This window comes from Silene latifolia, chromosome 1 (assembly GCF_048544455.1).
Source record: "Silene latifolia isolate original U9 population chromosome 1, ASM4854445v1, whole genome shotgun sequence".
NCBI classification, from domain to species: Eukaryota; Viridiplantae; Streptophyta; class Magnoliopsida; order Caryophyllales; family Caryophyllaceae; genus Silene; species Silene latifolia.
In genome coordinates this window covers 3,092,983-3,157,728 of record NC_133526.1, presented here as the reverse complement: position 1 = coordinate 3,157,728, position 64,746 = coordinate 3,092,983, and the positions used below count along the sequence as shown (strand labels likewise).

At 34.1% G+C, this 64,746-nt stretch overlaps 5 protein-coding genes across 5 annotated transcripts; 3 read left to right on the top strand and 2 right to left on the bottom strand.

Moving 5' to 3' along the window:
* Positions 1-7,496: 7,496 nt before the first annotated feature.
* LOC141593079 (protein RGF1 INDUCIBLE TRANSCRIPTION FACTOR 1-like) lies at positions 7,497-10,617 on the bottom strand. The gene is made up of 4 exons (XM_074414032.1): positions 10,373-10,617; positions 10,001-10,201; positions 9,229-9,444; positions 7,497-8,187 (listed from the first exon to the last, which is right to left on the bottom strand). The coding sequence occupies exons 1-4, from the start codon at positions 10,373-10,375 to the stop codon at positions 7,939-7,941; spliced, it is 669 nt and encodes a 222-aa protein (XP_074270133.1). The 5' UTR covers positions 10,376-10,617; the 3' UTR covers positions 7,497-7,938.
* Positions 10,618-22,728: 12,111 nt separating this feature from the next.
* On the top strand, positions 22,729-23,619 carry LOC141644277 (uncharacterized). The gene has a single exon (XM_074453797.1). The coding sequence runs from the start codon at positions 22,836-22,838 to the stop codon at positions 23,364-23,366; it is 531 nt and encodes a 176-aa protein (XP_074309898.1). The 5' UTR covers positions 22,729-22,835; the 3' UTR covers positions 23,367-23,619.
* Positions 23,620-38,444: 14,825 nt separating this feature from the next.
* On the top strand, positions 38,445-39,200 carry LOC141644195 (putative gamma-glutamylcyclotransferase At3g02910). The gene has a single exon (XM_074453694.1). It carries the CDS (start codon positions 38,507-38,509, stop codon positions 39,032-39,034), a length of 528 nt encoding a protein of 175 aa, XP_074309795.1. The 5' UTR covers positions 38,445-38,506; the 3' UTR covers positions 39,035-39,200.
* A 5,929-nt stretch (positions 39,201-45,129) lies between these two features.
* Positions 45,130-50,025, bottom strand: LOC141593072 (putative ADP-ribosylation factor GTPase-activating protein AGD8). Its single transcript, XM_074414019.1, has 7 exons — positions 49,785-50,025; positions 49,473-49,591; positions 47,572-48,019; positions 47,227-47,487; positions 46,297-46,422; positions 45,680-45,778; positions 45,130-45,521 (listed from the first exon to the last, which is right to left on the bottom strand). Exons 1-7 carry the CDS (start codon positions 49,851-49,853, stop codon positions 45,414-45,416), a joined length of 1,230 nt encoding a protein of 409 aa, XP_074270120.1. The 5' UTR covers positions 49,854-50,025; the 3' UTR covers positions 45,130-45,413.
* Positions 50,026-52,444: 2,419 nt separating this feature from the next.
* Positions 52,445-54,902, top strand: LOC141593061 (transcription factor MYC1-like). Its single transcript, XM_074414008.1, has one exon. The coding sequence runs from the start codon at positions 52,629-52,631 to the stop codon at positions 54,579-54,581; it is 1,953 nt and encodes a 650-aa protein (XP_074270109.1). The 5' UTR covers positions 52,445-52,628; the 3' UTR covers positions 54,582-54,902.
* The last annotated feature ends 9,844 nt before the right edge of the window (positions 54,903-64,746 follow it).

Genomic DNA, 64,746 nt, shown 5'->3' with positions numbered 1-64,746 from the left:
CTTTGATTCATAACTTGGACCAACACCTGTTTCGATTTTCGAACCATCGTATCTTTTTATTTATATATGAGTGTGAATATTGATCAAGAAAGTTATGCAATTTATATTAAGTACTCCCTTCATTCAACTCCACACTACACATGTGCTTTTTGCACGGGTATTAAAGAGCGGATTAAAAAAACGTTTAAAAGTATATAGGGAAAAGAATGGTGGGGTTTTATGGTGGAGTTTTAAAAAGGTGGAGTTTTATGGTGGATTAGAGTGGGCCAACAATGGCATTTGATGTAAATAAGTAGTTGGAATTAGGATAAAATGATCTTTTTTATTTCTTTTTTAGGAAAGATGTAGTGTGGAGTTGAATGGAGGGAGTACCAGGTATAAGGAGCAAAAGCCTAAACTGATGGCTGGAATTCTAAGATCGATTTTATACTCTAACAATTCATTCCGTAATGACTTAAAAATGCAAGTACAAAGTAGATGGATTCATTGATTGATATTTGACATAATGCAACATGTAACAGTGTCACGGTCAAGGTGTCAACCTAAGTATACGCGAACAATATAAATTAAATGTAATCCAATCAATGCTTACATTTCATCCAAAAAAAATGTAATCCAATCCTTGTACGCAAAGACCTTCAAGATGTTACTTTCTAAGTGTTGGGACTGCACAATCCAACGAAGGTATTTTTAATCCACAAATTCTCATTTGTAACGGGTATATCCGTCGTAAGCTTACGACGAGTCAAGTAATATCCATGTGAGATAGATAAGATAAAAACAGAGTGTCTGGAGAGTAGAAATCTCTTTTGCCTTATCTATTCATATGGATAGTACTTAACTCGTCTCAAACTTGTGACGGATATGCCCGTCACAAGAGAGCCTTGCGATTATTAATCATAATATGACATTCAAAATTGATTTTATAGTGAATCGTGGTGGTCTTATCCTAGTGGCTAAGATGAGATATTTCTAATAATAAAATAGGTCATGAAGTTTAAATCTCTCTTTCTCCGGTAATGTGTCCTTTTTTTTAAGGCGGGCTCTGTCTGGCCTGCCTGTACTGTCGGCCCCAGATATTTCTAGTTTGCGTAAAACTGTCCAATGACCGGGCCGGTTCAGGGCTCCATCAAGATTCATCACACCTCACCCTGCCCGTTAAAATACTAAAAAATAGGCTTCTCTATTAGAGTATAAAATCGATCGTGGTACTACAACTACTAGCTTAAACTTTTGGTTGAGATAGTTTCTTGACATTCTCCGAACAAGGATCAGGCTTAGATATTTCTGACCCAATCCCATCCGTGCAACCTTCCAGACAGACCAATTTAGGGCCCAACCAAAGAAACTCGGTCCGCCTTAGGCTGGTCCGTCCAACCCTAACCCGGCTCGTGACCAGATCTACCACAAAAAGTCAAAAACCCGTCCCTTTGACTTGCGAGAGAAAAGACAAAGCATCACCATTAGGATAACAATAGTTGCGATAACTTTAAAACACTAATAAAAGCACTTGGTAAGTTGAGGTTGCTTCAACAAGAATAAATAAACGGTTCACAAATATAGTTTGATATAGTTCACTGAAATTAATACAAAATCGAGAAGATAATGTCAGGAATTAAATGATTAAGTGTGTATAGGAACTAATTTACGTGTCCCTTTGCATTTTTTTCAATCTATGGTAGTGGCGGATTTAGGAGGGGCTAATAGGGACACTCGCATAGTTGGCTAATGAAAAATTTGCAAGTTTTGGCTAAAATTTCCGAAATTTTCAAGTTTTTGTTATGTCATTAATTGTTTGTCCGAAGAATATTTTTGCCCTCTTTAACTATAAATCCGGGCTCTCCCACTAATATACGACATTGCAACTCCACCGCTACTATTCAATATGTCACTTCATCACTACGTTTACAAACTCACAATCTGCGACTTGAAATCTTAAGACCATCCCCAAGCAAAGGTCACGCTAACTAGGTCACGAACCGATTTTACTCTTAATTCCACCTTATTAACCTTGACCCATTTTCACCCTCCCAAGTAGAAGGTCGCGATCTAGGTCATCAACCCAATCATTATCCACTTTACAACATTCCCACTATCATATTATATACTTCTCTCTTACTTTTTATAATTTTATAAATATATTCATTGTCCTTTTTTTGTGTCCAACAAACCAGAAAATGACACCTATTGGGTCATAGAAGAGGTCACCAAATGAAGCAAAGGTCACAAATTGACCTCCAAATGTCACAAATTGACCTTTGGTCATAAATTAGCAACTTTGGTCACCAATTAAGTAGCTTAATTAAGTCACTAACCATGACCAAGCAAGGTCATGACCAAGCAATTGACCTTGCTTGGGGATGGTCTAATGCTACCTTAATTAATGTCATCGACAAATTCTTATTTAAGGAGAACAAAATAATTAAATATATCTATGAATAGAACAAAAGTAGAATGTACTAGAAAAGATAAAATATTTGTCTTAATATCTATTTGGAGGTGTTTGACTCGGCAAAACCACGTGAATGTCTTTCATCCGTCTCAATTATTTGTTTATCTATTTCAATTTAAAAAATTCTTGTTTAAGATGGAATAGTCATCTAAAAGTTAAAACTGGTCAAATATATAGATAAAATGAAAAAAAAATCTTTGTCTTACCTATACAAGTGGAATATTATTTGACCCGTTTATATAACTGTCTTAAGAGAAACTAATTGACCTTCACTTTTAGGTGTTTCATTAGCCTATTTACTTTCGCATATTAAAATACTCCTCATTATTAATGGATAATTTAATTTTTCATACACATCTTATCTTTATAAATACAGAAACATTTCATGCATCCACATTGATCCACGTCACCTTATGCAGTTTTTTTTCTTTTTTGTGTTTTCCCATAAAATAAATCGTAAGCGACTAGGCCCCTTTGTCTGTTAGTTGAATTAATTTCTTTTTCATTACGGATTAACCGTGTTTATAATCTGATAAGTTAATATGTTTATATAATGATTACTATTTCTTCAATTTCACAATTTATAATTTTAAGAATATTAAGTAAATAACATAATATAAAATATCAATAAAATGTTCCCAAAAATTGAACAAATTAAAATTGATAGAATAAGGGCCTTTAAAAAATTATGGAGTAGTTACACCCAATCTTAAATAATTTTTTAAGCATGCAATTACCAGATTTACATATTTTCTAATTCTAAAAAAAGAAATTATCATTTGGTTCTCATGAAGTATACTATTACCAAAGAAAAAAAATAACGTAATATTTTTGTATGACTAATGAAAAATAATAAAGAATCTCAAAAAATTACTTTAAACGCTACAAGAAAATATAATGGATTTCATCACTACAGCTGAAAACAACAAAAAAAAAAAATATTGGGTGACACGGACACGACACAAAACTTAAATGGGTAGGGTTAGGGTTGAACATTTTTTACACGAACCCAACACGAATAACCCATTTATTTAAAAGTGTCATATTATGTTTGGGTTGAGTCAATAATTCAACCAAACAACTTAAAAATAAGCATTTACATTCATCATTTTTGAGATATTACGCCTATAAAGCTTAGTTTATTTGATTAGTTTATCGGGTTAAACGGGTTAAGTGGATTAAGAAGTACATTATTTTTTATACTTGATCCGTCGAATTTGTCCAAATGTACATAATGTTAGGCCGTTTTTCCAAGCAACTCCGTCACAACGTCGTCCCAAATGATAAATTCACATAGTATCCATCTTCAATGAGAATTTGTGTAAAAGTAGTACCTATTTTATTTCACCATCGAATGCATCTACACCAAAATGGTGGAAGTTCCATCCAGTTATTGTATCCACTCTAATCGTTTATTACATTAATATTTTTTTAAAGTTAATCATTATATCAATGTTCTTAAAATTTACCCGTGCAATTTTGTACGGGTTTAAAATTAATGTAGTCTATCATGAAATTTTCCAATATTTGAAATGATATTAGTCTGTTTTAGTTAATTCTATATTTATGTTTCTTGAATTGTATTGTAAACCCTTTAAAATTTTGACAATTGTTTCGTTTTTTTAGCAATATTTACATTGTTAGCTATTTATTATTTTCCATACGTTGCATTTAATATATTATATCATGTTTTATGCTGAATTCTTGCATTTTTTTACACAGATTTAAAACCTGTATGTTATGTTTAAGTTTTAAACCTTTGCAATTTTTGGACGTGTTTTAACCTATTATCATTATAAAAGAAATAGAGTATAAAGTATTCATGTATTTTGGTTAACATTTATTAAATGTTAATCATTATATCAATGTTCTTAAAAACATACCCGTGCAATTTTGCACGGGTTGAAAACTAGTTATTATTTACTTGCCATTCATTAACAACTACCTGTAGAATGTAAATGGGCACCTCCTCTTTCCTTGATTTTTACGGCAAAAACAAACGTAAACAAATGACCGAAACTGAGAAAATATTACTATTTAGATAATTTCCGTTTTAATAATTAGGTTAAGATACCTTTATTTAGATGACTTTTGAAAATGAAAGGTTGAATTTAATTCGCGATATTTTCTTAATAAATTAAAGTTAATCATGTATATTATGTGAACAATAAAGTTAACGCAACGTAATACAGTAGTTTATAATGGACAATACTTTGTTCGTGGACCAACATTAGTGGAGTTTATTAGTTTAGAACTCTATTTTATGACAAAGACAAAATATTAGTCTAACATCTAGTCACTTGGAAAGATAATGTCTTTTCAATGTACCAAAAAAAATAGTGTCTTTTCACACTAGTCGGGTAGGTATATTATTCGGTTTAGTTTGAATTCAAGTCGAATAAAAAACAAAACTTAGTCTAATAATATGCAGGTCGTCTCGAAAGATAATGTCTTTTTACACGAGCTTATTAATCTCGTTGATAGTATAAGTGTATATTATTCAGTTTAGTTAGGATTTGAGTCGATAAAGGAGAAACTATTAGTAATAATATCTTAGTCACTTGAAATGATAATGTCTTTTCATGAGAAGTTAATGATATTGTTGATCGAACAGTTGTAATATGTAAATGGAATTAGACATTTAGACGGAACTTTGTTACCCGAAGACATGGACGTAACCACATGATTGCTATGTGACTAATGTGACAATTAATATAATTTAATTTAATTTAATTATATGTGACTTGTTAAGGTTAATGAGGTACATAGGATGATCATTTTTGCGTTTAGAGTATTGGATAAGAAAATAGTGATTCTCTTTACTCTTTAGTGCAATCAATGTAGCCTTAATAGTAGAGTCAATTGATGAATAGTACTCCTTTTGTCCCGATTATCTGTTTACCTATTTTTGTCACAAAGATTAGTGAAAGGAAAGGTGACCATTTGTGATTGTAGTTAATGGACGATAAATAGAAACAGTGGCATTGGATGATCAAATTTCATATAAAAATTATTTCAATATAGCAAGATAAACAAATGTATTACGTGGCACTCTAAAATAAATGGATAAACAAATGACTGGGATAGAGATACTATATTACAAACTCAACCACTCTCTTCTACGGAGTATATTGTATCGATCATATGTTGATATGAAAAAACGACAAGACGAGATTACCCTCATGAGTTGAATTATTATGGAACTAATTTGAACTCCGTTAACATCAAAACTTTCTTCACATCCACTTACTAACAATACAAATTCAAATGTAAGCGATTTCTCGGACAATTAACTTTACATTTAAATGGACATCATATACAAATTCAATTCTTTTTATCTACTAAAAGAATAAGAGATGCTATCATTTTTCCCGCCTAAATACCAAAACTTATAATTGGACCTACTTTGTATAGTGTATTCTATTCTATAGGTATACTATGTATGTTGGGTTAAATAATGTGCCTAAACTATTAAATTAAGATATTTATGAAACTTAAAACCTCACAATTTCACATATTTGTCGTGTATATATTGTCTCCAATTTTATGGCATTGTTCAATTTGCTTGATTAATTTTACACTTTCAATTTTTTTTCTCCAAAATAAAATACAAGGATAAAAAATACGAAAATTTAATAAACCGTAATTTAATATCCATAAATAATACAAATAAATAAATAAATAAAAATTTACTTGCACTGGATATATACTAGTTATTCTATTCAGCATACAACGACCTTACACAATAATCATTTAGTCTTTGCTTCGCGATGGCTAATCCCGTCCACAGCTCGCGACCTCTCACAAAAAAGGGAGAGAGGACGGTGGAAAAGACCACATGTGTCTTCCCACTCACCTCTTAATGGACATTTTGTGAGAGAAAATGATACCCGTCACAAGTTTGTGACGGATATCGCCGTCACAAATGAGAATTTGTGCACAATAATATAATCTTGTAAAAAAAAAACTTGTCTAATTGTGATGCAATTAAAAAGGTCAAGTTGGGAGAATACCAAAACGAATCCACTATCAAAAAATAAGGATAAGGCTTCCTTCCCTCTTTCCTATCACATTCCTTCTCGAACAAACATCAAATGGGCGGGCCCCATTGGTTTAAAAAGGCCCAACTAACGGCCCATATAAAAACACCAAACTCTTACTTAATCAATGACCTCATTCTTTCTTTCATGTCGATCACTTAAACATTCCACGAATCAAGACACGCTTTTTTCTTCTTTTACTTACTCCCAATCATCTTTTGACACGTACACCTACACGTATGCAAAGTCTCCGCCGCCGTGGGTCCCACCATTCAAGGAAAAATCCAAATAAAATTGTGGAAATTGATATGAAATAATTGAAATTTGTGTTAAGATATTTATCAAGAAACATAAACTGAAAACGAATATTTTGGTAGTTACACAAAAAATAAAATAATTTTTTGTTGTTTTAGATATTTTTAGCTTGTATTTTGCTCCATTTTGTTGGAAATTAATCATACGAGTATAATATTTAGGAATTTATTTTGTTCCATTTGTTGGAAATTAATCATATGAGATTAAGGAACGCGCATCTTCAGTCTATGATGTTTCATTAATGACATTTCATTTATAAAAATATATAAATTGAGCAAACTTCTTCATAGTCGTTTACCTTTTCGTGAAAATAACCACGGCTAAAAACTAGCTCGGTATTTGTTAACTGTAAACATCCCGAATTGTAAAATGAATAACGTAAAGAACAATCCCTATGATATGTCAAAACAAAAAGATGAGGTAATTTCGAAGAATAAAAGGATAGTATATATATTTTCATCAATTGACCTTTCGAGTTTTGATGAAGTTTTTTTTACCGTAAACATAAAATATGTGCTCTTTAATCCTTTGAAACTGCCCTACTTTTTAAAACTTACAAAAGACTACTTGTGTTTAACCAAATGAGCAATTTCTAATAATAGGAGGAAGTACCAATATATTTATTATTTTCTATGTAAGATATCCAATATTCATATTCATTGGAATTAAAATAGTCTCCCAAACAAATCTCTTAGAAGATACATGCCATTCTTTTTATTACACAAAAAGCCAAAAATATTTACATTTTTCTTATATATATATGTCTATGTGTGACAAGACCAAGAACAAAGACGTATATGCAGTATGCACTATCTATAATAATTATATAGCCACTATCTTATCTTTTCCAAGCTATTTTTTTCACATTAGTCCTTAGTAATTCACTTATTTGTGCATCTACCCATTATGTACTTACTAATTTGCATCATTTGCTATACATACACACCGAAACACAGTTTTAGTTCAGTTCAGTTCGCTCAAGGCTGGCCTTTGCTATAAGGTGCAAAAGCTCTAGCGTTGGCAAATGTAGACCTCTAAAAAAAACTAGTAGTTCTATAAGAAAGGGGGTTTAGTGCAATTATCCTCCTATAGCTTAAGGACTAAATATATAATAATATATTTTTAATATTATTAATATTGTACGATGAGTCCACCTAGAGGGGCTCTATGTGGAATGCCTTTCCTTCTTTTGGCTGTCCTGAAATTAAGGGCAGTTGGAGGAGGTGTTGATGGTGTAAAGCTTTGGACCATTCTATTGTTGTAGTTTATCATCTCCTCCCTTGTTGTGGTGCTACCCGTGCTACCGGAATCTTCGGAATCCGACTCCATTGACGATCGGATTTTCTTCCTCTTATGAGTATTTTTTGATGTCCCAACAATCTAAATAGAAGAAATAACAATTTCATCATCAAATTGAGTACTAGTAGTCAATAAATGTCCAAATTAGAATACATTTCTATATCAAGGCTTGAGTACCCATTTGCAATTTAGAAAGATTTTGTGTCAATAATGCAACTAATTCAATGGGACAAATTGAGAAAGTGACCACATTTGCCACTCAATCGATAAATGTCGACATATACTAAGAATGCACATGTCAGCTAGCTTAGCCGGTAATATTATTAAGGAACTGTGTCATAATGCAACTAATTCAATCGGACAAATCGAGAAAGCGACCACATTTGCCACCCAATCGATAACACGACCCAAATGGTCAACACAACTAAGAATGCACATATCAGCTAGCTTAGCCAGTAATATTATTAAGGAATTGTGTCATAATGCAACTAATTCAATCAGACAAATTGAGAAAGCGACCACATTTGCCACTCAATCGATAACACATCCCAAATGTCGACACATACTAAGAATGCACATATCAGCTAGCTTAGCCGGTAATATTATTAAGAAATTGTGTCAATAATGCAACTAACTCAATCGGACAAATTGAGAAAGTGACCATATTTGCCACTCAATCGATAACACGACCCAAATGTCAACACATACTAAGAATGCACATATTAGCTAGCTTAGCCAGTAATATTATTAAGGAATTGTGTCATAATGCAACTAATTCAATCGGACAAATTGAGAAAGTGACCACAAAGAATACACATGTCTGCTAGCTTAGCCGGTAATATTATTAAGAAATTGTGTCATAATGCAACTAATTCAATAGGACAAATCGAGAAAGCGACCACATTTGCCACCCAATCGATAACACGACCCAAATGTGGACACATACTAAGAATACACATGTCCGCTAGCTTGACCGATAATATTATTAAGGAATGGTATAGACAATCACCTATGATTAAGCATTGCAAGGAAAATGTGATCAATAACAATATGTTCATGGTACCGAAAACTCGAAACAAACATCATTCAAAAAGCATGTAAAGGCAAGTAATGAGAAATAACCTTGCAAGAAAGGGAGCAAAATCGGAATGTATCAAGGAGACTTCTTTCACAAACTTGACATGTGTTTGTGACACCTTTACCAGGCCTAGGCTGTGGCCTTTCATTCAAGAACACAACTCTTGCACTATTGATTATGTATGTTTGAATTCCATTAATATCCAACACTTTCTGTATTTCCGAAACCCTGATCACATCATGATACGATGATCTCCGAATCTGTTAATTAATCATAACAAATATCATTAATATATTGACGATCTTTTAATTGGTCAATAAATGAATGCTGATATATATAAAAGGACCGTATCACACTGTAAGACAGTATTATGGATTAAAATACAAGTCAACCAAGGTTAAGTACAAGTCAACTTTGAAGGGTAAAGCTTGAAGAGCAAGAAAAGTAAGCTTCTCATTTTACCTCCACAAACTTGGTTTTCCAAAACATTGGAAAAGGAAATTTTAGGTGAATTATTAAGAAAAGTGACATTTTTTTGACAAAATTGAGCTAAACAAGAAGTTAAAATTAAACCCATTTAATTAATGTTGTAACCCATATTGTCAAAAATGTTGAAATTTGGTGCACTTGTAGAAAAGTAAAAGGTATTGAATTAAAGATGAAATTTTTAATAATTCTAATTGTGGAAGTTAATTAACCAAAAATTGAAAAATTAATTCATGAAACCTAACAACAAGCACTAAAAATTTCTTTTGTGGTAAAGGCGGTTTTGATGCTGACGGGGTTTGAACTGAATACGAAAGATAGACAAATTACCTGAATAGCACGATGATCTTTGTGATGAGCAAGGCAAAGTGAACAAAGAGCACCATTCATACAATCCAAGCAATACATATTACATTCACTTTTATGAGAATCAGGATGATATTGGCAATGAACAAAGAACTTTTCACGTAACAATGGCTTCAACCATGGCGGCCACCTATTAAAATCTTCATCATCTGGTCCACCACCACCCTAATTACATATTAATTACACAATTAAACAATTAATCAGTTATAACCCACATTAACTAAAAAATAAATTCTTAATTACACCCTAACTAATAAAAAGCCTTATTATTCTCATGGAGTGGTAGTAAACAATATATAACAATATGGGTAGGTAAAAAAAATTAGAAAAAATTACCATTATTCGACGATTTTTGGGTTTAATTTCACGAACAGAGGATTCTTGATTAACAATCGCCAGCTTGAGAGAAGGGGAAAAAAACAGGGGAAAAGAGTGAGTTATTTGTTTAGAGGGAGAAAGAAGAGGGAAGAGGGGAGTGGAGGCGTTTGTTTTGGTTTGGTTTTTAGGAAGTTGGAATGAAAATAAAGAGAGATAAAAGGGGTTTTATTATAGAGGAATATAGAGTGGAGAAGGTGGTGGATGGTCTAGGATTTATTTATTATTTATTGATAAATTTAAGTTATTAAATAAAAAGAAATGGTCATGCTTATCCTTTATTTATCCTTCAATTTATCATTTATTAAAATTCACTTCTACTATATGGCAATAGGTCGGTCAATAATCGCACGCGGGTTCGAGGCCACATATCGGTCAATCGGAGGCGGGCTTAGGTTAGCCCACCTGATCGACCTAAGTTGAGGTAAGTCAAGTCGGGCTGGCTCGGAGTGGACGGTTATGGGTGGGACAAACCTAACCATTTTTCTTTTCTTGCTTTTTGGCGAGTTGAGTGGGAAAGTTAAGGCCAATCCTGAAGCAGTCTGGTTCAGGGGCGTGGCATGCTAGTCAAGCTGTGGAAATGGAGACTCGTTGATTTGGTTGACTCCGCTAGTCAAGTTGTGATAATGGAGAGTTGACTAGGTTAACCCGCTCAAATGGTCATCTTTATAAGCGATTTACAATAGGTTTCAAACCTGTTTCAAGAGCGTTATGATTTTTCTTAACTATTACGGACGAAGTAACACCTATAAGTCTCATCAACTTTAGGACAACCCTTTAACCTTTTTTTATCAAATAAATTTAGCTTATTTCAGTTCAGAATGTTTAACCAATTAAAAGTATATAGTGTTGATAAATTAACTATTTAATTTTTATATAGTTTTACATTTATTTAATTATTTTTATATTTTATTAAATTCAAATTCATTATACATGTATTATTCTCATAATTAATACACCATCCATATTCTCTTGGTGCAATTTATTAATGGAAGTGAAAAGAAAACATCAAGTAGCTTTGCATTTTAATAATGTTATTATACTACTATGACTACAAAAGTTAATTGAAAAGTTCATATAATATATGCTCTAAAAAATATTCGTGTAAAAAGGTGCGGCATAAGATAGTTTGGTGACATATTTTATTTAAGAAAAATGTGAATTTTTTATTTTTATTTAATATCCAAAAAAATGAGAATTATATCTTGGCGTAGGGAATATCAAAGCCTAAGCTTCGGAATACACAAACCTGTGAAGATACGTTTTCCCCAAGCAATTGCATATAATATGAGTCGACCTCCTTTTCATTTCGTTTTCATGTACATTGGTCTTATCTTACTTTTTCTTTTATTTTTATTAATAATAAATGATGGCATGGTTATTCTTAAAAGAGGAAGTCTTACTATAAATAGATATCCGTTTATAGTAAGAGATTTAGTCAAATACCTTTTAAAGATCGATATTTTTTTACCCACCACGCGAGTTGTTGTTTGTCTTGAATGCGTAATGTCTTTATGTTCTTGCCCGTCTTTAATTATAGACGGATAGTTGCCGTCTATAATGAGATTTTGTGTTCTTAAAATTGATTGGCGTGAGTGCTTGAGTGTTAAAATACATTTTCATTTTCAGTTTAGGTCCTATTTTTTTTTTGTTGAAATAAGCTAAGTTAAACTGAATAAAATTGAACTGAAATAAACTAAACTGAACTGAAATGAACTAATTAAGGGAAACTAACAGGGCCTTTATATGGCATTAGGATTCTCTCCATTTCCTAAAAGAAATGGAGAGGCCATTTCCCATAAACGATCTAGATTTCATCTTGCAATGATCTAACGAACCCGATTTTAGTATGAAAAATAAAGGTAAAAACGAGTGGAATCAAAACAACAATATTAAATTGTGTTGTGAGAGAGAAATGGACTTTCCATTTCTTTTAGGAAATGGAGAGGATCCTTGCTCCTCTATATGATACCATAACTCAATGTCTAAAACTTCTTGAACTTATAATGTGAATTCTCTTGACTTCTTATCTTTGTGACCCACCACGGTTTTCATAGTTTAACAAAAATAATTTATTTTTTCTAATAATTTACTTAATTACATTTCTAGAAAAATATAAGAAGTAAACCCTTGGTTCAGTTATTTGTCTTCCTATTTTATTATTTATGAGGAATATTTTAATTAATGGTAAATAAATAACTAAGACGGAGAGGTAAGTCATAGTAATAAATTGGAGAAGAATACACATACAAAAAAAATTAGGTCTCCTGAGAGACGGTCTATTAATAAGTTTTATTGAAAAATCATTGTACAATTTAAAAAAAATGTGGTAATAAATGTAATAAAATAGGTACAAATCATGATTAATGATAAAATGAGTACATTATTATGTAAATAGGTACGAAAATACTATATCACGATCAACAATAAAAAAGGATAAGAAAGACTGGTCTTTTAATAACTTAGCGAGAAACCATCTCTCAAGTTTTAATCAAAAAAAATATTGAGAATATGTATGACATGCGCATTCATCGGTCATCTAACTTCTAGAATACGCACACAAGAAAAAATGAAAATAAAAACACAAACTAAAACAGGTGTGCAGTTTATGTTATTGCAGTATCGCACAAGTTAGCCAATTTAGGAGTTGACAAAATAAACGCCAGAATACTTAGGGATTGAATAAATTAAACATAAAATAGCTGAAAAATTAGGTTAAATAAGGAGGAGTACGTCTAATCTAGTTAGGAATACATCATACGGAGTTCATGTTACCAAATTACCAAATCCATGCTTGTGCCTAATGTGATTGTCTTCACACCAAACTCATTCATTTTGTACCTTAAAGACCTAACAAAATAACATGTTTATAACCTTTTTATCTATTAAATAAAAATGGTATGAATACTATTATACTCGGGGGTCATATATACGAGTTTTGAGTCGAGTTATGAGCCAGAAGTCTGAAACTTAGGCTTTGGTATTGGATAAAGTGTAACAAGTTTAGTACCGCTCGATACAGACGTAAAAATATCTTTAATAATATTTATTAAATTTGTAGATATAATGATACAACAACAACATCAGAGCCTTAATCCCAAAATGAATTGGGGTCCGCTGACATGAATCATCCTTTCGAACCGTCAATGAGTGAACGTACGCCTCGAAAGACGAGTAAAAAGGGAAAATGAAAAACAAAAAGGAAGAACGAAAATGTAATGGAATGTCAAGGTAAACTTAGGGATTTTTAAATCGAATTCCGGATTTCTTTATAAAAACTTAAAATTTAAATCGAGAGAAAAGATTAAAACGATTTTAAAAACCGAAATAGAATTAAGGATCCGGAATGCTTTAAAAATAAACCAAGTAAAATCTACTCCCTCTATTTTTCTATATATGATTTTCTCACATTTCGAGACACACACTTCTCTCTTCAATATCTCTCAAATTATATGCTTAAATATAGTGATATGTATACTCATATGAAAGAGTTTTTCATAAGAAATTTAATGGTATAATTTTTAAATTTTTTTACCAAATATATTTTTGTAAATATTAAAGTCAAAGGCTTGCCTCGAAAAAGCAAAACGTCATATATTAAAAAATGGAGGGAGTATAAGAAAGTGGTTGGTAAGAAAGTGTAATAAAGGAGAGAAGAACAAATAATTAAATAAAAAAACACTAAATATGTCAAAAAAAAACATCAAATACTAAAAATCAACATGTATCCTTTCCCTCCATTGTGCCCTCTCCGTCACCATACTCTCCTCAAACCCAGAAATCTCATATCGTGCTCTATCACTTTCAACCATGTCTGTCTCGGTCTTCCCCTACCTCTAGCGACCTTTTTTATAGATATAATGATAATGATAGTAAAATAAAGTGAGGTTATCCCAATTCACAAAATTAAAGTTTACATATAATTGCATTACGCATCAATGTAGTTTTAGGTTTTCTAAATTCTCTTTGGTTTTTGATTTTTTGCAAAACCTTTCAACCTTGCTCTTTAGATGTTGAGTTATCAATCAATTGATTAGTGGTGGAAATAAGAGGCTACCAAGAATGAACATCCCAAATAATAGAAAAAAAAATGATTTTTTAGTGAAAATTTTCGATAATTAATCTAATTTATTACGAGTACCTTATCAGATTACTAATCCACCCCATAAAATTGCTCAAGCCCTTCTTCTGGACTTACTAATTTTTCTTAAGTGATTTTACAAGATCTTAATTTGTGCGAATTAAGGCTCTGTTTAACAATGTATTTCAGGTATCTTATTTGGTCAAACTAGCTTATACCTTCCATACTCCCTCCATACCACACCAATGGTAACACTGAGAATCTTGTCGCTATTTATGGTCGTAGGTAATCTTCGATATTATTCTTAATCTATAAGACAAAATATAGTCATGTGAGATCTTATTTGGTTTATTGTCATGAATGCTATAAGAATATCAAATTTTTATAATTTTAAATAATGTGTAACTAAAGATGTGGTATGGAGGGAGTATGACTAAAAGTTCAGGTTTTTTTTTTTTGTGAGCATTTGGCAAAAAAATTATTTAACCAAATAAGCTACCTGAAATAAAATGTTACCTAGAGTAGCATTTGAGATTTCAGGTACCTAATTTGCTTTTAATTTACCTTTTTACCCCTTAAATCTATAGTCTATATTATTAAATAATCATCATCATATCCTTTTACGTCATTTCACCAAAATCAATTACCTTTTCTGTTAGGTTGTCAAACGTTTTTTTTTAATAATCTGTTACCTTATCAGTTCCTAATTTCAAGCTACCTTCGTAGTTAGGTTTTCAGGTTTCAATTAGTTTTTCACTTTTCAACTAACTTTTCAGATTTCAGCTATATTTTTTCCAGTTAGTTTTTCCAAACAGAACCTAAATTTATAGTATCTAAACTGAATTTGAGAGATGAATTTATAAAATCCGAACTTATGAAAAGTGGGTATTAATTGAAGTAAACTTTTATTATCTAAACTTTTTTGAAGTAAATTTATAGAATTTTAACTTTTTAAACTGAACTTATAAAATTTGACCTAACTAAAAAAAATGACTTTAAATCCAACCGAACCCGAACCTCATTGACCTCAACTCCCCCAGTGATGGAACTAGGGGGGAGCTCGCCCCCTCGGCGAATGAAATTTCCGAAGTTTTTAGTAAAAAAATTCAAAAAAATTTCGAACATAGTTTTTAAAATTAGTCGTTTGTCCCCTCTAAAATTTTCCGCCTAAAAAATTCAAATTCTAACTCCGTCACTGCCGCTCCCCTAACTGAAAACGGTTGATGTACTCGTTAGATGAGCAGTGGTTCACAAACGTGTCGCATTTCATCCATTCATGTTAAGGATTGACTAATCATAGTAGAAGAGAACTGGGATCGATGGCCGACATGATTTCTACAAATGCATTAACAATCGACATTGACATTCGTGCCATAAAAATCAACAAAACTAGGATTAGTTTACATACACTCGCACTTCCTTTAAAATTTGTGGAAAATAAAAGAACACTCACGTGTAACGTAATTCTTAAGGAAGAATACCTCAATTTTCAGCCAATGTCTCAATTACTACAATGACATCCATAAACGCAGTTTGTCTCATTGTTCATAATTTAGTTCCTATATCTTCCAATTTCTAATTTAAACGGTTGTATTAGGTCTAATAGTAAGTTTTTAAGATCGTCTTAATTGCGAAATAGATACAAAATCATATCTTTTGCACGATCTATGCTCTAACAAGGTACTCGTATATATATGAGTTGCCTTAGATACGTTTCACGCTTACAACTGTCTTAGATAAGAATTTGCACAGGTTTAATCCTCTATTCATCTCACTCTCTTTCAATATTTCTCATTAATATAAGAGTTTATTTGTAAGTAGCCAGATCAGAGTAAATATTTCAAAATTAACACTCACCGTCTCACCGAAGATGTCATTTAGTTACGCTAAGACTGATTTCTGGTACAAAAAACTGATTTATAAAATAATGTCGAGATACAAGCAGCTGAGGACCTTGGTTATATCGGAAGGGGGTCATGTCAAGTGATGTCGCGAGTCTGGCCACATGCTAAAGTCAATGAGGTTTTGAGACCCACCACCTTTACGACAATAGACAGTCACATTAAAATTGATCTTAAACTTAAATAATTTTAGACAGTCACATTAAAATTGATCTTAAACTTAAATAATTTTGGCTAAGTCGCAAGTTAAATCCTCGTTAATTTTTCGTATTTCAATACAATTGTACAAAATATATTTTGACCTTAAATACTCATATATAGAGTCAATAGTTTAATATGACCCCGGCTTTATCTACTCCAAAATTCGCACCAGAATATATCATACATTCATACAAGGCCATGAGAAGTGCTCGTGTCAGTCGCGTGGGTATAGCCGTATTATAGGAATAAATATCATGTCCTTTGTTTATATTCCGAAACATTTGCGGATGAAATAAGCAAGAAGTAAGCAGTATGCACAAGAGCTTTAGATTCCGAAGTCTCCTACGAAAATGCTTTAATTTGTAGATAACATAATTTGTGAATGAGGTTATATTATATGGTCTCATGTGGTCATTATGGCAAATGTGACGTGCGGGACTTAGTTTAAGTCCATTATTATTTCCATAGCATACACTACGTCATCTTTTTCTTTTACACATACAGTTTTGGTTATGACCGTTTCAAGCTTGTGACCTCTCACAACCCTTCTTCCACTTGCTTCCTAGAAGACGTTACAGGCTTGTAACGAAATAATGCCGTTACAAATGAGAATTTGTGTTTCTTTTATATAGTGCTTTAGTTTCTTCAATTATTTCATAGACATCTCGATTTGGCCTTCTGAGATGGCGTTGGCTAGGAGGTTGTTCATTGTGGCTCATGTTTCGCTATCTATCTACCCTCTCACTTTTCTTGGATACAAGGTTCTTGTCCGAAGGTATTGTGTTTCAAAGTGCATGTAGGAGTTTTTTCTCCACTGGACGCAGACTTCCGTGGTCTGCATTCAGTATACTTTGCTCACCCTCGATGATGTGTATCATAGCCAAGGGGATGAATCTCCGAGACATATTTTTGTGTCTTGTTGTAGGTATTTCTCCGAACTCATTTGACAAAAAGAGTAAGGATTTGATCGATCATATGGCTCGTTGGGTTCTTGATAATGTGTATCATAACCAAGGAAATGAATTTTCGAGACACATTCTTGTGTCTTGTTGTAGATCTTTCTCCGAAGCTAAGTTGATAAAAAAGAGTAAGGATTTGTTCGATCATGTGGTGAGCTTCAATCGTTCTTTTAAGAAGGTAGTGGATGAAGATGATCTTCATATTCCGCCGTCCATATACGACCAACACACTTTATCTACCCGATGTAGTTATTTTTACTATATAATGTTGTAAAACCTGGATATGTGATGATTATCTCAAACTAATACTCCCTCCGTCCCGGTCAATTGTTGTCCTTTGGTTTTGGCACAAAGACCAAGGAAAGAGGAAGGGGTCAATTAGTAAGTGACAAGTGGAACAAATGGAGTCTGAATGATCAAATTGTTCATCAAGTTCATTCTTAAAATAGAAAGGACAACAAATGAGTGAGACACCCCAATATGGAAAAGGATAACAAATGATCGGGACAAAGGGAGTACTTTATAAGAAAACTCTTTTTCCAATCGATGATGTGCATATTATACACATTATGTAAATCAGACTATATGTTACAGTGTATACCGGTATACTAACTTATGCACCTATTATTATTATTATTATTATTATTATTATTATTATTATTATTATTATTATTATTATTATTAATTAATTAAAAAATGTATTACAAATGATTGTTTCCATACATTGTTCAATAGTAGTTGGCCTTGGCCCAAATCAAGGACATTATTGTACTTTTTTTTAAGCACTCCCACCTGAATCCAAATTTTCTTCACTTGTATAATTGTATGCTATTATTGGTCATATGTCATACCCAATTATCTCTGTCAATAATTTCATGCTTTATTAAAAAAATGAAAAGATTCTACATTTTTATAATTGTTATTTGGTTTTTGGTTTGGGTGGTCAATCCATAATGACCAGGCTATAAGTGCATTTTGCCTAGTGTGTCAATTAAACTAAACTAGCCAATGGACAAATTCAACCAGCTTTTAAGTCACAATTATCGTTTTAAATTAATCGAACGATCCATTTATTCGTTTTTACTCGTATATATTTCCTTTATCACTTTTCAGAACACGGTTTCACTAGAGAAATAATTCTTGTATATAACAAATATACGTTGTTATCATACTCGGTCCATTTAAGAATGTCTTATTTCTTTTTTTAACCGTGTTAACCTTAGATGAGCAGTGCTTGGGAAATGTTGTATCATTTCATCCATCAACCACACACAAAGCTTATACTTCGTAGAAAGCCAAGGTTAAATAGATAAAGGTTCATCATTCACATTCCCAAAGTACAATAACCGTGAATATATTGACTGAGTTTATTAAACTTTCGGATTTTTGACAATGTTCATTTCTACAAATCAAAAGTGAAAAAATGTTGAAAGACTAATTAAATACTCCGTATGAAAGAGCTAGAGTACAATTTATATTAACTTTAAAACTCAATAATCCACTGACTTTTCTGAATTTAGGCATCTCTCATGCACTCATAATTAAATTAAAGTAATCAAAGATGCTTTAGGAATCCCTAATTTCATGAATCAAATCTTTTGTAATCAATTATAATAATAAGGATTAATTTAAGTGTACCTTTCTTTGTATGTATATTAAATTCCATGAGCTAAGTTAGATAAACTACTCTTCTACTCTTTGTTTTCTATATTAGTTTACTAGTGGATTAGAGCATTTGTTGCCATCTGAAAGGGATACCTAGGATAGTGAAATAATTATTTTCTTAATAATAAAATAAAGTTAGTAAGCTTACAAGTTGAAATATAATTTAAATTTGTAGTACTTTATGTATGTTTTATTTTCATTAATAGAAATACATAAATTTAAATTATTACTTATCCGTCACTATGTCAATTCTAATTTATTCTATATTGACTGATACGGAATTTTGATTTCATATTATCCGTATGCATGAAATGAGCTTCATATTATACTCCATTTGTCTCAATGAAATGTTTACATATACTTTATACACAAAGATCAAAGTATCAAAAGAAGGGGGATTGCTTTTAATATAATTAAAAGATTAAAAGATAAAGTAGCACAAAATCTCATTGAAGACGGCACGTATCCGTCACTTTGGAGTGACGGATACCATTTCCTCTCACAAATGACCCAAATAAAGGAGAGAGGGAAGCACATGGGGGTGCCCCCACCTTATCCCCCTATCCGTTTTGTGAGTGGCATTACCCGTCACTTGCTCCGACTCGTCTTCAGCAAGACTAACTGATAAAGTAGAGAGTAAAAACATACCCAAAACATAAACGTAAACTATTGACTAAAATATCTAAGGGAGTAACAATTTGTATATTATATGTATAGTAATGACTAATGACTAATGAGCATTAAGATTTATGAACTGTTACCCGCATAGGTGGAGTATAGACGTATAGTGGTTAAAACTTGGGTGAAATTAGCAGGAGATCCAAGATCAAGTCTCCCAAGAGCAAAATCTTGTGGAGCATTCTTGGCCCAGGTCTAGACGAAAAATATTTTTTGTCCAGACCATGATCCAGACAAAAATATTTTTTGTCCAGACCCAGGTCCAGACGGAAAATATTTTCGTCCAGGCCCAGGTCTAGACGAAAAATATTTTTGTCTGGACGAAAAATTTCTTCATCGAGGCCCTTTTTTAATAACTTTTTTTTTAAAAAAATAATTATTAATTTCCGTCTTAAATTAGTTTAGGGTGCGTGGATCGATAATCGCTAATCCGTTCGTCAAATCATAAACTTGAAACGTAAACATATCTGTTGAACATCGTTACTACCTTGATCGTTGTTACCGTCATTAGTCTATATGTTTAAAACCGTTTTAATCGAAAAGTTCGTAAATTAAATTACGATTTTTTTTTTCCAAAAAAACCATCTTTTTTGTTTTAGAAAGATTAGAGAGAGAGAGAGACAAATGGGGTTAATGGAGGCAATATTGGAAAGATGCGTTAATTGTCGACGATAATTAGTAAAAGTGTCGACGACCTTTAGCACGACTCGAGGAAAGAATTCAAATAGGCCCAGCTCTATTAACCATTATTGGCCCACTAAAATACTCTTACTTTTTATTGGTTTTTATGTACGGAGTATACTAGTTGGGCTAACTTTCTATTGGGCATATCCTATACTATAGAACGGCCTGTAAAAAAGTTGCTGAGAACTTTTTATTGGGCCTTTTACACGGGCTTTATACTTGTAATTCCTTTGTGGGATTTGGATATTTGCGGCCCTCCAAAATAGCAACCTTCAAGTCCACCACAACATACTTTACTCTATTTCCTTCCAATCCAGCGCAAGCGCAACACACTCTACTTATTTGCTTGCCACTTGAGCTGTGGTTTTCGTGATCACATAATTTCTTCGGTTTGAGAATCTAAAAAAATAAAAGAAAAGTCAGCTTGCAGGGACCGACGAGCGGGTACACCACCTGGTGAAAGGAGTCGTTGCCGATATCTTCAGTTTATGTTCAATTTTTCATTGTTTATGCTTTAGTTTTTTACCTAGAAATCTAAATATATTTAGCTCATGGCCTCACTACACGAGCATTGAGAATATAAACCTTCTTTACAGCTGCCAAAAAAAAAAAAAAAAAAAAAAATTCTTGATAAGTTTCTCGTGTCTCCTTTTCCTTGTTTCTGAAGGCCAAGTAAAAACCGTCGGCAAAACAGATCAATGTATCATTATTACTCCCTCCTTCCGAGTCAATAGTTTAGATTAGTTTTATTGTCTCCTCACAAGATAAAACAAGGGTAAACTATTTATTGGGATAGAGGAAGTACCATATATAGCATGTGATTCATCGCGCAAGAGATTATTACCAAGGTAATACCGGGTTTACAGTGGTCCTAACTCCTATTTTACAATGCAAAAACAACAATTAGGTAGAAATTGTTAAATTGAGGTGAAGTTGAACAAATGAACGGAAAATGTCTTTTGATAAGAAACATCACAAATTCTCATTATAGACGGGATATATCCGTATATAATTATAGAGGGATCAAATATCCATCAACTTTAAGTATAAGACAAGCAACAAGTCGTACGATAAGGTCCAAAAATATCACCACTTTAAGCATATTTGACCTTTCTTTTACTTTAGATTGATATATCCATCCATTTATAGTAAGACTAATTGAAGAAACATTACACTAGCCAATTGGCAGGCAATTGTCCAGCACGCTCAAAACACAATAAAATCCGAAAATTCAATAAATGTCAACTAGTTTTAGATTAGATACAACGTAAATTTCTATAATTCACATCCAAATGTTCCCTTTGCATAATTACTACTTCATACTCCATCCGATCCAGACATATGTAAACACTTCCCTAAAATGGATGAACCAGAACAATGTAAATATACCATATTTTGCATGGAAAATGACAAACTTACCCTTACATCCACTACCTATTTACAATTTTACCATCCACTCACCCACTCACCAACTACTTATTTAATCCACCTAAACCCATGTGGCCCCAATCAATATTTCTTACTTTACCCCTTATTTTTCCACATTTTCTTAAATAACCACTTTTTGCTTACTTTTACATATGTCTGAATTGGAGGGAGTATACGATATACAGTTGATAAACTCTTCAACTTTATAGATCAAAGAACTTGGGCCACAATTTGTAAAGTCTACTTCATATCCAAATGACCAAATGTTCCCTTTACAATTAATAGATTATTAATTTTCTTTGTAAATTGAAGAAAAAATTCTTACTTTAGAATATGTTAACCAATATATTGGGGTAAGTAGCATATTGTAAAACAGCATATTGATCCCAAATATGCTGTTTCAATATGTTGTTCACCAAACATTAAAATTAGCATATTAATTGGTCAAACATGCTAAACCCCTTAAATATATTAAAAATTGGTCAATATACCGTTTATCAAACAACGCCTTAATAAAAATTAATTAAACTAAACTGAATTGAACAAACCTAAACAAAGAGGCCTTGACCTTTCACATACCACAATGGGCCAATGGCACAAATGCACAATCTCCACATAAACCACATTAATCCCCCCATCATTAACCCCACATACTTAACTCCTTAACCATAGTTAACACCCTAACCAACCATCCTACATCCCTTTATATACCCCCACAAAAACATTCCACAAGTCTCCTACTTCCTCACACACCCAATCTTACTCTTCACACAAACCATCTCTCAACTCTCAACATTCCGTCAGCATCAAAATCGCTCTTACCCAACATGGCATTCTACGAAGAAGAAGACGTATACAAATGCACTATACATCCCTCATCAAAACGACGCCGTTGTAACGGTATCTGCCCTCTTTGTCTAATAGACCGTCTCGAAGCGCTTTGTCCCGACTGCGCTCATCTCCGTCCTTGCACTTGCTCCTCCTCCTCCTGCTCCTCCCGTTCCTCGAACTCGTCTTTCTACATTTTGGACATCTCCTCCTCATCGGCCAGAATTTCAACCCTTATCGACACCGAACCCGCTTTCTCTCGTCGCTCATCCTCCGCATTCCCCTTCTTCCGCTCCGCCCGTTTCCCCTCTACCGACCCAGCCCCACCACCGCCTCAAACGACGTCGTTTTGGTCGGTTTTTCGACGAAGAAAGTCCCCGGTCGAGAAAATATCCCGGTCTAAGTCGGTTGCTTATGGCAGCGAACCGGTGAAAGCGAAAGGGTGGTACTTTCCGAGTCCCATGAACGTCTTTCGGCATTCTAAAGCGTCTAAGGTTGCTCACGAGCGGTCTCCCTTGCACCGAGGTTGAGTCTTTTCTAATTCTACGGTGTACCCTTCAATTTCTGGGTTTTCTACAGTGGTATCGTATCGACTAATTGTCTAATCCGTATAGTTTTAGGGGTATACTGTAGAATTTTGATCACTTAGAAAACCCATAAACTTAAGGTTTCCGTATAGAATATTTTTGTTTTTTTACGTACAATTTTATTTTGTGTATATTAAATTTGAATGATATTGTATTATTTTATTTTTTGGAAATTAATATTTGATGGAATAGTAAATTTCGCGATTTTTTTTAACAGTTTTACGGCAATTAATCGAGTTTAATGTATGCTTGGTAATTATTGGGCGATGATAATAATGGCAATAATTGAAGTTAATAACTCACTGTGTCTCTTTGTCTACACTAGAACTATTCATTTTCCTATTTTGTCAATTATTGCAATTTATTGTGGAGTACTTTCCCGAAATAAAATCGACGATATTGCGGTTTTTCTAACGTATATTTGTACACATATCAATCAATCATCTAAACGCTTTGATATATTCAAGTGTAAACTCATTTTCGTGATAACTAATGAAAATATCGAGTGAATCTTATCAGGTTCAGGTTATTAATGTATATTTTTAGGACATGCATTAGAAAAACCGATTTGCTGAAACTCTATAGAATTTAGTTTGTCATATGTCAAACCCCATTAAGCAGAAGGTTAATGAATATTTGTTTCATTCTCATGGACATCAAATACTCCGTGTAATGTGAATGTTTGTTTCATTCTCATGGACATCAAATACTCTGTGTAATGTGTAAGGCGATCATACAAAAATATTGTGTAAAATGGGTTTTCATAATAGCTTCTTTTATGCATATGTCAACTAATTTAGTTGGTAAAGTCATGAAATGTGGTACTTATGACATGAGTTTAAATTCCGTAACGTAAAACCATCTTATGCAAGATTAAGAACAAAGATTAAACTCCTGTCTTAGGTGAGCAACCAGAACACCATACCCACTTTATTAAATCGCTAATTTATTTAGGGTAATGATAAATACAGCTCTTAAGGTTTTATTTAAGCATTAATAAAACCTTCTAAATACCAATCGTTGGTTGGAGCAGTGGTAGCATGGGGCTGCGCTTGGTAGGGAGGTCTGCGGATCGATCCCCCACAACTGCGATTGGGAGGGGTTTAAATACCGTAATCCTTGGACACGCCCCGAAATCCGGATTAGTCGGCCCAATGTGGTTCGGATTACCGGATGGTTTAGACCAAAAAAAAAAAAAACCTTCTAAATTTGGTATTAATTTTAAAATTAAAAACCAAATTGCATGCATATATTAAGTATTCATTTCCTCTTTCGGCTTCTTAAATACAACCCTAAAAATTGTATTTATCATTTCTCATTTATATAAATTAGGGAAAGAATTATATAAAACGGGATAAAGGGCTCACCTTCTTAATTGTTCCTATTACAGCATGGTATACCACACTCCAATTATGCCACGCCGTGACTGCTTATTTTAATAACAGTAACATGGCAAATGTAACAAATCCATGTGCAATTCGACATAATTCCAACATAATTCACTACTACTTAATGTTGTGACACTGAATTATGAGAAATTGAGGTTGCAAATCTTCTGAACCAAAATTTTATATGTTTTGATCGGGAATAATCAAACATTAGTTGAGATTGGTACCACAATGCAAGCCCTTTATAACATGGCCTTAGCTTGAGAATAAGACCATAAAACAATTATTAAAAAACGATTTTTCTAACGTGTGCTCTAAGGACATATGGATAAAAATGTAGCTACTTTATATCTTCACACAAATTGGTAAGATCAAAATGTAATTATTAATGTTGGTCAAATATATGATAAGTAATTTTTTTTTTATAAATTCAATAATGAAGCAATTATATTACTCTTAGATAGAGTGATTCGGAACATAGGATTACGAGGGTGATTCTGACTTGAAATTAATGGAGCTAAACTGAAGCAAAAGTTAATTTGTGAAGAGATGAGCTAAGCTGAATGAAATTGAAATGAACATAATAGAGCTAAACTGGACTGAAATGAGCTTAAATTAATTCCAAAAGATTAGGGGCTTAGGGCATAACGCTTACTTTAGCTTCATTCGGTTTAGCTTAGTTTAGTTAAGCTCCTTTCAGCAGAAAAAAATAAGGCCAAAATGAGACAATATTTCCCAAAAAGTATTACACTATCGAAATGCTCAAATTTTTTTTTTGATAAAAGACGGGATAAACCCAAGACCTACAGCGAGTAGGGTCTCAAAACCGAACGCAAAACAACCAAACAAGAAAACAAACAAACAAAAAACAAAGGGAAGAGCAAGGCTACACACAGCCAAAACAATCTACTCAAAGTGAAATCAAGATGGTCCTCAAAGCGCAATCCCCTTCTTCTTCCAAGACCTTATTGAATCCCAATTGTTAAGCCAATCTTCCAAGGTATATGGTAACTTTTCCTTCCAAGCTTTAGACCACACACCAATCCTAAGAAAAACTTTGTCCGTAAAATCACTCCAATTGGGCTGTTTATTTTCGAAGATGGCCTCATTCCGCAATTCCCAAATCATGGTAACAATCGCAATGAAAAACGCATTCCAAAGACGCTTCTCAAAACCAAAGAAAGGGAGACTCAACCCAAAAGATAAAGGCAAAGATCAATTTCGTTGGGGCACACCCAAGTCACACCCAAGTTTCACAAATATCCGCCCAAATGCGCCAAGAAAATTTACAATGCAAGAACAGGTGACTGACCGTCTCCAAGCAATCACTACAAAATATACATGTCATCTCGTCACGGCTTAAGCACTTCCATTTCAAGATTCTATCCCTTGTATTTATTTTTTTCCACAAAGATAGCCCAAAGTAAAATTTCATATCGTGGAGGCGCAATACCTTGCAGGACATGTTTGAACCATTCATTCTTGACTACCGATTATATTTGAAATTGTAGTAAGCATCAACAAAAGAATGAGATGTGAATTTACCGGAATTGTCAAGGGACCAAATAAGGCGATCGTCTTCATCCCTTAAAGGTTTGAAGCCACTAATGATCGAGTTTAGGTTATCCAATAGCGATAGTTCCCATTGAAACAAATTCCGTCTCCATAGAAACTGCCAGCTCCAAGCGTCACCATTCCAATTACCCATCTCACCACACTACAACATTTCTCAGAGTGACGAGTGTAAAGAGCCTCGGGAAAGCTTCTTTCAAGGATAAATTATCAATCCAGACATCATCCCAAAATTTACAAAGATTGCCACAACCCACTTGTACTTGAATCCCTTTTTTCGAGACCTCACAAATATGTAGGTTCCACCCATTTACAGAGCAAATCGACTTCCATAACCCATATCTGGCCACCTTCTCCTCCCTTCTAAATATACTATCCGGGTTTAGCTCATGTATGGAGCAAATGATTTTCTTCCATAACGTTTGATGCTCCTGAGAGAAACGCCACCACCATTTAAACAGGAAGCTTGCGTTTTTAACCTGCAAATCACCAATTCCCAAACCACCCATCTCCTTTGGCATTTGGATAACTTCCCATTTAATTAGCGGCACAACATGGCAGCCATCAGTATGTCCCCAATAGAATCGTCTTTGAAGATTGATAATCTTTTTCAAGACCCCACTAGGTATCCGGAAGATAGACATGAAGTAGAGGGGCAAAGAGTTAAGAACCGACTTGATGAGAACCACTCTGCCTGCTTTCGAAATTAACCCGATCTTCCAACTCGCTAATCTGCTTTTCACCTTTGCAATAACTGGTTCCCAGGTTGAAATTCTATTCGGATTCGCTCCCAACGGAATACCAAGATACTTCACAGGGAGATGTAAAAGTTGGCACCCCAACTTTTGGGCATTCGCCAAACCCCACTGGTCATTCTTACCAAAAACGATAATAGCAGATTTCTTGAAGTTGATATGCTCAAATATACAATCTCTGAATTATAAGACTAATATCACCTCAATTAAAAATTTAAGTAAATAGTTGAAACTCAATTAATTGTTCAACACTTTAACAATCTTCAGGACTACTCAATGGTAAGTGGTGAGCTATGTGACTCAGACTCCTTGATTAGTCTCCAGCACAGGTGCATGTTTAAGCATCAAACTCGTCGATTTATAAAAAGTATGCATATTTTGGCTTAAATGAGGCATCAAAGTTTCATATCCTTGTCCTAATATCGAGTGTATGTCGAACATAAAATACATATATGAAGGAATCAGAAGAGTCAGAATATATAACTTGTAATATAACTGTGGAGAACTTAACTACGTGTATATATGAGAGAGTTACATTAAAACTATACAATCAAATAACGCTATTTATTTTTATTTTAATCAAATAAGTTGGTACAAGCACAAAGAAAGGGGACTAATGATGAGTTTGTAAGTAAGGAAACAACATCCTTGGAAGAATAAACCCCGTGAGGCAGTGACACAGTCCACGTAAATTCTCATCAACCGTGGTGCACGAACTTACAAAGGCGTGAAGCCTATATTATCATCAACCTTCTAAACACCTCTTTTGCACGTTCATTTGTCTCTTTACATTTTTAATAATTTCATCTTTTTTTTATGTCACACAAAACAAAAGTGTCCTTAATATAATGTGTAAAGTTTTTAATGGTTAGTGGAATTTTTGCTTTTAATCTGACATCCTTTTTAACATCATGATCACAATTCCACTAACAAGTTAAACAATGGACTATATACAAATGTAGGGTTACTTAAAGCCTTTTGATCGGAAGGTTGTTTCTTGGCCCTTGCCCTTGGGGAAGTTGGGAGTGGCCCCGGTTCGAGTACCGGACTACCGTGTCGTGTTTAGAGAGTCCGTCGTTTTGAGATTTTGAGAGGAATAATGGATTTCACTTCGAATTCTTGTACCAGTACTAGAAAGTGTGCAACAGGGGTGTCTAAGGCCACGGGCAACCACGGGCGTGGGAACCGGGCCTCCGCTTTTGGTCACCGTGTTATAAGCTTTTATTAATGAAATTTAATACAAATCTCGAAGTATAATATACTTGTGCATTCATTTTCAGGTCTCATTTTTCCGTGTCGCACTGGGCCTCCATTTCTTTTAAGACGCCCCTGGTACTGTGCAACATATGTGAGTGAACATTTACATGACACAATCGCGGTTTAAATTCTGATATAACGACTTAAAATCACCAAAATCAATTAGTGAAATGAAAATATGGAGTCCGAAAAGTTTTAGAGAAGTTGGATGAGATTGGTGAATAAATTAAGAAACTATATACATATATATAGTTATGATTCAACTAATGTGAGTGATAAAGTTGACTTAATATCAGTATATCACAAATCATGTTTTGATTATTTTCTTTCCCTTTGAAATGAAAGCACTTAACGACTAATAAATGAACTTACAATCACACGACATTAAAGGGATAATAGGTCACGAGTTTGAATCCCTTTCCTGCATATATTTGTCCAGGTCATGTTCCACATTTGACACTCGGAAAAAATAAAGGGATTATTTTCACAAAATACCATTTTAAAAGATATTTAAGAGTATTGTCTAATCTAATAAATAAAGAAGGAGGTGTTGTGGTCTAGAAGATTAAGGGATTAATAAAATGTCATTCTCAAGACCTCGGGTGATACCATCTGCCGAACATGTGAAGCCATGACTCATAGTCATGACCCCTCCTTAACAATGTGAAAAGATGGCAAAATTATCTACAATTTTTTCTTTACTGGAAAAATGCACGCGGTGCCCTTTAACTTTGATGTTTTGTCCGAAATACCCAATTTTTTGATCCAGAGTAAGAGACTATAACTCGTGTTTACGTGCTCGGAAAGTGACGATTTTTTATTTCAAATTGATTATCTTTTCGAGAGCTACAACTTGAAAAAAAATTGTCGAGTTTGGAATTCATGAGCAAGAGATATGGTCACTCAAAGTTTGTTCGGTAAAAAAAACTTTGACGTACAAAAACTCCTAGCCACGGGATCCAAATACGATAATTTTTTTTTCAAATCGTAATTCTCGAAAAGATAATTGATTTGAAAAAAAATTATCATTTTCTGAACTCGTAGACACGAATTATAGCCTCTTAAAGATTTCCAGAACATAAAATTGGGTATTTCGGGCAAAAATCGAAACTTTAAGGATACCAAGTGCATTTTCTCTTATTTCATTGACACAAATTATACCTACCTTTTGGATAGACCAAACCTTTTGGATAATCGATTATCACTTTGAGATGCTTTATACCTACCTTTTGGATAAAAAGATTTTGATTCGTATATATATTTTTTTTCTTTTTTTTCATCCATCTGATAAACATTAAGAAGTTTCTTTTAAAACGGTGAGTAATATTTATGCTAAGATAAAAATGAGTTTAATATGCTCTTATTTGGATAGACCAAACCTTTTGTTAGTCACAATACATTCTTCTTTTATCTTATATATATACCATGTACAATACTTAACTCGTTTCAAGTGTTAGAGGGGGGAAATGGGTGGGGATTATTCGCTTGGTGGATTGAGCATTGTGATGGCTCGTTGTGAGAGACGAGTTGAAAATTTAAATTAAAGGAAATAAATGATTGTGAAGGTTAATAGCAAAAACTCTTATAATATAAACGAGTGTTTATAGACTGATTATGAATTTATGATACCGTCTAATATAAGAATGGGTCGGCATATTGCCACGACCAAATATGTTAATGCCACTCATTCTATTACTGCATGAACAGTGGAGAATCTTTCAGTTGCAGCATAAATTTCGTGGCATTAAAGGAATCCTTCGTGGAAATATCAGCTCCCTATAAGAATTAGTGTCAGGGAATCTGCTAGATGTAATAAAGGTGAATCGACTTTCATTTTGATTATATCTATTTGTCCTTTTACTTTATGCCTCATGAGAAAGATAACTCATCACCTTGCACTATCGGATGTCTTAACGTACGAATTACGCTCTTCATGTTTCTCTTGTGAAATTGAGGTGGGATTTGATTCATATTAGTCAAACTAACATGTTATCCCATTGGAGTTTTGCTGTGCCAAATCCAAATCGTCCCGATCGTGGTTTTACGAAATTCCAATTAAGAAGGAATCGATCTTTGACAATTATTTTCTCTGTCTCATTTAGGCCCTGTTCTTTTAAACTAAAATTTTCTGAACTTAACTGAATTTAATGGAGTTGAATCGAATCGAATCAACTTAATAGAAATTTGAATCGAATCGAATCGAATCAATTGAATTGAACTGATCTGAACTAAAGTCAACTGAAATAAAAATAAAAAGACAATAATAATAATAATAATAATAATAATAATAATAATAATAAAATAATAATAATAATAATAATAATATAATAACAATAATACAAATAATAATAATAATAAATGTTATAATAATATTATTAATAAAATATCAATATAATATAATAATAATCTAATAAGTAATATAAAAATAAAATAGTAATATAATAATAAATATAATAATAATATATTAGTAATATAAATAATATTATTAATAATATTATAATATATTAAATAATATAATATATTAATAATAATAACTAAAAAACAAATATGATAAGTATAATATAAATATTATAAATAATAATTAATATAAATAATAATAATAATAATAATAATAATAGATGTAATATAATAATTAATTAATATAATAATAATAATAAATATGTTATTAATAATATTAATAAAAATGAATATATTAATAAATAATAAATATAATATAAAAATATAATAATAATAATAGTAATAATAATAATAATAATAATAATAATAATAATAATAATAATAATAATAATAATAATAATAATAATAATAATAATAATAATAATAAAATTAATACCTTAATATTGCCATTAATCATAATAATATAATACTCCCTCCAATTCATCACAATGTTCCCATATCAATATGGCACAATACTTAAGAAAGATGATTATAAAATAATAAAGGACAAATGTGGGGTTGGTGTTAGGAGAGAGAGATGAATTAATAGGAGTTAAATAAGGAGTTGTGGGGCCAAAATATTAAGAAAAGTAATAAAATAGGAGTAAAAGAGTTGGGTGGGGTTTGATTATAGGAGAGAGAAATGAATAAAATAAGAGAAAAAGTTACCAAAAAAGGAAAGAGGAACATTACTTGAATAATCCGTTTTGGGAAATAGGGAACATTATAGCGAATTGGAGGGAGTAATAAATAGATATAATAAAAATAAATAGCAATATAATAAATATTAAAAATAAATTTTAATAAAATAATAACAATAGTAAATAAATTTGTATAATAATAATGATAACAATAAGAATATAAAATAAGAATAATAATATTAATGTTGAAATAAACTACTCTGAACTGAACTGAACTGAATGGAGCTGAACTGAACTTAATAGAGCTGAACTGAACTTATTAGAACTGAAATTAAGTCTAAAAAAACAGGGCCTTAAAGATAAACAAATAAAAAGGATGGAGAGCTCACTTAGTCGACCATAAAAATAACTTGACTCAAATGACCAGACTTCAAACTAATTTGGAGATAAGAAAAACAAGGCTCGCCCAATTAATTCGATATATTAATATATTCGAGTAGAAGTGCAGTAGTACTAATATCAAGAGGATGACACTCCTTAAGAACCAAACTTTAGTTAGTCAACACCCTAAACCGATAGTCGGATCAACTTAAAATCGTTCAAAATCAACTAGGGTACATTATCGGACCCAATCCGATCCTTTGACCTTTTAATTTCAGAACTGGAGTTCATCGAGCCGATTCACTCAATTGTATTACACCATTCCTCTTTTACGCACCCGCAACACAAGAACAAGGAGTTAATCTCCATGTGGATAAATTATTTAAATTGGCTAGAGTGTTCCCTCTTATTATGGCACAATTTTTGGCATTAACAAAAACTAGTGCTTTGACACTATGACACATACAATGAGATTAAGATCATTTGCATTCTAATTTGAAGGAGAGGCCAAAGTCATTGAACCTTGGCTAGATGATAGAATTGCAAGAGGATCAATTTTGGATTTTTGATTAATGTTATGGATTTAAGATAAAGATTTTGATTGGAAAGATAACGTTAATATATTACATTAATAATAACGTTATGCAATGATTAATGATTAGTTAGTTCATCACACATGTTTTGCTTCAATTAGTTCATCACACATGTTTTGCTTCAATTCTCAAGGTTCTTTATGAATCTTGCATACTCCCTCCGTCCCGGTCAATTGTTGTCCTTTGGTTTTGACACAAAGATCAAGAAAAAAAAGGGGTTAATTATTAAATGACAAGTGGACTAAATTAAGTGTGAATGATTAAATTGAAATAGAAATAACAACAATTGACTGAGATACCTCAAAAGAATAAGATAACAAATGATCGGGATAGAAGGAGTATATTTTTCATACAACATGGCCTTGTTTGGAGCATTGATGTACATTAGATAAATTAGTAGGTCATGATATTTATTAATCAGTAAATTAAGTAATTAACCATTCAATCTACTAATTTCATATGTTCCTTAAATGATGTCGATAGCATATATTTTTCCTATAATAGTAATTTTGTATATGTAGCTAATAACACGCGGGATTATAACTGCATTATCCATGTCTATACATTAAAAAAAAAAATATAATTGACATATAGAGTGTAATCTGTTAGTGTACAAACACCTTTTCAGTTTTGCTAATTAAATTTGATGGTTAAGTGTGCTACTAAATCTAATAACCTTAGGCTCCGTTTGGCACAACACTTCATGTAGCTTATTTGACCAAAGTAGCTTATTTGACCAAAATTTCAGTTACCTGATTTTTTTGCAAGTGTTTGGCAAGTAGCTTATTTGGTCAAATAAGGTACCTGAAATGAAATGCTACTCGGGTAAAGATTTGAGAAATCAGTGACTGAAATGACTTATTTTCCATTTTGTACCCCTTTATTCTATAATATTAAATAATTTTCATATCCTTTTACGTCATTTTACCAAAATCAGGTACCTTTTCAGTTAGTTTGTCAAACACATTTTTATATAATCGATTACCTTATCGATTCCTCCTAATTTTCACTACCTTATCGATTACCTTTTCGTTTTCGTTAGCTTTTCATTTTTTCGATTTTTTCGAGTTCAATTACCTTTTCAGGTAGTTTTGTCAAACAGAGCCTAAGTCTACAAATGTTATCTCCTAGTATCTGTTATCATAAACCTGCTTCATTTCCCTGACAATCTGACATGGCCAATATTGTGCTATAAAAGAAATTTTTTTACTAATGTTTTTGTGACATTATCAATTAAATTATTAAAAAGATTATTGCACTAATTAAGTTTCCAATCAAGACTATAAAATAGGTTCATGTTTCTTCTGAAAGAGAAAATCGTTTCACCCTGAAAAGAAAAGCTCATTTTTTTTATGAACGACATCAAATTGACTTAAAATGAATCAACAAAGATAAAATAAAATTCATCATTCTTAAACAAATAGGTTCGTATTATACAAGTATAAAAGAATTGATGCAACTTTCACCATAATGTGTCGTATGGGACAGTGCTTAAATCGATTCAAATCTATTTCGGTTTAATAACTCTATATAAACCCCTTAAAAAAGAACTAGATAAGTCGACAGTTTTAGTTATATTGCGTTATGTCCATGATATTCGTTCGAAAATTTCATTTATACAAAAATTATTGTGGCTGACGATTTTTTTTTTTTTTTTTAGTGTTGGTGGCCCATTAAAATTAAAAAGGATACATTGAATTTTGATTGACTTTTTGTAAAGTAATAAATGAGGAATAACATCATGTGCCCCCATTTATTGAAATCAATCAAATTGTTTATATTTTCATATTTATAATTTCATATCAATCAAATAAATCGTAGTATAAAATCTAGTACAGTAGTACAAATATTTAATTTTATTATTGGGGTGATCGGTATATGTTGGTGGTCCATACAGTCAAAATAAATCAATCACGTTCATACTTTAGTACGAAATCGACAATAATATTAGGTTTGATAATATTCTTACATGATGCAACATTTGAAGTTTTAACCTTAATGATTACAGTCAAATTCCAAATAATTGATCCAAGACTTCTTATGCTACATGCCAACCTCCATGATCAGTAAACAACGGTGTTACAGAATAATTACACGCTTATAATATTGACTATTTATTTATCGCGGTCCCCCAAAACAATATACGTTTTTAGAATGCGGTATGTAATATAAATTCAACCAAATCTTTATTAAATACCGCCTTAGAATTTTGCTAATTTCACACGAGTACTCCATAGTCAATCTCACTTATGAGGAATTAAAGACTCAAAAAGTCAGCGTAAATCAAGGTTACGGTTATTCAAACTGATTTGATATTCGATTTATTATATACAAAACATGGAAATTCAAACAAATATCCCGTACCAAAAAATTTAAACAATGTTGGGCCTAAGGCTTTGTTTGGTAAAACTGACTGAAAACGTACCTGAAACCTGAAAAGGTATCTAAAACCTGATAAGGTGACTGAAATTAAAAAGGTACCTGAAAAGCTAGTTGAAAATTGGAAACTGATAAGGTAACTGATTAATTGTAAAGTGTTTGGTAAAACTAACTGAAAAGGTAACTGATTTTTTTGTAAAATGACATAAAAGGATATTAATAATTATAATAAATTAATTTAAATAAAGGGTAAATATGTAAAGTAGAACATTTCAGCTACCTGAAACTTAAAATAGCTACCTGAAGTACCTTTTCATTTCAGGTACCTGAAAAGTCATTTCAGGTACCTGAAATAACTTTACCAAACAGCACTAGGTAAAACACCAGATCAAATCATGAAATGCTTTGCCAAACATAGCCTAAAGCTGGTTATCAAGTTCTCGACATAGTAGACAATTAGTCAATTGGGGCCTAAGGCTGGTTATCAAGACAATGTTGGGCTTAAGATTATGTATATATAGTGTATGGTCTGTAAATATATAGTCCATGGGCCGCTGTTACAAGCTCCAATATTCCGGTCTCCTGACCCGTGTGTCTTACGTTAAAAAATTCGATTCGGTTTCGACATATCTTAATTTAAAGGGAAAATGTACATGATTCCTTTGAGGTTTGCCATTTTGCACGAAATAATGTCGAGAGGTCGTACTAAATAACGTCGTGTATTATATTATACACTTCAATTTGATCCGTTCGGGAGGTCGAACTAAATAACGTCGACATATTACTAAATAGTGTGAACAATTAGTATTGAACTTTCAACTTTGTCGTTCTATAATTATTCACTTACCTTCAGACCATCCTCAACCACGAGGAATGGATTACTCGAAAAACCGAGGATGAGTAAAGTGTGGTTTTCAACCACGCTGAAGGCAACACAAGAGTATGAGGATGAAGACACACAGCGGTTTGTCAAGTATGAAAACGCACAGCGTGAAAGGCCCCTACACCCCCGGCAAATTACTTTTTGTAGTACTTTAATTATTTTTGCTCCGCAAACATATGCCTTTTTGGCTAATTAGTTTTAGCAAATGACTGTCACAATGGATAGAAAGAATTAATTGTTCATCAATTTTTTATTTTTGCCAATAATTAGTGTGTAAAAAATAATTACATCATAATTTCTATTTTTTCCTCTACAAATAGGTAGTAATATTGACATATATCCACACACGTCTTACCTTTTTTCTATAATAAAACCGAAGTCGATAAATTATCGAGTTCAAAACTCGAGCAAATTACAAAAATAGATTTTTAATGTAAAAATGTGTGGGGATGTTAAAGTAAGAGAGATAAATGATGAAAGAGAGTGATGAGGAATAAATTTAAATTATTGTTGGGGGTGTAAAATTAAAAAGTTGTGGAATAATGAGGTAGATGAGTAAAGAAGTGATAAGAGAGAGTGAGATGAGGAGAAGAAAGAATCATGGTTGGAGACTTGGCTCTGTTTGACAAAACTACCTGAAAAGGTAGCTGAAACCTGAAAAGATAGTTAAAAACTGAAAAACTAACCGAAACCTGAAAAGGTAACTGATATGGTAGTTGAAAATTAGGAGCTGATAAAGTAACTGATTATATAAAAATGTGTTTGGCAAACTAGCTGAAAAGGTAGATGATTTTGGTAAACTGACGTAAAAGGATATGAAAATTATTTAATATTATAGAATAAAGGGGTAAAAAATGGAAAATAAGTCTTTGCACTGATTTCTCAAATGCTACAATCTTTGCCCGAGGTAGAAGATTTCATTTCGATACGTTATTTGACCAAATAAGATACTTACCAAACACTTGCAAAAAATCGAATTTGAAATTTTGGTCAAATAAGCTACTTTGGTCAAATAAGCTACCTGAAGTGTCGTGCCAAACAGAGCCTTGGAGATGGTCTTAAGCCTTCCGTCTGTTGTTTAGCCCTACTGATATTTGAGCATAATTTGTGATGCACAAATTTTTGTTTAAGAGGGGGGGGGGGGGTTAATATTCGTGTTCAGACTAAAATAGGTATCGTATGATAAAGACATTTGTCTACATAATAATAGCAAAAAGTTTGTTTTTGTTATCATCAACAGTAGTTATTGGATCAATTTTACCATTAAAATACTTCGTAGGTATTATCAACGTAAGCAAGATTAGTTGTTTGCCCGTTTGTGATGAACCTATCTTAATTGCGTGGTAATCCAAGTGAGAAAAGGTAAACACTTTCTCTTGCACTTCACCCTTATGCAAAACGTCAAGAAATAGGTAAACTAAGAAGAGCAAAGATAAGGATCCAATAAACTATAATCCGTCCCGGATACTAATTTATTTCTCAATCCCCTATAGACTAAAAGAATAATACATCTGTGTTATTCACATCTGTATTATTCCCGCTCAAGTTTCCCGCTCATCTTTCCCCCATACGGAATATTCACTTTTAGAATATTTCCTTCTAATATATTTCCTTTCTAATATATTGTAGTCAAAATATTATAGTCAACTCATATAAATATATTGTAGTCAAAATATTATAGTCAACTCATATATGAAATATTTCTACTACAATATTCTACCCAAATATATGGAATATTTCTTATGGTTACGTTTTTTATATAAAAATACATTTACATTAAATTAAATTTAAATTCAATTTATTAAAATAATATTAATACACTAAATCTTATAATTAACCTTTATAAAATTACCGTGCTATAACACGAGTTGCTATACTAGTTACAAAATTAAATACTACTCCCTCCTAATTTATGACATCTTCCACATTTTCTAAAATGACAAATTACTAAGATCTTTCACTTTTCTTATTAGTCTATAATTAGTGGTTCTTAGGATTTATGGCCTCATATTTCCTCTCTTACTCTCCTTTTTCTCTATTTTCCACCACAAATTTCATTCTTCTTAAAAACTACCCAAAAGCAATGTGAAATATCATAATGAATATGAGGGTATTGTTTTAAGTAACATTGCCGAGTTGTTGATATTAATAATTTTACAACGATGATATAGTGTTTGATTTTTTTCCTCATCTTGTGACTCATTTTATTGCCAAAGTTGATCGATTTATCATATTTATCAATACTAAGGAATTATTTAATACACGAGATGATAGTAGAGACAAAATCAACCAAAGAATTACAAATACTAATATTCCATTTGACCTTTTTTTTTTTACACAAATTCTCATTGAAGACATGACATATCCGTCACAAGCTGAAGACGGATACCATTTTACCTCACAATGTACCCACTTTTTCTCTCTCTGCAACACTATTCATGTGGTCCCCTTTCTCCACTAACCCCGTTTTATTCTACCATTTTATCTCACAAAATATACAAATGTGAAAGTCAAAATGCGTCAGGAGACCAATTGTTTTTTTTAAGTCATTTCTACATTAATAAACCAATATTCCAAATTAGCACCATATTAAGTTATTAACTCGTGATTATTTTCTTAATTTAGAAGAACTACAAATCAAACAAACAAATACCTACCAAAAAATCAAGTTATAAAAAACGCCCTTTTCTAATTTCCACCCCTTCCACCTAAATATAACCCCATACACTAATATCCGACCCGTGCTCTGCCCTACTAAATAATTCATCATAATTCCAAAACTCGCATCACTCTCCACAATGTCGACCAACAACGACAACAACAAAGCCTTAATCTTCGTCTACGGAACCCTAAAGCAAGGCTTCCCAAACCACCACCTCCTCGAAACCCTCACCGCCTCAAACGACGCCCAATTCCTCGGGCCCCACACAACCGTACACCCCTACCCTCTAGTCCGCGGGCCCTTGGGCATCCCTTTCCTTATCAACCATCTCGGGTCGGGCCGTCGGGTCTCCGGCGAGCTCTACTTAGTATCGGGCCGGGCCCTGGCCCGACTCGACGAGCTCGAGGGCGTTGACCGCGGCCACTACGAGCGGCTGCCGGCGACGGTGGTTCCGACGCCGGCGGACGGTGGCGACGGCGCGGCGAGGGTGGAGGCGGAAGCGTATTTCGCGGATCGGAGTTTCGGGATGGAGATGTGGGAGAAGAGTGGAAGGGAAGGGATTGAGGAGTATAGGTTAAGTGATGCGGATAAGTATGTTGGAATTGAGGCTAGAGATGTTGGATTTAAATTGAAGGATTATATTCTTTTGTATCTTCAACAGTGATTTAAAAACGTCACTCGTAAAATGCTTGTGTTTTATCGCTGTTGATTTAAGTTATTTATTAAGTGGTGTAGTTGATTTTTGAGTGGCGTTATTGTTACTCAAAAGTAATTGGACCTCTTGTTGATTTATTTTTTATTAATAATAATAATCGAATTTATTATGATTATGAATTTGTTCGTTAGTTGATGATTTCAATTGATAAAAACTCGGGAAATACTCTGTCGACAATGTGTATATCGCAAACCCATGTTTGTCTACCGCAGAAGTTCAGATACTAGCGTAAATGAGTTTATTGACAATCGACTGTAAATGCTTTGCCAAAGTCAGGAAGTTCAGGTACTAGCTTAAATGAGTTTATCGACAGTCGACTGTAAATGCTTTGCCAATGTCAGGAAGTTCAGATACTAGCGTAAATGAGTTTATTGACAATCGACTGTATATGCTTCGACTGGTTTTGGAAAGCGGTCAGTTCCTGCTACGCCTTCCTAGTTCCGCCATTACTTTGCTTTCTTAAAGGAATCTATTTCATATTCATGCCTCAGTTTGCCTAACTGCAGGTCCGCCACCTTAAAATAAAGAGCACGCTTTAATTAGTTCTTCAAATCGAAACTATGTTTCTGTTTCTACAGCGGAGAGCCAAGATTCTGTTTTCGTTGAATTCGATTAACTTGTAAGGGGTTGATGCAATTTTAACCAGAAGTCTCGAATTTCAGTCATCAGGAATGTGCGACAGTGTTAAAACTCGGGAGAAACGAATCTCCACTGTCATTATGGTCTTACACGGCTCAAATCGGGATTAAACCGGATCCTGTAGGCTGTAGACATGAGTTAACATCATATTATTCCGATATGATGTGATGTGACCACCAGTTGCGAGTTAGTGAGTTACAGCTTGCAGAATCTGATGCATAATCTGACTTATACTGATCTTGTGATATTCCTAACTCGATTCACTGATCATCTGTTCATATCAAATTCCGAAAATAAACCATTTGCTTTCGCTCGTATCAGATGCCAAATCTTCATTTTTTTGCACCTAGCATTCTGTTTATTACCTTTTTAATTGTTTAAGGTATATCTTGAATTCTTGATAACCGATCTGTTAATATACTGCTCTACCAATATTTACAGAATTCCCGATATGCTATACTTACTGATATCTCAGAAAACAGTCGGACTTTTCAAAAACCCGGTTATTAACTTCTGTAAAACTTACATGATAACTGAACTGATAATATACTGCTTTTACTGATTTACTCATATCCGTTTAGAAGTAACAATGTTCGATATCTCAGAAAACAGTCAGACTGTTCTAAAACACGATTTTTTACGACATCTACTAAAAAGTAAAAACAAACAATAATCGAAGCTGGGTTCTATGCACATAGAGAAAACAAACAAATTGCATATGCTAAATTATGGAAGACCTAATTTTATTACATGTATAGGTGTAATAATGCAATTATGCAAAGGAAAAAACACAAAAAACATCACTGTTAGGTATACAGCAAACTGTGTATACATCAAAAAATCTGATGTGTTATCCACAACTAACGATTTACATATCCTATCCCAATTTTAATATCAACATATGTAGGTCCATCCACTACTTGATGCCATGATTCCCTATCAGATTTTTGGGACCTTAGTGACTTTACTTTATCATCAATTCATCATACTTTGATTGTGGCCGACGACTCTGTCACTCGGACTTGTTTAGAAGTATTCAGCACGGGTGCATGTGTAGCCGTGTAGGTGTCAGACTCAGCTATTTTGTTGAAAAATCCGCATTTTGGCTTAAAATAAAGTGTTTTGAGTGTCATACGTACCCTTATTTGAATGTCGAGTGCCTGACACAGTGGCGGAGCCAACATTTTAAGTCAGCGGAGGCAAAACGGTAATATTGTAAGGGGACCTCGAAAAAACTCGAAAAATGTAACTACAAATTTTGAAATTTTCAAATGCCAGCAGGGGTGAGCAGCCCTGCTAGTCCCCCCTCGCTCCACCTCACACACGTACCCTAATGTGTTAGTCCATCCTTTACCATCTACCTCTCTTGTATAAGGGCCATAAGGTTCAGCCTGTATTCGGTTCAAACCCGCATTTAATGATAGATAGATTAAATATCCTTAAACTCATTGAGCCACCATGATAGGAGTTTCCTCTTCGCTTCCCTACATGATGGGGCCCTCCATACCATTTTTTTTTTTTTCTAAAAAATGTTATACTTTTCTTAGTCTATAAATAGAAGCACCAAGTCTTCACTACATTAATCTTACATTAGCTTTTGTTCAGTAGTTCATTTCAATCTAATTTTTAAGTTAAATATACTCTCTCCGTCTCAGTCATTTCTAATATAGTAAGTATACAATTAGATGAAACCGGTGAAGATCGCTTGTGATGCTCCTTTAGTAGCTCAGGAGTGGAAGAGAGTCATTGAAGAGGAACTAAAGTTAGCACACGAAGCCGCTAGCAATAGGATGAATAACATGGTAAGAGATAATCATCATCATCATCATAATACTAATCGCGAGATTAAACACCGCGTTATTCCTTCATCTACTACGACTACAAGGCGAAAAATTAACACTCCTCATGAAGATCCTATTAGAGTAATGATGTTTTTAGGTCCTTGGACTCTTACATAAAATAAGTGAAGGTCCTTAAATGAAGATTAGTAGTGTGGAGTTATAATATAATCATCCTTCCTTGTAATTGAATGTATAACTTGAGGTTATGATTGTCTCGGGATGTATTATACTCCTTCCTTTCAAGTCATTTCTGTATTTCTGTTCATATTTTGAACAGACGTATGAAAATGACTTGAAAAGAGGGACTACTCCAGTAGGGCGAGTACTCATGTAGCTACTTGCAATCTTGCATAGATCTTCTATTGTACATATGCTAAGAATGTAAAAGTATGTAAATATGATGTATTTCAAATAATGGCATAGTTGCAAAATAAATTGTGTTCTTTATGCTTGAATTTCTTATGGTATTTGGTACAATTAGTTCTATTTAATCGAATTTGCCTTTGATATAAAAGCTTAAGAAACCGCGATTATTGGATCTATTACGCAGTAACCAAATTATATATTTGTAATGTACGAGTAAGTTCTATGAAATTATTGATTGAAAGATGCCAACAACAGTAACAACAACATCAGAGCCATAATCTCAAAATAATTGAAAGCCGCCCATTTCTTTATTAATGATCCGTTGGATCGATCTTTGATCCTTAACAAGAAAACTGAAATATTAAATTTTTCATATTTACTAGCGGTTAGATGTGCAAAACCCATCCAGAAAACTATACGATGTTGTACAAGTGTCAGACTCGACTATTTTACATATAACACATACTTTTGATTTAAAAAGTATCTACGAGACTACGAGTTATATCCATTATCCAAGAGCCAAATGTCGGACTCAATACGCGAACTAAAATCATCAAGATCATTTATCCGGCTTCTTTGTTTGTGTGTAATGTATTTATCAGATATTATAATTTATTTATCAGTTCATTTTCTTAGATTTCCTCTTTTTTACGAACTAAGAGACCAATTTTAATGGACTGGACGGTCCATGAACAACTCTAGTACGGTATATGAGCTCGCGATACTACCAAAGGATGAGAGCAGTAATGAGCTCAACCTTATTGAAGACTGCACTGATAACAGTCCTAAAACTACTACTATCTTCTCTTTGCCATATCCTTTAACCACTCCTAGTACCAGCAACACGGTAGTGGACCGCCTCCTAAGTTCTTATAAATACCCGTCTTCCATGTCACTAGACAGTAGAAATCATAGTGTAGTGAAGTTAAAGAGGGAAAAAGCATTTTATATGGCGGTCCACAAATTTTTTTATGTTGTTTTCTTTTTGTTTTTTAGTTTTTTAGGTACATGCTCTGCCACTAGGGCCCTTCTAGGTTATGGAGTTGAAGGAAATGGTCCTTTAGGAGGTTACGGTGGTGGAGGCGATGGTGGTCGTGGTTTTGGTGGTGAAGAAGGGTATGGATATGGTGGAGGTGGCGGTGAAGGAGCCGGTGTTGCGTATGGTGGTGTTAATGCTAGTGCTGGTGGTGGTGTTTATGCTGGTGGAGGAGGTGGAGATGGTGGTGGTGGTGGTGCTTATAATGGTGGGGGAGATCGTAGTAGGGGTTATGGAGCTGGAGGAGGAGGTGGTGGTGGTGAAGGAGGTGGTGTAGCGTATGACGGTCCTGGTGCTGGAGCTTATGCTGGTGAAGGAGGTGGTGGTGATGGCGGTGGTAGAGGTGCTTATAGTGGCGGGGGAGCTCATGGTCGGGGTTATGGAGCTGGGGGTGGTGGTGGTGAAGGAGCTGGATATGGTAGTGTAGTGGGTTCAAATCGCGGTGGTGCTTATGCTGGTGGTGGTGGTGGTGGTGGAGGTGGTGCATATGGTGGTAGGGGAAAGCGTGTTGGTGGTTATGGAGGCGGAGGTGGTGAAGGAGGAGGTTATGGAGGAGTTGATGGGTTTCCAGGTTTTGGTGCATATGGTGGTGGTGACGGTAGCTCAAGAGGAGTGGACGGTGGTGGTTACGGAGGTGGTGGAGTTGGAGACAATAGAGGAGGATATGGTATTAGCGGAGGGAGTAACGGTGGTGGTGCGGGTGCAGGCGAAGATAGACATGCCAACGATGCTGGTGTTAGAGCTGGCGATGGTGCGCATGGTGATGGTACTCATGCAGGTGGATACGATAGACGGGGTGGCGAAGGCGGTGCACATGGTGAATACACCCCTTGAATGTACCTTAAGGGTGTGTTTGGATTGAGGGATTTGGAGGGAAAAGAAAGTGAGGGAGAGTAGGGGATTTTAAATCCCTTGTTTGGATAGGAAATAAGTGTGGAGGGAAATGGAGGGGGAGAGATTTGGAGGGATCTATTTTCCCTCCTTTAAGGCAAATCAAAATCTCTCCAGAATAGGCAAGATTTGGAAAGAATTGTATCCAAACACCCACACCCCATTTGCCATCCCCTTCCCTTACCTTCCTTTCTCTTCCCTCCTTCTCCCTCCCCTCCCTTTCCCTCCACTTTTGCTATCCAAACACATCCTAAGTATACCCCCAAACTTTGCTTCTTGTTCAAGTATAATAAATCAAATTTGAAAGAATGGCAAAGATGAGTTTTGGAAAACTATATGATATCTGCCTTACCTTTATGCTTCTATAGTTTTGTGTTATAGGAAGTGTTGTGTACTCCACTCTATAAAATGGTTTCCGTGTTCCCTGAGACTTTAATGCAAAACTAGACCAAGTTCATTAGTATTTGTATAACGGGCTCAATTTTCAGACAAAGACTAACGGTATAAGATTATATACACAAAACAGACTTTCTGTGCACCAAAAAAAAAAAAAAAAAAAGACACTCATTCAACTGATTGGACTAAATTCTCGGCCTATGTGAGCGTTAGAGATTCCAATGAAGCGGAACTCGTGGCTATTTCATTTTCTCTAGATCAATCGATGTATACATATTGTGGAATCATTCAATCGATGGCTATTTTAGTGATATCGCTAAAATACATTTAATATTTTATACGGAGTAATAGTTCATACACTTCATTTAGCAGCGATATCAGTAGATCAAGCGTAGACTGTCATGCTACCTCCTCTTAACCCACGTATAATCTGCAAGAAGTCAATGAAACCTGAGACAGCAAAGTGATATATGAGCATTCACTTAGTATAACAGTAGCTCTTGAAAAGAACAGTACTGCAGATATATGCAAGAACTAACACCTGCCCTGAAATTGAAGCAGAATTAATGCACATTATAATACTTCTTGAGAAATGCAATGGATAGAGTTTTAAGGATGAAAATACTAGAATGGATCATGTTCTCAGTTCTCGGGGGACGAAACAGGGCGGACAATCTTTTAAGGGTCATGAATGAAAATGCTTATCCATGGCAAATATGATCAGTTATAAATATTGGTTGATAATGTCACACAATAATATACCCTGTACTCAAAACACGATTTAGAAAAGTATAACTATTAAAATAATGCTCACATAAAGAGTGCCAAACTACATTTCTTCTTTGGCATTGCTGAATTCGAATTAACCCCAACGATTGACACCAAAAAAAAAAAAAGAATAATACGAGTACTTCAGCATGTTTACAGAGTATGTGTGTCTTTTGTTTACAGACTAAAATGGAAAACAATATGATTACATCAAAAATTTCTCCCAATAAACAATATGATACTGCAATACCTGTAAATTGTAAAAAGGAAGTACAAAAATCTTTATTTGTACTTCCAAAGAATAGTTCCGAGTGTAGAAAAAGCCTCATTTTACATGCACTATATATAATTTCTGGTTCATATTCAATAGATGACATGACCATCAAGAAATTCAAAGAACTCGTTCCTGAAAATCATTTAATAGAGACGATGCAAAGGTACCAAGCTTCTTCCCTGCATCTCCAGCAATATTCTTCAAGGAAGATATATCCTGTTGCGCCTGTAATATAAATACTCAGATGTAAGAAAAGGAACGTAATGAGAGAATTTGAAACGAGATTTTTCCAAACCAGAGAATCAACAAATGGTACGAGCTCCCTATCAAAAAAGTAATGAAATCAACGAAACAAACAACACTAGCCTCGACAATAGTCATACCTGGAATGATAGGCGGTTAATGAGATCACTGGCAGAAATATCAAGAGCACCACTATCGTCATCCCCAAATAGATCTGCGCTCGAGATAGCATTTGAACCCTAAGGGAGAAGGTTATAAGATGACGTAGTGAGTAATCCTTGAAATTTGACATTTTTTCACAACTACTACGTCTTACATCTCCAAAATAATTGAGGTAACACATGACTGAAAATCTTTAGGGAAAGACCTCAGGCAACATGTGCTGCGAGGACAGACTTCATTGAGAAGTGAACGACAAGGTAAAGAGCTGCTGAGATTATACTTATGGGAAGGTAAATTAATGTTGTCAAATATTCAAATTCACGGGTTACTATGGATAATAAATGAAATGTTATCAATTTCACAGGCTAGGATGAATAACAATATACGGGATACTCTAATAAGACGCGGAAATTCCATTACCCGTCACAGCCATAGCCATCAAAACAGCTGAGACCATCAATCGTGATTTTTGAACTATCCTTATTAATTAGTTTAAAAGAATTTGAAAACCATAAATAGGCATGTGGAATAGTAATTAAAGAAGCAATCACACAACCAAGGCCTTTACATATACTCCGTAAATAACATAACTCACAGAGAACTTTTGCAGAGATGCTCGTGCTTCCGTATCACCAGATCTACTCGGATCTCCAAAAAACTGAGAAGATGAAATGGACTTTGCATTTGAGAACTTTTTCCTAGCCTCGTCAGTTTCCTCAATCTGTTGATAATCACAAACCATGATAAATACTTCAGATTTCGTATCATGGTGGTATACACAGAATAGCAACTAATATTTAGCAGATAATAAATCAAATTTGGTAGACCTTATGATATTGATAAGCGAAAAAACGAAAGTAGAAGTTTACACTCTACCAAGTACGAGGACTGAAAAGTGGGAAAAAAACGAGTTTGATGAGTAGAAAAGAGCCATCGTTGGCATCATGATTAACGAGCCATAATTAGCTCAATGCATTAGATAACTCTTACAAGAAGGGTCATTAAAATTCCTTTGACATGGTCCATACTCTGGATCCCGATCATTATTTTCGTAAACTATTTCTGTCAGAGAAAGGGAATTTTCACAAAGATTTGAAAAACATTGCTGCCCTTGACAAGCTTCTCGAATTTGAAGTCGCGAGGGCACACATTTTTAGGCGATCTCGAAAAAGGGGGGAAAGAAGTTTCCCACATGCTAGCAGTCATACTATGTTACTCAGACTCGTTTAGAAGTATCCGACACGGGTACGTGTCCAAGTGTTGGACTCCGCTAATTTTATGAAAAATATGCATATTTTGGTTAAAAATGAAGTGTCCAAGTGTCATACCCATGTCCGAGTGTCGAGTGTCGGATACGGGTATGCGAGGGAATTAGAAGAGTCGAAGTAACATACATAGCTAGTAGATCCTTGGAAATATCCGTCCAATCGCAATCACAGTAGTGACTTTATTGCCAAACTTTAAAATTGTCAGACATATTAACTTGTCTTAAAAAGTCACGTGGCTAGTGTTGATCATATCTTACCGGGACTTTTGAAGAATTTGAGCTTCCTTTTTTCTTGTATCCACTGTCCATACCAAAGTCAGAAAAGAAACTTGACGACTTTGGTGGGGCAACATGGCTGACTATCTGTGGACCTCCTGAACTTCTGTCAGCAGTCTGGACATTTTCAACATACTCGAAGCGAGAAGGGAAAGATGCGCCGACTGGTGCTGAATTATTACTAGCTGTGGCAACAGGTACAGGGGGCTCTTCAGGCTTCTGATCATAAAGGTTCTCGCTTGGCTGCATGAAATTATTATTTTTGTCAATTAAGCCATCACAAGAAAATTTTAGAGAATGAGCTGGAACAAGAGCAACGTGATTTACCTTTTTCGTAAGCTTTCTAGCACCAAGCCCTCCACTCTTTCCAGTTTTCTTTGCTCCAAGAGGCTTCTTAACAGTAGAAGCAATTACAGAATGAGCTCTAGGCGAAGCAGGAGCTTTTGGCGATGCGGGTAGTTCAATAGTATCTTTCTTCTGTGATGGGAACTCTTTAAAGATATCATGGTTGTTAGGATCAGAAAAGCCGTTAGACGCCTGCACTGACTGCGACGCAACTGGGGAAGAGGGTAAACCAGAATCTTCAGCTGAACTTTTAGCAACTTCTTTGGAAAGGATTTGTCTGTACAACTCAGCAGCTCTTGATGTATATTTAGCTTCAATCTTGCCTCCATCAGTCCATCCATGCTGTTTAAAAAAGTTATGCGCACGGTTGTTTCCTCCAAAGTACATTGTTCTCAATTGATCTGGCGACCATGAATCCAAGTTTGTAGACCTGGAAGAAAATGTCCACAGTCAACATTTAACATAGTAAAGAAGAACAGAACAAAGAAACCGAGAACAGGAACAATCACAGGCTTTTTCAAATTAAACAAAATTCTCGCCAGTAACTCAACCAAGATAGCTTCAATGATCTTATAATCACATACGAATTAGAGACTATGAAACATAATTTTATAAGGGATTCAGAACTAGACTCGAAAGAATAGGGGGAAAAACACTACCCCAGTGCCTCAAAGGCCCTCCCATAAATGATGGGGTAAACGGTGATAGGGCATATGCAGCGTAAATCCTATATTTAGACACACAGGTAGATTGTTTCACATGGCCTATAATGAAAATTGCGTCGTGATTCATGAATTGCGTTGTTTAACACTCCATCACAATAAAGAGAATCGCAAAGATTCCCAACTAGTTTAGCGAATCATTTTTCTTGGTTTCACCATAGTCCATAAATCCAGGTTTTAATAATTCTAGAATTCTACTCCAACAATTTACAAGCCTCGTGAGAGAAAAGGACGGAAGTGTTACCCGGTCTATATTCCTTCTAACGCTTGACTATGATCAATTAGGTCCATTGTGGCCTCACGGCGAGCGACGCCTCTAAATCACCAACTATCTTCCATGATTGCGTGATATTTTTTAAGCTCTAAAACAGTGCGGATTATTGTGCTCAAAGGGCCATGCATAGTTTTCTGAATTTCCATAAAGGATGGCAAGAATCATAATAAGCACGAACATTTTCAGAGTTTCAGCCTCCCGTATTACCTCAAAACTGCCTTTCATTATCAAGTACTACGCTTACATTGGCATTCTTAGCTTTTGTTTAGACAGCATATTGGATACTAACTAAGTAACTAGTGCATTACACCACCATCTAATAATTCAACTTACTCATGCAAGTCTACAATAATCCTTGAACATGCAAATCACTAGTCCTCATTCCTGCCAAACTTCCCAAATGTCATGCAAAACACACACGACAACAGTTTGATGATGCTTTCAGATCTTTTCAAAATTCAACTCACAATAAGCTTACATTGCACTTCTCTATCAAAACCCGAGTTCACAAATCGATAAATCTACCACAGCCAAATCCCGCCTAGAATAAGCATGGCAATATCAACCAATCAAAAGATGTGCACCCTTCTATATTGTTTCAGCTAGTGATTCACCTCTTCACGGCCGAAGCTCACCTAGAATACGCTTACCAACATCAAACAATCAAACGATGCACCTTCTACATTATTTCAGCTCACGATTCGACAATAATCACACATCACACACCCGAAAATCCTTCACTCGATCTCCGCTCCTTACCCACTAAACGATCAAGGCTCTTTCTAAACAGCATTCAATCTAACATCTTAAATAACGCAAAGATCTTTTGAACAAACTCAAGAATATCAAAACTAAACCGTAAAATTACGCCGAAGCCGAAAACATACCTTACAAAACTAATGTGAACACCAAGACTACGATGAACAGCTGAACAATCAATACATAAAAAGATCCCGTATGTCACCGACGCCCATGTAGGGTTCTTCGCATTACAATCGAAACACATCTGCCAAATCACATCCAATCAAATCAAATAATCATTATCATAATCATAATCAAATTTCTGCAATTCGATCTGAATTAGATCTCAATTGATTCATAAATAATGTTTCCGACATTGCTGAAATACAATTCAAAACAACAAACTAAAGAAATAAAATAAAAAAATAATAAATTGAAGAAATTAATTCATGACGCACCTTGTTCTCGGATTTAGCTTTGAGCTTCCTAAAAATGGCGGTTTTGTCGGTGAATGATTCGGAAGCCATTTTATTTTTTATTTTTGAAGGATTATTTGGAAGAAATTGAGGATGAAAATGGAATTGATTTGGGGATTTTTGGAAGGAAGATCGAATTTTGAAAATTAGGGATTTGAAATTTGGGGCCTTTTTTTAGAGTTGAAGGGATGTGTGAAAGGACGATATTGCCCTTGTTATTGTTTTTTTTTTTTTTTTTTTTTGATGACGAGGAGGTTGGATCCTCCTCGGATATAGGACCCCACCCTGCTTGGCCCTTGTCTGTGTGAGTTTTTCCATGGGGATTATTCCCTCTCCAGGCGTCAGTCCCTCAGGAAAGTGTTCATCCAGGGAATCGAACCTGGGGCGCATGATTCCTCCCAGGAGGAGGCTTTGAGGTTACCCTGGAATTCCACTAGACTCACACATCTTGGGTTCTTTTGTTATTGTTGTTACACCTACTTGTGTGTTATGATTGATGAATTAATCATTGGATTAAATTAATGTAAAAAGTTGAGGATTTTATGGTAGGTATCACATGTGTATCGCCAACTAATCATGTTTTTTTTTTCAAGATTTTTGAGATGTGTTAATAGTGTTTTTGAGATTTTTGAGAGAGAACTCGTTTTCTTAGACATGCTTTTATTCTATCGGTTGAATGATGGCATTGATCGACGAGGTGGGTGATTGATGTAAAGGCGGCTTTGGTGGTGTATGAGAGAGTATTTGGTGGACTTGAACGATCACTGTATTGTTCTGTCGATGTCGATGTATAAGAACTGGATGAAAGATGGAGATTGCAAGTACAATGGGTGTTTGAATTGTGGCGTTGCATGATAAGTATTTGTTTGTTTGGGCTTCGAATGATTATATATCGGTTAGGGAAGGGTGATCGCTTGTTATTAGGGAGACAATAAATTACATGGGTGAATCTGGAGGATATGTCCATATTTGACGACAAGGTTTTCGGTTAAGGCAGCGGTCCCACCTATTCATGTATATATGTACAATGAGTCAATGAGTATGTGCATTTTTTTTACGAACTTTATATGTTGGCAGCTCAGTTTAGAGACGCACAATGAAATGAAAATACACCAATTAGCCTTAAAGAAGTTATGTTAGTTAAGCTTGGGGGTTTTTATACTATACTTTATACTTTGCTATCGAGAGTTGTGGCGGGATAACATCATTTTTAACTTGTAAATGATGGGGAGGTTCGCAAGAACGAGAGAAAAGGGTGGAAGATGGCTTGGAGGAAAGAGAGGTGATGTGCAACTGGGAAAGATAGAGGGTGAGGTTATGCGGGGTTACTTGAAAGGTGAGAAATATGTGAATATTCGAAGGAAGTGCACCATTTGTCAATCGCAGCATAATTCCGAGGTTAGGGATAGCAGCATTAGAGGCAGGGGTATGGCTATTTTGGAAGCGAGAATAGTCGGCGAAGGATAAGGGTAGGAATGTAGGATAGGTTTCGGGCCAACCGCGCCATTATGAGCTGCCTCAAACAGTCCTAATGTCCTATAGCTCAGTAATGTCAGTAGTCCTTATAAATAAACGTTTAAAACTATGATCAAATAAACAGGCCTTTGATTCTTTGAAGCTTCATCGACCAAATTGGAGTATACCATAGTACACCAGACTACCAGAGTACCAGTGCACAACAATACTAAATTCCCTAATTCCTCAACACTCGGCACCTTCCTTGCTAACAAAAACCCAATTCCCCGATGATTCCTTCTCCCCCAACAACATTATCAACAATTATCCACATTAAAATCCCCTCAAATAATAACAGTCACTATTATCTTCAACCGTTGAATAAAAAGTGACCATATTATAATGGGTTTTTCTAACGTGTGCCCTTAGGGCACACATTAATAAACCAAATAAGGAAAGATTCATGGGATATTCTTACTAATTATGGTAAAACTAAGTTTATAATTGTATTTATCATGAGAATATGTTGTATATCTTTCCTTATTTGGTTTATTAACGTGTGCCCTAAGGGCACACATTAGAAAAACACTTATCATTAATAACAAACTTTTATTTTTAACCAAAAAAACAAACTTTTATAAAGAATAATGATTTAAAATAGTCACTTTTTATATAACCGCACTCCCGCATCATACAACCTGTCTCATAATATTTACTTTTTTTGGTGCGGAGGGAGTCACAAGTAAGTTTGGAAAAATTGACCCGATCCGAATGACTCAATCCGTGCCAGACCCACCATCACTCAAAACTCAAGTTTGACCTGAACCCGAATTGACCCGACCTGAAAGTTTATTGTTGCAAATTGATTATTATCAATAATTAATTTCAATAATTGAACCAATAATGATCGGAGCCCAAAATGAACCGGCTTGACCCGAATTCTTGCGAACCGGAAATTGACCCGTCCGAAACTGACCCAACCCTAACCCTAACCCTATTGACCTGTTTGTCAGGTTAAGACTCGTAGGGAGATTTTAACGCTAACAGGGTTTGAATTCAAATCATAAATATTCACGTTCATGGTATTACGAGTACCGACTAAACAAGTTGACATCTACACAACCGTCTCAAAATATAAAAGTAAAGAACCCCACACGGGGCACACCCCATAAAATTAAAATAAATAATCACCCACGCCCTTCACTACTTTCAACTTTCCATTCCCCCAATTCACCAAACTCCACACAACAAAAACACATCACAAACACACACCCACTCCCTTAATCCCTCCCTTCCCACGCATTCCACGCCTCTCTCTCCCCTCCACCCCTTCTTCACGTGTTCAACCTTAATTAATTACATTTTTCCGTCATGAATATTTTTCCGTCCAACAATATCGATAACAATAATAATAATCATAACAATAGTCATGGACCGTCGACGAGTCCGTCATTTTTAATGATGACGGACTCGTTACAACAACGTTTACAAGCATTAATCGACGCCCCAGCCCGATACAGCTGGACATACGCTGTTTTCTGGCAGTTCAGCGTTGACTTCTCTGGTCAACCTTTACTAGGCTGGGGCGACGGTTATTATAAGGGAGACGATAAACCAAACGGAAAAAATAATCCTCATGCGTCCACGTCATCATTAAACCCGGCTGAGCAGGAGCACAGGAAGCGAGTTCTGCGCGAGCTGAACTCGCTTATTTCCGGTGCTCCTGCTCCAGACGATACTGGAGCAGTTGACGAAGATGTCACGGATACGGAATGGTTTTTTCTTATTTCTATGACTCAGTCTTTTCAATCCGGTGAAGATCTTCCGGGTCAAGCTTATCTTAGCTCTAACCCGATCTGGGCTGCCGGGTCGGATCGGTTGTCTGGTTCGCCTTGTAGCCGGGCTAAACAAGGCGCTTGTTTCGGCTTGCAAACGATGGTATCGATTCCTGTGTTAAACGGCGTCGTTGAGCTAGGGTCTACTGAGGTTATTTTTCAGTGTCCTGATTTAATGAACCGGGTTCGCGGTTTGTTTTGCTTTGATAATGGTCCCGGTCCAGGTTCCGGTTCCGGTTTAGGTTTAGGTTCAGTTCCGGTTTGGCCTGTTCAGGAGCAAGGAGAATCTGACCCGGCCGCGCTATGGATTAGTGATCCTCCTCCAACTCCGGCTCCAACTCCGGCTCCAACTCCAGCTCCGGTTCCGGTTCCGGTTCCTACTCCTTCTCCTGCTGTTTCTGCTGCCCCTGTTCCGCCTCCGCCTTCGCAACCGGCGACATTAATTCTTCAAAAGAGTAATGTCAATAAAAATAATCCGCCTCAGGAACAAGGTTTCTTTACGAAGGAGTTGAATTTCTCGGAATACGCGTTTGGTGGGACCGGAGGAAAGGGCGGCGGCGGCGAGATATTGAGCTTCGGCGGCGGTGTCGGAGAGAATAAGAAAAGTAACGGAAATTCACCGTTTTTGATTGACGAGAATTGTAGTAATAATAATAATAATAATAACAATAATAGTAATAAGAATAAGAAGAGAAGATCGCCGACTTCGCGAGGAAGTAACGACGAAGGGATGTTGTCGTTCACTTCGGGTGTAATAATTCCGTCTTCTGGAGGCGGAGGTGGAGCTGGAGATTCGGATCATTCGGAATTGGATGCGTCGGTAAGGGAGGTTGATAGCGGTTTAGTTGTATTACCAGAGCCTGAGAAGAGGCCGAGGAAAAGAGGGAGGAAACCGGCTAATGGACGAGAAGAACCGCTTAATCATGTGGAAGCGGAGCGACAGAGGCGAGAGAAGCTGAATCAGAAGTTCTACGCGCTTAGGGCTGTTGTCCCGAATGTGTCGAAGATGGATAAGGCGTCGTTGTTGGGGGACGCAATTTCGTATATTAATGAGTTGAAGGGGAAATTGCAGGATTATGAATCGGAGAAGGATGGATTGGTTTGGGAGGTGGCGGAATTGAAGAAGGAATTATCGGGTAAAGGAGACTTAGACAGAGAGCGTGACTTAGACCGGGAGCTGAATTTGTTAGCTAATAATAAAAAGCAGCAAATACAGTCGGATTTGGAAGTTGAGGTTAAGATTATAGGGTGGGATGCAATGATCAGGGTGAACTGCAATAAGCGGAATCACCCTGCTGCAAGGCTAATGTCGGCCTTGAAAGAGCTCGATTTGGATGTAACACACGCGAGTGTATCGGTTGTTAATGACTTAATGATCCAACAAGCGACGGTTAAGATGACGAGTCGGTATTATAGTCAAGAACAGCTTAGAATGGTGCTTGCTTCTAAAGTGTCTGATCCTAAAGAAACTAAATTGGAGATCAATTAATTAGTAATTATTGCGTAATTAATGTTATGTAATTATAGTTTTAGCCTTGAATATGGAAGATTTTAGTCCTAGATTTAGTTAATCAGGAGGAGGATTAAATTTAATGTCTTGTGTTGTTCTTCCTTGTATATGGAAATACACAAAAGGAAGTGGCTTCGAGGCATTGTATAAGCAGTTAGCCTTCCTTAAGACGGAATGTGACGGAGGTGTGTTGTGTAAGAGCATTGATCTCCAAATTTTGGGTTTTGTTACTATTTGGGTCTAGATTTGTTGTATAATTGGATCTTTTGTTCTACTAATAAATAGTGCAATTTTAATGTATCTAGAGTTGTGGATGTCACTATATCAATGATGCATATTAATCTTCTTGCTTCATATGGTAAAATTTCAACTAAAAAGTAATTCTCCAATATGGCAAGTTCATTATTTGTAATTGGACCACTACATTGTTTTGTTTGCCTTGATAATGCAATTGTCTATTGATTTTTTTACACGATTATATATTTTTCAGAGTTCTACTTTAGTTCAGCTTGCAGAAAAAGGCTTAAACTCAACTCGACCATGGGGTAACATCGAGTTAAGCTAGCTACTGAGCATAGGTATGCTTAGCCCACATGCTCGTCTCGGCTTTAGCTAGTCTCGATTGAGCTCGACTGTAAAGTTTGTTCAACCGAACCAATTTCAAAGACTTGAAAACTAACTCGGCTAGCTTAATACTTTAAATATTAACTTTTTTAAGTGTTATATAAAAAACACTTATTTTAGCTTAACACTCACTCTTAAGTTACAAACACATGTAGGAATATGGAGTGATAATATTAATGATTCAAGTGACATGGTTTTTGGCTGCAAAGTAAGTGGCTCCAACTGGATGGGATTTGTGATATCTTATCAGTGGAATCTTGCACTCTTTTTTTTTTTTTTGGCAGCGAATCTTGCACTCTTGGGGATGAATGGATGGTTGTTTATTTGTATATTTGGGATGTCACGAATTCTTATTTTAGACGGTTATTTTTTATCTGAAATTTTAAACAGATATATGTAATAATTTTATGGTTAAATATAACCATAATAGTACAATAGGTAGTGTTATAACTTATGGTAACTTATTTTTCAACAGTGATCACATTTAACTATAAAATAATTATAAAATTCCGTTTTATTATTTTAGATCAAAATGACCACTCGGCGAAAAATACCAACTGTTGTGATATTTGTAGACTCCTATAATAAAGTGTGACTGTGTGAGTGCTAATTTGTCATGTGCTCTAAGCTGAGTGATTGCTCTTCCTTCATTATATGTAAAGTGAAAGGAAGTTAGAACTATTTGGGGGTGGTTGCTCTTCAACAACTCTATTGGTTTCTTTAATAGAGTAAGAAAATTAGATTGATCATTTAGTGTTAGAACACATTTGTTGATGATGACATGTCTATGTTTAACCATGTTTTAAGATGTTCCATTTCAGGATTTAGCCCTCTTCCCCAATCAAGAATTAATCAATGTTCAAGGTCAAGAAGTGTTGATGAAGCTACCCAAGAATTGTGTTGTAATTAAGAGTCACTTATGTAAGGGTAAGAGAGTATAGTACTAAGGCAACGATGCAAGAGTTGTTTGAATAATGATCTGCTTACTACTAATGATCGGTCGCCAGGACCGACTGTTGCTTCAACTCGTGTCACTTGGAAGAAGTCTTCATTTTCAAAATATTCATATTTCGAAAATACTAACTTCTATTTTGAAATACAAATTTCTGATATTTGAATCTTGTAAAAGGTTATTGTTTAAGAAAAGGATATTCTATTGGCATCTTTCAAAAGGTCTTAACTCAAAGTGGCAATATTTTTTATCATGACTTTTAGAAAGAAGAACTTGTTTCTTTCCAAATTTGTTTCTCTAAAATGTCCTCACTTGATTGTCCATCTTACCTTGACTGATTTTCAAAGGCCTTTTTCAAGATAGTAACAAAGCTCCTTTTCTTATTTAACCTTTGGAAGAATGCTCCATTTTGTGCAAACTTGGTTAAGTCAAAATTATTTGTTTTCTACCTCATGTCTTGACCTCTAAACCCTAGTTTGCTTCTCTATAAAAGGAGCACTCCTCTTCTACATTTCCTTAAGACTTTTTCCAGAGAATTTTCAAAGTGTTTTGCAAACTTGTTTTTAAGAACTCAAAGCTTTTTACTTCCTTTGCAAAATAATTCTAAGTCTTCCAGTGACAACAGTCTTCACTACCGTTGCCTTAAGTATTACATTCTCTTACCTAGAATCGATTGATCTATAAGTTGTCCTTATCAATTCTTTCATAGAATCAGTTTGAGGAAACTTGATCTTTGTAACCATTCTAGTAAGAGTCTTAAGTTTCTAGACGGAGTAGTCTTGAGACTTGTGTCGCAACCGGAGTAGGTTGTTGGTCCTTTTATTTGTAAGTGTCTAAGTAGTCGGAGTAGATCACTTAAACTTATTAATAAAAGAAGATTGGACGTAGGCCTTTAGGAGTTGGCCGAACCAATTCAAAAGCATCGTGTTAATCTTTGTTACTTTAATTTCCGCTGCATTTTTACTACTCGATTGTTAATCCACGTTTTATTTAACAACGATCCGATAATCTTTGTTGCTTTTGGTGATAGCCTTCTCTTATGAGCTAAGACATACAAGCAAAGTCAGATCAACCGTTGCCTTACTGCAATCTTCTTAAACATCGTGATACACTCTTAATGAATCAATATTACTTGATGTATCCATTTGTTCTTCACATTATCAATCAACTTGCTTTAATTCAATAAAGATTAAGTTGAAATTTTTAAAATAGTACCTAATTCACCCCCTCCCCCTCTTAGGTACTTGAATCCTAAACTCTTCATTTAGAGTAAGATCAACTTATTTTGTTCTTTTGAATGAGTGATGTAAGTTAAAGACTTAAAGCCACCGACGGCTTTCAAACCACCTCAAAAGTGGTTGATATAAATGTCTAATAAAAGTCATAAAGTCAACAACTTTGTTGGTTTCACGATAGCAAGGTTTAATTATCACTTCCTCGAAAAAATGAAAATATAATTTTACATCCTTGGTAATAATAGAAATTTCACAAAGAATTTGTCAAGTACTACGGATTGAGTTAATAACACGTTAATTATCACCCTCCACAATTAACTTTGAGATTCCTAAATATTTAACTGCTAAAATGCATTCTCTCAAAACGAGAACTTTCGCAACAAGAATATTGTTGGATCCACATTTTTTTGCTCATAACAAAACGACTTTACCATTATGATCTCTTATAAAATATCCTAAAACAGCTTTATTGCCTTATATTCTCGATCCGTCAAAATTTAGCTTTAGGAAACCGTTTTTAGGTTTCTTCCACCAGATTTCTTCCTTACTAGAAGTGTGTTCTTGTTAGTGAAAACAAATTGACAATCTTTTTAGAGCAAGTAATGGTCTCCATAGTGATAAAGAGCTAATTCATTAATTGAGGTCGTTATCCCGTGCAGTCGGGTTTTTCTTACTTAATCTCAGTTAAGTTCAATTCACTTCAGTTTAATTTAGTTATTATATGTGGAGAAGGTTATCTAAAATATAACGATAAGGGCAATTTGTATACGTGTAATTTTTTTTATTTTTTTTTTATTTTTTCCTAATTCATTTTAGAAATATCGAATTTATGTTTTAAGTTAACAGACCGTCTTACCTGTGACGGTCACAAGCTTGTGATTTCTTAAAGCTTCATTTTCACTTACCTTTTTACATGTTCTTTCACTTCTGCCTTAATTATAAGATATTACAAGTTTGTGACGGAATAATGTCGTCACAACTATGTGAATTTGTGTTAATTGATTGAAGGTTGAAAATTTGGAATATAGCTCTTTAAATGCTTGCTTGATTGATAATTATGATCGTGGAGCCACTTTAGTACATACATTTATAATTTGTTGGGTTCACTCTTTCATGACTCAAGTCCAACACATTTCACATATTCATGTGGAGTAAATGCTAGCCCTTTGTCGCATATTCATGTGGATTTGTCTCATTTCAAGTAGTTACTTCAAATGTGGCAACATGTTGTATAGATTTGTAGACAATATATATGGTTTAGGTTTATACTATAGTGATTAATGTTTTAGATTTTAGACGGATTATTTGTTTACCTGTTTTCTTATGGACATCGTCTATTATTTATAAGTATTAATCTTTTCATCTATAAGTAATACACAAAACTTCAGAGAAACGGTCTCTCAATAGCGTTATTGAGAGACCTTTCACATAATTGGGTGATTGGTAATTACGAAACTTGTTAAGATTTAATTTTTATTTGAAAAGTTACGGTTAACAATACCCCGTAATAACCGAAGAGAAAGTCTATGACTCTATGCAATTATACAATACATAACCTAAACAAATATAAATAAACTATGTAGAATAACCCATAATTGAACGTTAGAGTAAGTAAGATTGTCGCTACACAATTATGAATAATATGAAGTAGGTTTTATTCATTTTTATGATGAATTATATTGACTTTTAGTATTAGCTGCGTGTGGTGAAAACATAAGTTAAAGTAAATTGTGATTTGTGATACATAAACTTGGTATTCTCAAATAAAATGTATATTTTCGATTTCAACTCAAAAACTAGTTATTTGTAAATATGAGAAGTAAAAAATTTAAAAGACATTGTTAAAACAAAAGTAGTTCTAGATAAGAATGCTAAAGCATTCACTACTTTCTTTAGGTCATAACAATGATTATTATATCAAAATGCTAAAGTAGTTCAAGTTGTTTTTATCAAAATACTTGTTGATGATAATGTTAGAAATATCAACCACACATCATGATTATTACATTGCCACCCCGTGATTCAAATATTTTATGGAACAAGTTGCCTAATAAACTATTCAAAAATAAGCTAAAAGTTTTCTTTGGAACATTCAAAATTGTGGAGAATAAATTAGTATAATGTACAACTAAGATTATCACATGTATCAAAGTATCCCAAATAAAAGAGACCAATTTTTATTATTATAAAACCCACTTTTTAAAATTATCACCTTTTGAACATAAAATAACGACTGTGTATTATTTTTTTAATCTAACAAAGCGCGCATATAGACGCATTATAATAGAAAGGAAGCGAGATTCGAATCTGAAATCTATTGTCCACAATACCTTCGTCTTAACCACTAAACTAAAATATTTTCGATACTATATATTATAAACTGGTTACTTTTTATCGGTCGCAAATGATAAATATTGTCAGAGTATATATGCATGACATAATAATACAAACTTGTAAGCGAACCTTATAAAGGTGACAACTTACCAACGTGTAACAAGTTGTATACTTGTCGCTTTGTATTAATTAATCAGTTAGTCTCACTATAGACGAATATATATCTGTTTATAGTGAAAGTTGGATCAAATATGTTTAAAGCGGTGATATTTTTGCGCCTCGCAACTTATTGTTTGTCTATGCTTAAAGTGGATAGATATTTACCCGTCTATAACTATAGACGAATATCTCCCGTTGAGAATTAATGTTAATTAATTAACCCTAAAATTTATTATAATTCAGATTATGATTTGTATACCGTGTCCACATGCATGCCATGTTATTGGCATTATTTATATCACGTATTTTGTCTCGTATAATTGACTTTTTTTGTGCTAAACGTTATTTAGATTTATACATTTCTGCCCCTTTTATAATAATGTTCTTGTTTTAATTATTATTATGGTCAAATTATGTAGTTTGGAGTTTGGACAATAAATTTCGTTTTATATTATATTAAGGACTCATACTTAAGAATTTTTTAGCAGCAAGATCGTTTAACTTTAACTATTCTTTAGGGGTTTAGGATAACGACTCTAACAAGTGATATACTACTTTTAGCTGGCTCCGCCCCTCCATTAACCTGTATTTTGATTGTTACGTTATGATACTTTCGTATAAAATATATGAAACTAAAAAAATGGTGTATTAATTTAATGCAACTAATTAACGATTACCAAACCAACAATTCACGAAAGCAAGTACGAATCTTCATGGTGTGAACTTTATAATCAAAAGTAGCATATAAAAATAAACAAATTAAATTAATGTCAAATGGTATAGAATATAATTATACTCCATATCTTGGGTAATAATTTTTTATTACAATTATTGTTATGCTTGAATAACGTGCTTTAGCTTTACTCAAAATCATATAATCCTTCGATTTAGCTACGCAATAAGTTAATAATTATATATAGTTTAAAAAGATGCCTACTGAGACGAATTAAGCCAACACTTAAAAGTCAATATAACAAAAGTAAGCAAGCTATTATAATTATTATAATTTTGACACGACAATTATTATATACTCTGTATATAATAGAAAGTATTTTGAAAAAATCTTCGATTCAATCTACTTCATACGTTGAACAAGATTATTACTTTTATATAATAACTTACTTCGAAGTTTCAAAAGCCATCCATATTTTATGTCGCGTCTCAACATTTAACAATCACATATATTCGATACAGTGTACTTAAATATAGTATAATTGCACAAATTTTAGAGTTTGATAAAGGATAGATTTATTAAGGAAAACAATAATATACTACACATTTAATTAGTTAATTAGGGAAGGTTTGTTGGAAATATATCATGACAAATTAGAGATAAAACTCATATTTGCAATAATTAATAATATAATGTTAAAAATATTTCCATACTTAACTTATTAACATGTGCCCTTAGGACACATGTTAGAAAAACCCATATAACAATATAAGGCAAGTCTAAAAACATATTACTGTTCACTATATAACAAATATGAATAACATTAATAATTTCAGAGTAGCATTATACCCTCCTTTTACTAAAGTCAAGCATGAAATATAGTCTCACATCCACTAACTACTCTTTAATTAAGTACATCAACATCTTTTGACATTTGGAACAAATGTTCAAATCTTAAACCCTTTATTAATTATTATAGTAATCTAGACAAATTAATTAATATGCTAAAAGACTAATCATCTTTATTGTGCACACACTATACATATATATATGTCCCATAAAATAGGTGCATTATATTGAGGCTTATCTTCCGATACATGTACATTTTAAATATCAATTGGTCTTCCTTCAGATAGTAATATCCGTTTTAGCATAATACAACTCAAATACTACCTCATATAGAAAGGTGGGACAAAAATTTGTTATTCACTTTTTAGGCATTCAATATTTTATCTCATGTTATTGTTTGAATATCGATCTTAAACAAGGATTTATGAATTATATGAAACTATCATATAACGTATACTTATGACATAATTAAAACCGGCTGATATTTTAAGAGTTTTTTTTACTAAAAACAATAAGTGAGAATGACGGGTAGTTGGCTTATTATAGTCGATAATTAATGGTGGAAACTGTAAATAATAAAGATCCAATAGACCTACCTGAGAATGGGACACTTTGACAAGTTGTATTATCTTAGATTCATACATTTTTGATAAGAATCATGTGATTATCAAAGAACCAACCACCAAAAACGTCGGTAGAGCACTTTACAATAACCAACAAATTAAATAAAACAAATTGGAAATTGATTGAGAAACATTTGTTTTATTATTTCATCTAAATTCTTAAATAAGACTGATATACGTTTATTACGATCTTACTTATCGATATTATTGAATGAGGTTTATAAGTTGTAGGTTATACGGGCTTGTATATGATTATTACGATCTTATAATAATAACTTTTGTACATTATTTGCGAGTATTATTAAATGAGGGTATAAGCTACTGTTATAAAATTGTTCTATGTAATAGTTGAATCATGATTTGTATATAGTTAGGGCCTACGGGGTAAACATTCTTTGAAGTTTTTGTGCAAGAAAATAATTCTACTTTAAACTTTAGTCATGTAAATTATTAATTAGCATTTTTTTATTGTGAATTTTATGGTATGATAACGTGGTTGTACTTGTAAATAGTACGTGTAACAATATTATTTAAAAAACTGTATGTACAAAGACAACAATGATTCACGTATATTATTTACCCTTGTCTTTCGAAAAATCTATATATGGCATTCTTCACTCAAATTGTTAGCTAGAGTATTTTTTATTTACTTATGGCAGTTCAGAGTTTATACTCGAACAGCTTAACGGACATAATTTCAAACAATGGATAACGAAATGGGGGAAATAATATATTAACTGAAATTATTGACGAATTGATGACTGGTGACACTCATCAATAAGTCTCCCTTGTGGCGCACATGTTTGCGATGGGTTAAATACTACCCATGTAGGTAGATAAGACAAAACAGAATGTTTTTCCCTTATTACTCTGCTTTTGTCTTATATATTTACATGAGTATTACTTAATCTGTCGCAAGCTCGTGAAAATATGTTTGTCCCATGAGAATTTGTGTATATCAGTGAAAAACTAAGGACCTACAAAAGGAACAAAATTAACAACAAAAATACTAAGCTCATAAATTGAGTGGCTTTGGAGTTTTATCACGTGTTGAAACAATTTAGAGAAAACATGTTTGATATTATATTTACAAGGGTGATGTTTCATACAAGTATATCTTTGTGGGAGCTAGAAATCAATTTTTGATAAAAAAGGAGTGGTTTCTAATAAAGTTGCAGTCTGTAGGGTTTTAAGGTGCAAATGCGAGGCCAAATCTGTGGGGTTGCATGACTGCATGCCAACGCAGCCTTTTTGGATTTTGGAAGACTCAACATTGTAGTTTAATAGTCTCACGATCAGTGACTCTCTCACAAAATGCAAGCGAGAGGGCAAGTAGGGGTATCCATTTCCCCACTTGTACTATCCATTTGCATTGTCCTCCCCTCCAGCGATAATATTTGTCCATCAACGAGACCCACCGCCTGATCACCATATTATCAGGAAGACTTTCGACACAAGGTACCCACAGATCTCCAATCGCGAGGGCGCTCATCCACATTGCGCAAAGGCAGTCCACTTGCCTCGGGCTCCCACCACACACTGGACCCAGCTGAACCATCGACTCTGATACCACTTGTTGGAACTGTCGCCTCCACCACTCCGTCACATTTGTATGATATTGTCCGCTTTAGGCCTAGCCCGCACTAATTTGTTATTTGGCTCCTTCCCAAAAGGCCTCATACTAATGAAGTGATGGGTCTCTTATAAACTAGGTAAGACTCCTCTTATTTTTCAATTTGGGACTTGGGTTGCTACCCCAACATCAGCTTCTGACGGATAGTGTCCGTATTCAATGAGAATTTGTGGTAGTTTAACTAGAGCCGTTAAACCGGTTAATCGGAACAGGTTCGGGTTGAATAAATTCAAGTTCAGGTTGTTTGAGTCGGGTTATTTCGGTTTCAGACCATTTTTGGGTTGGTTATTTTCAAGTTATTTGGGAATAAAAACTTTCGGGTCAGATTAAACAAGTCCGGGTCAATTCAGGTGCGAGTCGAGTCAGTTTTGTTAGATCTAAGTTTCACTATATCCAAGTTCTTAATTTGGACAATTGCAAATGTGAAAGCCGCCTATATATTCGATTAGTAACGAACATTGTTATTCTTTGAGATATCTACTTAAACCCGTTTTTAATTTAAAACAATTTTAAAAGGGGAAGTGCTAGGGCACCATCGGGTGTTAACGAAACTCGATAACACCCTAATTAAAAAAAGGGTAATGATAAATACAACTCAGTGGGTTGTATTTAAGAAATCAAAAGAGAAAATAAATTCTTAATATATGCATTAATTGTATTGATTAATGTGTAATTTAGTTCTTAATTCCTAAATTAATACCCAAATTAGAAGGTATTTAATGCTTAAATACAACCTACTGGGTTGTATTTAGCATTACCCTTTAAAAAAAGGGTAAGAAGATAAAATTTTCAATTTTGCTCCAAATTACGAAGGTTATAAATGTAATTTAGAGTATCGGATACATTTCGGAAGCATTTCATCTAAATCTGCCTAATAATTCTCCATGATAACTAATATCAATTGATGAACATGAAAAATCCAAACGTGTTAATCAACAAAGAAAGGTAGAAAATGATTGAAGATTGAATAAATAAATCCAAGTTTATCTAGAAATACTGGGATCGCATAGATTGATGATAAACATGAAAAGTAGTTCATGTTTTGATGTTTAGCGTAAGTTT

What these genes read in the sequence shown, in the direction of transcription:
- LOC141644195 (XM_074453694.1), top strand. Translation starts at nt 38,507, where the DNA reads ATGTCGACCAACAACGACAACAACAAAGCCTTAATCTTCGTCTACGGA.
- LOC141593061 (XM_074414008.1), top strand. Translation starts at nt 52,629, where the DNA reads ATGAATATTTTTCCGTCCAACAATATCGATAACAATAATAATAATCAT.
- LOC141593079 (XM_074414032.1), bottom strand. An exon ending in AAGATCATCGTGCTATTCAG is followed by an intron (nt 9,445 to 10,000) that starts GTAATTTGTCTA and finishes ATTAATTAACAG; the next exon opens with ATTCGGAGATCATCGTATCA. An exon ending in TTTGCTCCCTTTCTTGCAAG is followed by an intron (nt 8,188 to 9,228) that starts GTTATTTCTCAT and finishes TCTTCTATTTAG; the next exon opens with ATTGTTGGGACATCAAAAAA.
- LOC141644277 (XM_074453797.1), top strand. Translation starts at nt 22,836, where the DNA reads ATGGCATTCTACGAAGAAGAAGACGTATACAAATGCACTATACATCCC.
- LOC141593072 (XM_074414019.1), bottom strand. Translation starts at nt 49,853, where the DNA reads ATGGCTTCCGAATCATTCACCGACAAAACCGCCATTTTTAGGAAGCTC. An exon ending in GTTCACATTAGTTTTGTAAG is followed by an intron (nt 48,020 to 49,472) that starts GTATGTTTTCGG and finishes ATTTTCTTCCAG; the next exon opens with GTCTACAAACTTGGATTCAT. An exon ending in TTAACCGCCTATCATTCCAG is followed by an intron (nt 45,522 to 45,679) that starts GTATGACTATTG and finishes TTTATATTACAG; the next exon opens with GCGCAACAGGATATATCTTC.